Below are 70,740 nucleotides of genomic sequence, written 5' to 3' on the forward strand. Positions count from 1 at the left end.
CATCCGTTCCTCTGTGATGGCCCCATTATTTCAGCTGCAGACAGATGGTCTCCTTCAGCGGTGCTACAGGTTAGAAGTAGAGAGTAATGAGTCCTCTCAGAGCCAGGGTGATCTACAGATACCCCATACAGAACATGGCTCAACACTAACCTGTAAAAAGTGTCTCACTTTTTATGAGACCTATGTTCAGCTAAGCCCTGCCCAGATAGAGAAGCTGACCGAGGAGACCCAAGTGCAGAGTGCATCACAACTGTGGCATGATGCAAGGAAGCTTCGACTGACTGCCAGCACAGCAAAGAAAGTCCCCAAACGGAGCAGAACTAACCCACAAAAATTCCTCAACGAACACTTACACCCCACCTTCACTGGCAACACAGCAACAAATTATGGCAAAGAGAATGAGGAAAAAGCCATTCAGCTCATGGAAGGACAGGGGCACACTGTGGAGAGGAAAGGCCTGGTGGTGTGTCCTGACCATCCCTGGTTTGGAGCCAGCCCAGATGGAATTTTGGACTCCACACAGCTCCTTGAGATTAAGTGTCCACTGAAGTGTCCCATTGCAGACTTTCTCAGTCGGCCAAATGGTGATATCAGATGCTCAAGTGATGGGAACTATGTCATTTTCCCTAATGGACCAAGTGGATACTACCTCCAGGTGGGCAAAAAATATCACTACTTGTGTGTGAATTAATGTGATAGATATTTGTGAACCTTCATTTAAAAAAAAAAAAAAAAAAAACTGTAACCCATTTTATATTACATTTATTCTTCCAGACACAGCTGACAATGATGTGCCTGGGTCTGCAGAGCTGCAAGCTGGTCATCTGGACACCAACTGAGCACCTGGAGCTGGACATGCCATTTGACAAAGACTATGCAGATGTACATGTGAAACACCTGCAGGATTTTTATTTTTCACACATGCTTCCAAGATTAGTGGATGACTTTGTTGAGAAGAAGATGAAGCTCTGCCCCAAATACCTGAGTCTTTTGAAAATACAGTGAGCGGATGACAGGTGTTAGGTGTAGTAACATTACACATAAAAAACACAAATAGCAGTGTATAAAGGTAGTAAACACTTCAAAGAAAATAGTACAACAGATGCCTTTTTGCTTTTAGTTTTATTAAAAGCACAAAATCTTAAAAATCACCCTCAGATATATTACAAAATACAAGACATTTATATTTCTACCTAAAACAAATTTCATTTTTCTTGGTTTATAGTATTAAGCAAGTTTCAAACAAGTTCCAAGCAAGTTAGACAAACAACAATAAATAAATAACAAATTCTGTACTGTACTGGGGGTGAAACGGTTTGGTTTGTATTGCAGTTTGCGGTTTGTTTTGAACATCATAGGAAAAAAAAAACACTAACATGTCCAATGTTCTCTGTATTTTGTCTTACTTGCCAAAAATATATATATATATATTTTTCATTCAAAGATTTGGGATAACAACATGAAATCAACAAGGATCCTTTTAAAGGCAAAAGTTTACTTAGACTAGTTAGACTATTAACAACCATAAAAACACCTTCAATACATTCATTAATTCATTAGCTCAGTGTTTGGCTAGATGTCTCTTGGACAGCAGATGTGTTTGCAACACTGCACTTTGCAGGGTGGATTGTTGATTGAATGGTTCATTTTTCACAGTTCGGTTTTCCACCCCTACACTGTACTATGTACATTTTTCATTTACCTGTTCTTTACTCAAGTATTTATTTCTCTGACAGTTATTTATATTTACCTCCTACATACATTTCAATACAAATAAATGTTCTTTCTCCTCCTTACATTTTGCTTGTTACTTTAGTGTTAATGCATTTCATTACTTTTCTTTTGCAACACTGCGCACCACCAATCAAAAATCAAGAGTAATGTCAACCTAAACAGACAATTAACACAGGAAATACAGTTCATTTTTCACTTGAAATAAGCTCACCTCTTAAATTCACTAGACCAGCACAGATCTTGAGTATTTTATCTATCTTTGGTACCAAGTTAATTGGCACTGTTTGAGAAAGAATCTTGTACACCTTCAGACGCCTTATTGCCCGTTCAACATGAATGCGGGCATGAGCGATGCGTCGTGTGTGAGTGACCTCCTCATTGGTCAGCTGGCTTCCTTTGCGTGTGAATGCTGGTATGATTAAGTTCACCCTTCGCTCCTCCAGCAGGTCCCTAATTGTGAAACCACGGTCCCCCATCACCTCGTCTCCAGCACGCAAGTAGTCCAGAAACCCTGAGCTCTGTGTTATGTACCTGTCACTGCATTTGCCACCATAAGCATCTGAAATGAACATGATAATTCCAGAGGGAGAAATTGCCACTAAATATTTCACTGTGTTGCTGGCATAGTAGTGACTGTATGATTCGCTTCTAGAGTCCAGATTTTTGGCTTTCTGCAGGACAGTCTCTGAGCAGTCAACTACACAGGTTGTATTTGAAAATTGCTCCTTAAAAGCCTGTGGCAATGTAGCTCTGATTGTTTCACGAGGCAGCCATGGAATAAGGTCCCTCATGTGTTCAGACATTATGTCTATCCACTGTCCAACAGTCTTGCTGACCTGACTTTGTGATGTTTTAAATCGCCGTGCTACATCAGCCATGACAAAGTTTTGTCTTAGTTTCATTAACGTCATTAGGATTTGATCCACCACTGGCACGGATGATGCAGTTGGAGCAAATGGTTGTAGGCAGGAAACAAGGGTGTGAAACTCAACTAGTGGGATTCCTGTATACAAGAGGGAGTCTGCATCACTCTGTAACATACCATCTGCAACAGGATGTGACAGTTCTGGGGATGGTGTGCTCATACTGCAAGAGATGATAGGTCCTTTCGAGTATGTGTGGTCCTCCATCCCTGGGTCAACCCACTGTGTTTGGGCATCACAAGAATGCACGGATGTTGAGCTTGGCTCCTCACTCACCTCCATTTCATCAAGCTCATCTGAGGATAATGATACAGATCATAATTATTAGTACATAAAGTGAGTCAAATTAGCTCTATTTCACTCTATTACATTTGAATAACCGAATAACCTGTCAAAGTAAGAGAGCTAGCTAACGTTAGAAAAAAAAAGGGTGTACCGTAATCTTAAATTGACCGACTGTAAATATGTTGGGCAGTAACTGTCATCACAATAATGGCCTGGTGCAGGTCTGTGTAAAAATAGATAAAGCCCTGCAGCGAATAGCCGCCTGGTTCTTTTAAACGCCCGGGGTCCAAGTTGATTTTGCGTATTAAATGCCCGGGCGATTAATTGGTGAAATGCGGTAATTCCGAACTAATCCGATACTATTACATATATAAATACAATAATTTTCTGGCCTCCCTACACCTGAAATCTTACCTGATGTACTCCTGGCACTGCTGTCAATCCTTCTGAGGACCCGGCGTTTCTTATCTGGTGGTCTGTCGTAGCCCAGCCACAAAGTAGGATGCGGGTTTTCCTCCGTCGGCTTTTTGTCGATGAAATGAAATGAACAGACATACAGTGTTTTCGGGGGTCTCTTCAAATTCAGGTTTTTCAGCCACATCCTTCTGGCTTCCTCGTCTGTAGGTAGGCGATGGAAAGTGTAACGCTGATCACAGGAGCATTCCCTTTTTGTTCTGGGAGCATGTTCAAAACATTGTTCATCAAGCCACAGATTCAGCTTCCTCTGGTTGTTGGTACAGCCTCGAACAGCACAACAGGTGCCAGAGCTCCGAAGAGACATTTTAAGACAAACAAGATAATTTTTTAAGAAACTAAGAATTTGTTAAGAAAACTGGCTAACTAACGAACGAACGAACGAACGAACGAACGAACGAACGAACTAACTAACTAACTAACTAACTAACTAACCAACTAACTAACTAACTAACTTACTTACTTACTAACTCACTAACTAACGAACGAACTAACGAACTAACAATTTGTCAAGAAACCAACTAACTAACTAACAATTTATTAAGAAACTAACTAGATTGTTTTGAAATAACCGCTGCCGTTACTGATTAGACACTTTGTAACTGCTACTTCCGCTATCGCGCCGGAAGTTGCACCCATAATCATATCCGCAGTGGCGCCCCCAGGAATAAGGTGGATTGGATCCAGAGAAATGTCTGTTAGATAAAGCTGGCCGAACCCTCATTTTTTTTTTCCGCACTCACACCGGTACGCCGGAGATCTGGCACGGCGCCGGACTGCTATCTGCCCTGTCATTGCCACCAAGTGGTCAGGGGTGTGAATGGCAATCTGTCAAAATGGCAGATGGCCTTAAGATTTTTCCGTCACCGTTTAAAAAAACCCGTCAATGATGGAAAATATTCGGTTAACGCGACCTCTAATTTGTATATATGAATACATTTACAGGAAAATATCTGTTGTGGGGTGTGTGTGTGTGTATGTTTGTTTGTCTGTGGTGTCTGTGGTGCGTGTGTGTGTGTGTGTGTGTCTGAACTTTATAAGACTATTGTTAACATCATTATTATCATATGTATTGTCACTGTGTCAGTTCGTCAATTACTAAACCACTTAGATTTAAATAATCCTTAATCCACAGTTCTTTTGCTGGTTTCTGTAGATGGGTTTGAGTTACCATAGGAATATTAGAGAAATAAAAAATGTGCGGATACTGCAGTGGAAACCTCCAGGCAAGCTGGCTTGTGGTCAGGAAATTGTTTATGTTCAACTCATTTGATGCTTGAATTCTGTCAGAACTATTTGTGTTGGTGGAGCTGAAAACTGATTAAAGAAAATATTACTAATTTGTTGTTGCTGATTATCATTAACTAATGAATGTCTTTGTTCACAAAACAGCATATGAAAACAATATCACACCAGAGATTGTATTGTTATACATAATATCAACACGGGTGTGATTCGGTCATCGATAATGTCAGTAAAGGACGACCGTGATGATCTTAGGTCTGAGGCCTCATGCCCACATCCAAATCAAAACCATGCTGACATTCAGTATAACAACGCTCCCTCTGGTGTGATATTGCTTAAATGAGTCTTACTACAACATGAAGTCAGTCCTTGCAGTGATAAGATAGTTTCCCCCTATGTGTAAACATCAGGCTTCCACAGGACAGGACACAGGACAAAAAAACTATCTCTCTCTCTCTCTCTCTCTCTGTATATATATATATATATATATATATATATATATACATATATAGATAGATAGATTTAGATTTTTTTTTCAAACCCAGAAAATATATATATATTTTTTTTTTTTCTGTTTTTTTTTTCTGAGTTTCTACTTTATTTGAGGCTCACAGTAGAGAGAGATAGGAGAGGCAGGGGAGAGAGAGGGGATGACATGCAGCAAATGACCAGGGATCAGACTCAAACCCAGGCCGCTGTGGTAAGGACTCAGCCTTGACAAGTGGTACATGCTCCAAAAGGTGAGCTACTGGGGCGCCCCCTCTTCTGGGATTCTATTATTTCTCATATGTGCGTAGGTTCTCACTCATCCAGGTCATGGTTACCCACACAGAGCTTAGTCAAGATCAACTGGACTGTGCTTATATTCTTGAAGACCTTTCATTTCAATTCCAAGAAGCTTCTTCAGTTCTGACAGACTGGTGGGAAGTCCCAGGTTTTTAAACCTGTTGGGATGTTATCCAGGTCGCTGAAACCACGGGATCGTTGGTGCTTCTCTCTGTTAAAGCTTCTTGGATGAGAAGTGAAATGTCTTTGAGAATCTAAACAAAGTCCAATTGACCTCAATTCAACTCTACATGGATACTATTTCTGTCGCTTCTAGGAATGGGTATTTCAGGCAAAAATGTGGTTTGATATTCATGTGGAACTATTCAACAACTTTTTGGAAATCATGGCCGATCCTATTGTCTTTTCCATTTGTGAATTGTGTGGCTGAAAAAAGGTGTCAGCAAGAAGCCTCCCTGTCCCCTTATTATAACATAAATAATTCATTTCTGTGGAAAATGAGGCTCCAGCTCATCACTAATGCTCTGAGCAAATATTTACATCAGTGTCAGCTGTTATGTCACTAAGGGACTCACTCACCTCTTTTGTGTGGAAGAAGTCTTGAGTTGTATGTGAAAAGGCCTGAAAGCTGGCCTTGCTCAAGTAAAGGGTGACATAGATATCTATCTGTAATACTTTTATGCCTCTGCACTAGCCAATGCTTTGGGTGGGGATTTTGGAGATCAAAGGTCAGGGTCACTGTGACCTCTCGTCCATCCCAGTCACATAAACGCGATATCTCAGGAACACCCTTTGAAAATTTCTACAAATGTGGAACAAATGTTCACTTGGATTCAAAGATGAACCAGTGAGATTTTAATGGTCAGAGGGCAAAGGTCAAGGTCACTGTGACCTGACAAACCACATTTCTGGACATAAGTCAATAATTCGTATGCTAATTATGACAAAGTTCCACATGAATGTACTGTGGGGTACAAAGATTAAGTACTGATATTGTATATCCAAAAAATTAAAGATCAAATTCACGGTGACTTCATAATGATCTGCAAAACCACTGTTCTGGCCATTTTTCAACACCATGACCCATCATTTTCATTTGATTTCCTCTCCTTGAATGACAACCAGGACAGTCCAGTTTGCCTGGTAATCCACCACAAGCTTATTGGTTTTGTAGAAATTGAGCCTCAGGTCATTATCTTTGCACTATGTCACCAAGTTCTCCATCAGACTTCTGTACTCCTCTGTAACAATACACTACGTGAAGACAGCATGTTTCTCACTGGAAATTGTTCACTGAAATCATACATGTCAATAGTGAAAACTTCCATTTCGCCAAACAAACAAAAAAAATACTGTTTATTAAATTCTTTCAAAGTCTTTAGTACAAATATAACACAGGAATACTAGTTATTCCTGAAACCCTCACCTGGATGGTGAGGACTGAGGGACATCATATTGGGTGTCAGGATGTTCCTGCAAATCCATCTTCTACCAATTGTCCAGGGCTGAAATGCGGAGATAGTAGGCTGAGGATGTCAGTCCAGACATTTCTTTACCCGGTCACATCCTCCAGTTCCTTGTGGCGATCCCAAGGCATTCCCAGGCAAGTTGGAATATATGATTCTCCCAGGGTGTCCTGGGTCTGCCCTGGGTCTACTCCCAGTTGATTGTGCCTGAAACACTTCGACAGAGAGGCGCCCAGGAGGCATCCGGAACTAGATGCCCGAACCAGATCAGTCACTTTCTATCAATTTGCAAGAGCAGTGGCTGCGCTCTGAGCTCCTCACCCTCTCCATGTGGGTGTGCCCAGCCACCCGGCAGAGGAAACTCATTTCCATCACTTGTATCTGCACATTCTTTCGGTCACTTGTAACACAGGTAATAATTCCAAATCTCGCGGTATTTCTTCTTCATCCTGCGGGATGGTTACCTGGGCCAGTGGCCCAATCATCCTTTGTTTTTGCTGGTGACATCATGTGGTCACGTGGGTCGGCGCGGCCAATCGCGTGTGGTTATTAAGCTGCCTTAGCTCAGTCTCGGACAGAGCAGTGGGGAGGCTGCATGAGAGATGAGCTACAGGTGGGTTTAAACCATTTTTGCCACTTTTTCCTATTCAGTTACGATCGACGTTACACCATGCATGTGTATTAACTTGTAGGAGCCCTTTGCCGTGCCCGGACTGTTTTGAGACGGAACGAGCGAGTATTATAGAGAACACGTGGACTGGTGAGTAATTATGTTTGAAATTCTTTGTAGCCGCTAGCGTTAGCTTAGCGACGCCATTCATTCTTATGGACGCGGTAGCGCTTGTGTATGAAATTGGTTGTAGCTGCTAACTTTAGCTTAATGACGCCGTCTGTTCTAATTGAAGTGGTTAGCGCTTGGGGTTGACATTGTTTGTTGTCATGGTTTTGGGTTGCTTGTGTTTTGTTTGGTTCTGTTTCATGTGTTTCTGTCATGGTTTTGTTTGTATCTGTTTCCTGAGTTTCTTTTGCCTAGTTCCTTTCAGTGATTTCAGCTGTGTCTTGTTTGCCCCTCCCTGTGCCACACCTGTCCTGTGTCTGTTAATCATCCCTGATTGTTCTGATCCCTCCCAGTGTTTCCCTCAGCCTATCCTCTGTGTTCTCCTGTCTTGTGCTCCAGCCCCTTCCCCAGGTGTGTCTTGTTTGATGATTAGTTCTTGTGTATTTAAGTCTTGTCTTGAGTTCTGTTCCTGGTTGGTCCATTGTGCTGTTCTGTGTTGTTCTGTGCCTGCCTTAGTTTCTTTATTAAATTTTGTTTTTCATTGAGCATTTTTCTGCCTGTGGCTCCTGCTTTTGGGTCCTCCACCTTCCAGCCCCCGTGACAGAATGGACCAACCACTCAAGGACCCAGCGGAGCAATATTGTTTGTTTGGACTAACTGGCTGCACTTTGGACCCTGCGGATCTGATGCCTCAGGCCCAGAATGGTCAAAGCACTTTTCTGGGCTCTCATAAGCAGAAGCTTGGGGAACTGGCCGACTGCAACCGGACGCTGATAGATAAAATTGCGCAGATCTCACAGCAGGTCGCGGAGATCACCTCCTCTGTCAGGACAATGGTTGCATCACGGGCTCCGGCTGCTCCTGCGAGTGCACTTCTCGGGTGTATCGGCAATTTGCAGGCTAGCCGCAACCCCGACACCAGCCCCAGCTTCCTGGCAGTCCCAGCTACCAGCCCCATCAGCCCGGCAGTCCCAGCTACCAGCCCCAGCAGCCCGGCGAGTCCTGCCACCAGTCCCAGCAGTCTGGTGAGCCCAGCCACCAGTCTCAGCAGCCTAGCAAGCCCAGCTACCAACTCCAGCAGTCTAGCAAGCCCAGTTCCCCGTGTTCGACTGGCTGACCCGGTCCCAGTCCCTGTCCCAGTTCCCCGTGTTCGACTGGCTGACCCGGTCCCAGTCCCTGTCCCAGTTCCCCGAGTTCGACTGGCTGACCCGGTCCCAGTCCCTGTCCCAGTTCCCCGAGTTCGACTGGCTGACCCGGTCCCAGTCCCTGTCCCAGTTCCCCGAGTTCGACTGGCTGACCCGGTCCCAGTCCCTGTCCCAGTTCCCAGAGTCCAACTGGCTGCTCCTGTCCCAATTCCCCGAGCCGGACCGGCTGCCCCGGCACCAGTCCCTGTTCCCGTACCAGTTCCCCGTGCCCGACTGGCTGTCCCGGTCCCTGCCCCAGTTCCCAGAGTCCGACTGGTTGCCCCGGCCCCAGTCCCTGTCCAAGTTCCCCGAGTGGACGTTGCGCTGCCCAGCGGCCCCGAGTGGACGTTGCCGCTGCCCGGCAGTCCCGAGTCCACGCTGCCGCTGCCCAGCGGTCCCGAGTTCACACCGCCGCTGCTGCTGCCGCTGCCCGGCGGTCCCGAGTCCACGCTGCCGCTGCCCAGCGGTCCCGAGTTCACACCGCCGCTGCTGCTGCCGCTGCCCGGCGGTCCCGAGTCCACGCTGCCGCTGCCCGGCGGTCCCGAGTCCACGCTGCCGCTGCCCGGCGGTCCCGAGTCCACGCTGCAGGACTTCATGGTTGGCCTGCAGTCTGGTGCCGCCCGCACTGCCGCCATCCAGGGAGGTTCCGCCTTGGCCGCCAGCGCTCCGGCCGTCCGCCGGAGCACCGCCCCGTGCTTGGTTCCTGGCGCTCTGGCCGTCCTCCCGAGCACCGCCCCGTGCTTGGTTCTTCACGCCCTGGCCGTCCGCCCGAGCACCGCCCCGTCCTTGGTTCTTCACGCCCTGGCCGTCCGCCCGAGCACCGCCCCGTCCTTGGTTCTTCACGCCCTGGCCGTCCGCCTGAGCACCGCCCCGTCCTTGGTTCTTCGCGCCCTGGCCGTCCGCCCGAGCATCGCCCCGCCCGTGGTCATCTGCCCTCTGGCCTTCCACCAGAGTCCAGCTCTGAGCCCTGTTTTGGCCTCCTCCTCCCCCCGTCTTATGACGGCCATCCATCCCCGTGCCCCTGATACTGTTTTTGGGACGTCAGGAGCCGTCCCTTGAGGGGGGGGTTCTGTCATGGTTTTGGGTTGCTTGTGTTTTGTTTGGTTCTGTTTCATGTGTTTCTGTCATGGTTTTGTTTGTATCTGTTTCCTGAGTTTCTTTTGCCTAGTTCCTTTCAGTGATTTCAGCTGTGTCTTGTTTGCCCCTCCCTGTGCCACACCTGTCCTGTGTCTGTTAATCATCCCTGATTGTTCTGATCCCTCCCAGTGTTTCCCTCAGCCTATCCTCTGTGTTCTCCTGTCTTGTGCTCCAGCCCCTTCCCCAGGTGTGTCTTGTTTGATGATTAGTTCTTGTGTATTTAAGTCTTGTCTTGAGTTCTGTTCCTGGTTGGTCCATTGTGCTGTTCTGTGTTGTTCTGTGCCTGCCTTAGTTTCTTTATTAAATTTTGTTTTTCATTGAGCATTTTTCTGCCTGTGGCTCCTGCTTTTGGGTCCTCCACCTTCCAGCCCCCGTGACATTTGTAGCCGCTAGCGTTAGCCCGGTGGCGCCATTCTTTCCAATAGATGTGGTTAGCGCTCTTATTTACCTGTCTGCTTCTCTAAAATCCAATGAATGAATTCAATGAATAACTTTGGTTGTATTTATCATGTTTGGTTATCATGTTTGTTGAATAACATTGCAAATGTTATTTGTGACCCATGAACAATATGATACTGTTAAACTATGAACTTTTAGCAATTTACTATAGCGCAACTGGTGCTATGTATGAACTAGTACTGCTGTATGGATTGTGTGCACACTGGATTGATTTATTTTGATGTATATTGTAATTTATGGGAACTGTGGTCCTGTACTTCAGGCCAGGTTTATTGATGATGATGATGATGATGATGATGATGACGATGGCGAGCTAATGGACCAGGCATAGAGCCTACGGACTGGCAGACCTGCCGAAGAGTCGCACCCCTCCTGCCACGCTGGTAGGGGGCTCCCTGTAGCCCACAAAACACACCCTTTCCCCACTCGCTTTGCCCATTTGCCCACAGCCACTCATATACATTCCCCCTCAGCAACATCGTTCACTAAATGGACTATATCAAACCCAGACGTGGGTTTACATGAACTGTGGGTGGGTCACTGTATTATTCCAGGGCTCCAGGGTACCCAACATGCTTAACAGAGTTCGGTTGAACCTCTCAACTGGGTTCCCATGGGGATGGTATGGCGTGGTCCAGGTTCTTTCAATGCCAGCAATGTCACAGAGTTCTCTGATTAGATGGGACTCGAAGTCAGGACCTTGGTCTGTGTGCAGGCGCTCTGGGATGCCATAAAGCACGATAAAATTCTCCCACAGACATTTGGCAACTGTCTTTGCCTTTTGATTGGCAGTTGGAAAAGCCAGTGCATACTTTGTGAAATGATCTGTGAGGACCAAGATGTCTTGTGTTACTCTTATCAGCTTTGAGCGTTAGGTAGTCCATACACAGCAGTTCGAGCGACCGACTAGTCCTGATATTTACCAGCGGTGTGGCTCGTTCTGGCAGGGCTTTTCTTCGAACGCAGCGTTCACAAGTTTTGACTTTCTTTTCTACATCTGCAGCCATGCGTGGCCAGAAGAACCGAGATCTCACTAGGTCAAGCGTTCATTCAACCCCCATATGTCCCATATCGTCATGGAGGCTGGTGAGAACTACTTGCCGTAACTCCTCTGGCAGCACCAGTTGGAATGACAGATGGCTTCCATCCTGCCTCCTCCTGTACAAGACGTCATCTTGAAGCTCAAGGCGATTTCTCTCTCTTAACAGGAGGCCCAGATCTGAAAGTTGCTGTCGGACTGTGGGAGGCACACTTTCTCCAGTGTCGACCGCAGATATGATTTCCCTGAGACTGGGGTCAGCTCTCTGCTTCTCCCGGAGGTCGAGAAGAGATAGTGAGGGCACAACTGGCAAACCTTGCGGAGACTCACTGGCATAGCAGTCAGGGATGACAGAGGCTGACATGCTCAGAGACTCCACCAAGGTAATACAGCTCTCAGGGGGACTTGAAGCTCTCACCAGACAGCTGTGACATATGGCGGCCACAACGTCAGGGTCAAGTTCAACCACCCGGTCGTCAACATGGTCGTGAGTGAACTGCTGGACCATGTCCCATTCTTTTCGACAGCAGGCATCAGATGGCTGGCGATGAGGTCTTCGAAAGAGTGCATCTGCGTCTCGATTTTGGCTACCAGCTCGATACTGAAGCTTAAAATCAAAGGTGGAGAGTGCAGCAAGCCATCTATGACTGGCAGCCTCAAGCTTAGCAGATGTCAGAATGTACGTCAATGGATTGTTGTCAGTTACAACCAGTTATACTCCACTTCAGAGCCAAAAACTTGTGTGCTGGGTATCGGGATTCACTGGCAGACAATCCCTGACTGGCATACGCGATTACACACAACTGTCCTTCCTGTTCTTGGTAGCGTGCTGCTCCAAGACCTGTAGTACTTGCGTCGGTGTGCAAGATGTAGGGCTGCGTCGGATTGGCAAAACCAAGCACCGGAGCTGTCGTCAGTCGGTCAATGAGAGTCTCAAAAGCAAGTTTGCACTTTGATGTCCATCTCTCATTAAAAAGCTGTTTGGCATCGTAGTTTGGAGTGGATGTTCCCTTGCGGCCTTTGGAACGGGCTGGAGTGTACCCCTTGGTCAGGTCATTCAGTGGTTTTGCAATTTCGGCATACCCTTTTATGAACCTGCGGTAGTATCCCGCAAATCCTAAAAAGGACCTTAGTTCCTTCAGCTTTTGGGGAACTGGCCAGGACTTTAGAGCACTTATTTTCTTTGGGTCGGTCTCCACACCTTGCTCAGAAACAATGTGTCCAAGATACCGCACAGATGCTTGGAAGAACTTACACTTTTCTGGGGACAATTTGAGGCCGTAGTCTTTGAGTCGGTGAAGCACTCTCAGCCATCGACTCTCGTGTTCTTCAAGGGTATCAGAGAAGATGATTAGGTCATCCAGGAAAACTAAGACCCCTTTGAGATGCAAATCTCCCATACACCTCTCCATCAGGCGCTGGAAAGTGCTTGGCGCATTGGTTACGCCTTGAGGCATCCGATTGAACTCCCAGAAGCCCAGTGGAGTTACAAACGCAGTCTTGGCTTTGTCAGCCTCTGCCATTTCAATTTGGTAATACCCAGACTTGAGGTCAAGAACACTGAACCAGCGTGAACCGGTAAGTGCTGTGAATGACTCTTCCAAATTTGGGAGGGCGCAGTTGTCTTTGACAGTGTGGAGGTTTAGCTTGCGATAGTCAATGCACAGCCTCACGTCTCCATTCTTCTTACGGACAACCACGATAGGGGAAGAGAAGGGTGATTCAGATTCTCTTATCACTCCTGTCTCCAACAGGTCCCGCAGATGGTCACGTACTGCCTCAATGTCGCGAGGGTGAATAGGTCATGCTCGATGTTTGAATGGAGTCTCATCTTGGAGGCGGATGTGATGCTTCACATGATCGGTACGTCCGAAATCAAGATCATGGTGTGAGAATACTTCTGGGATCTGCTTGAGTTTTGAGACGACTCGTTCCTTCCAGTCCAGGGGAATTGGAGAATCACCAAAGTCAAATTTCAGATTGCTTTCTTTGGCACTCTGTGCCTTGGTAGTGGAGACATTGTGAGTTAGAATTTGAGGCGACACAGAGAGTTCAGCAATGATACTCAATGGCTTAAGTGTGATGTTCTGATCAGATTCATTGGTGATCACGATGGTCACCTGGGCCAGTGGCCCAATCATCCTTTGTTTTTGCTGGTGACGTCATGTTGTCACGTGGGTCGGCGCGGCCAATCGCATGTGGTTATTAAGCTGCCTTAGCTCAGTCTCGGACAGAGCAGTGGGGAGGCTGCATGAGAGATGAGCTACAGGTGGGTTTAAACCATTTTTGCCACTTTTTCCTATTTAAATTACGATCTACGTTACACCATGCTTGTGTATTAACTTGTAGGAGCCCTTTGCCGTGCCCGGACTGTTTTGAGACGGAACGAGCGAGTATTATAGCGAACACGTGGACTGGTGAGTAATTATGTTTGAAATTTTTTGTAGCCGCTAGCGTTAGCTTAGCGACACCATTTGTAAGTGCCAGCTATTGTTGTTGTGGTGTTTTGTATTTGATTTTCTTTGCATGCCATATTTGGTCACTTTCAAGGTGAGTCACGTGGTGTTGGTGGTACGTCAGCAGCGTAGTAAAATCAGCTGTTCTGGAGCGGGCTTTTATGAATGAACTGAGAGGGTGAGAGGGGAGGTCTCACTTTTGCTGACCGCTTTTGGACGCCTTTTGAATGCCTCGAATGGTTTTTGATCGCTCACCAGTGTCGAATGGATTGTGCCTTTTTTAAGCTTTGGAAGGTTGTTTTCACTGTGTGTTTTTATCAGCAATAAATAATCAAAACGCAACGCCTTTGAAGCGAAGATTTATTGACAAGCCAGCGCGTCCGGCAGGTAAGATCTTCTCCCCTGCTTAGCCTCTTGGCGACTATATTTGCCATTTGGATAGTCGCCTCTACACCATTCATTCTTATGGACGCGGTAGCGCTTGTGTATGAAATTGGTTGTAGCTGCTAGTATTAGCTTAATGACGCCGTCTGTTCTAATTGAAGTGGTTAGCGCTTGGAGTTGACATTGTTTGTAGCCGCTAGCGTTAGCCCGGTGGCGCCATTCTTTCCAATAGATGCAGTTAGCGCTCTTATTTACCTGTCTGATTCTCTAAAATCCAATGAATGAATTCAATGAATGACTTTGGTTGTATTTATCATGTTTGGTTATCATGTTTGTTGAATAACATTGCAAATGTTATTTGTGACCCATGAACAATATGATACTGTTAAACTATGAACTTTTAGCAATTTACTATAGCGCAACTGGTGCTATGTATGAACTAGTACTGCTGTATGGATTGTGTGCACACTGGATTGATTTATTTTGATGTATATTGTAATTTATGGGAACTGTGGTCCTGTTCTTCAGGCCAGGTTTATTGATGATGATGATGGCGAACTAATGGACCAAGCATAGAGCCTACGGACTGGCAGACCTACCGAAGAGTCGCACCCCTCCTGCCAGGCTGGTAGGGGGCTCCTTGTAGCCCACAAAACACACCCTCTCCCCACTCGCTTTGCCCATTAGCCACACATATACATTCCCCCTCAGCAACATCGTTCACTAAATGGACTATATCAAACCCAGACGTGGGTTTACATGAACTGTGGGTGGGTCACTGTATTATTGTATTTATTCAATAATCTTGAATAAATACAAAGAATATAAATCCATCATCCAGGCATAAAGCAACACAGCTGAAGCTGCCAAGAGCCACAAGGAATGCTGGCAAAAAAATTGCCGACTGTGTCAATGCGCAAATTAGTGGGATTATAATCTGACTTCCACACCATGACGGCATGAGTAGATCTGACTACAGTAACATTTGTGTTCAGTGAATGAATGTGTCTCCCACTCAGCCGTACACTCCTGCAGTTTCGTCAGAATCGTCACTTTGATTCAACTGATCTTGATATCTCATTTTATAAAGCCTCTGATGCCTCGTGTTTATTCTGCTGGTTAAAATATTATTTCACTGTCACTTAAAGACTGTAAAGCATTTGGCATCAACTCTCATGGAATTTTCAGGGCAGCCAGCCTAAATACTAATTATGAGCAAACTAATGGAAACCTAAAGGAGCCCAGAGGCTGGCGTGTATTTTATCAGACTTTTATTTAACCCTCTGAATTAAATTCCCCTCATTTATTTTCAAAAATATTTTTTAAAAATCATTACATCAGTCTACAAGATCAATTTTTGGTTGGACAGTGTAGAGTCATGAGTAAAAAAAAAAACCAACAAACAAGAAGAATTCCTTCGTCCTCTTCAAACTTGACAAAATGTGAGAGAAAAACAAACAGTATTAAAATAAGAACTCTAAGTAAAATGTATTAATTTTATAAAAGAAGAAGTGTCACGTTCCTGGCTCAGGGAAAGTGACAAAGGTGGAGACATCACACATGGAATCGTTCTTAAGAAATTAATTTATTAATGAAACTCAAGAAAAGATAAGGGTTGAAGTGTGTGGCTGTGTGTATGAAAGTAAATATGGTGGTGTGTGTGCGTGTGTGTGTATAAGAACATAAAGAAACCCCAAAGCAACCAACTAACCAAAAGCAAAAGTTCTCCCACTGCCCATTGGCTCAAAAGGCCAAATGACTTGGGCCTGGTGACGGAGGTCTGTCCAGCATGGTGAGCAGAGACCGACTGACTGACCTGGCTGAGCATTTATGCCTGCTGCCACACCCAGCCAGGTGCAGGTCATCCCCCTAATTAGCTCCTCCAACTCTGGCAGACAGGGCTAGGAAGGACCAGGATGCAGTATGACCTCTAGAGGCCATCACAGGAAAGACCAGGAGGCAGCATGACCTCGAGGCCATCACAAAGAAGAAAGGGGAAAAAAATGCTCAGCCTAACTTGGAAAAAAAGGAGCACAAGTTGTGCACCTGGATCCACTGGGTTCTCATCCAATGGGCAGGCCATTTTCCAAGAGAGTTGATTGGTCAGTAGGTGGGGCTTTTCTACCTGCTGAGCTCTTATCCTGAACGTAACCTGCTCCAGAGCAGGTTAGGTGTTCAGCGTATGTTACCATGGCAACATACCCCGATTAAAAGTAAACCACCTTTATGGTACAGAAAACCCAGGGTTAACCCTGAAGTTATCCCGCTAAGCCCAAATCCAGCGTTATGGTACAGGCCTCAGGATACTAGCGCCAGATCATGACAATTAGAACTGAACCGAACCGCATAAATTGTTAAAAAGACATGTTTAACGTGGTTTATAATGCAATAAAGTTAAGGTAAAATTTGATTTTACTGAGAAGGTGGTGCCAGAAAAAATACATCAGAAAGAGGCTAGACTGCACACATCCCCATTCTCCTTTTTCAAAAAGATTACATAACCCATTTCTAATTGGGTGACCATGCTGGCATGTGATGGTGACACCTGAAGTGGGTGGGAGGATAAAGCTCATATACAGGAAGGGAGGGAAGGCAACTCCTCCAGACCAGATCTGGTCTTGTGGATACCAGCATGATTTTTAACTTGCTGTCTGTAGAGTGATAGTTAGAAACAGTGTGGATGATTTTGTCCTTTACTGATCTCTGCAGGAAGGCATAAGTATCTTAGACAGGGGATGATGCACTTTTCTTTGTGTTTCTGTCTTGTGCTCCAGTAACTGCAGCAGGTGGCAATAGAGACATTTTGTTCTTCAGAAAAATTTTGAGTATGTTGATGCCAAGGACTAATTACAATAACACTGCTGGCCTGAAGTATCATACAACACAGGAAATATTATTATATGCCAGTCTGAGCATGGGGCCGATCTGCATTTTCCTCTACATCAACAGTGTCCTGCTGTTCACCTTGAGGAGTAAGTCGGTATTTCGTGAAACCTTTTGCTACATCCTGCTGTATACTCTTCTTTTTGCAGACACTGTTTATCTGGTATCGAGCTCGCTGCTTTTACTGTTGGCTTCTTTTCAGATAAAACTGACATTTTACATGTGCAGTGTTGTAATATCACCCCCGCTGCTCGTGTACTCAGTCTCTCCTCTAACCCTAACGGTGATGTCACTGGAGAGATTCGTGGCCATATGCTATCCACTGAGACACGCTGTCATCATCACCATCAGAAACACAGGTGTGGCAATCACTCTGGTGTGGCTCACCAGTTCCCTCAGCATCATCATTCGTGTTTTAATCCTATTATGTTCAAATACTGAGTTCTTATTCAACCTGCAGATGAACGACTTCTGCTCTGAAGAGGCCTTGTTTCTTGTACCAATGTATTATTATTTTGTCACAGCATATTCTGGCATTGTCTTCCTGTCTGCGGGTGTCACAATCATCTGTTCCTATATTGGTGTGACACTTGTTGCCAGGTCTGCTTCAACAAACAAAGCCTCAGCCAGAAAGGCCAGCCAAACCCTTTTGCTCCACCTGTTTCAGCTGGGCCTGATTCTCATCTCCACTCTTTACACACCCATCATCACAGCTGCTGCTACAATCATGGAGAGATCACATTTTTTACACCTTCACAACCTTTCCTTTATTTTCCTCACCATCCTCCCCAGGTGTTTGAGTACTTTGATCTATGGCCTCAGAGACCAAACCATCAGGCCACTCCTCATACAGCATCTATGCTGTCAGTGGAGATGCTCAGCTTTCCTGAACAAAGCGAATGCTGGTGAATAATGTTGGAAGTGAGCACTGAATATGTGCTTGTAAGCCAGATACTTTGATGATAAATTTCATGTATGAGGACTGCAATTCAGTCCACTTTGTTGTCAGTGTCACAGTGAAACAGCTTTCATTTTGCTTTCAGTCAGTGAATTAAAACATGTTGAGGCAGGACATAGAAAGGACAGTAAATACTGGTATACAACGACACGCCCAGTCTAAAGCTAAAGGAAAGGTCCATTAGCCTTTGTAGATTAATCACATATTTAGAGGTAACAAAATGATCTCCATATATGAAATATCTCTGCCACTGTTATATAAGGTCTATCTTATACACCTGAGGTCTTCAGTGATGACAGCTTTTATTCATAAATCCAGTAAGCGCAAGAGAAGGCCACTGCTCAGATGACAAGTGTAGAGAGCCAGCGTCTTTGTTAGGTTTTGATAAGATTTCTAACTCAAAGAGAGCTTGGCTTTGCTCAACTCCTTTGTGATCTTGGTACTTTCTGACAACCACATGATGTTTGAAGTGATGCAACTCTGTAATCAGCACAATGCACAATGTCTTTTGTACCAAAGCAACTTCATATATATGAATACATTTAGTGGGTGATTTCTGCTGTGTGTGTGTGTGTGTGTGTGTGTGTGTGTGTGTGTTTGTCTGAACTTTATAAGACTATTGTTAACATCATTATTATCATATGTATTGTCACTGTGTCAGGTCGTCAATTACTAAACCACTTAGACTTAAATAATCCTTAATCCACAGTTGTTTCGCTGGTTTCCGTAGATGGGTTTGAGTTACCATAGGAATATTAGAGAAATAAAAAATGTGCGGATACTGCAGTGGAAACCTCCAGGCAAGCTGGCTTGTGGTCAGGAAACTGTTTATGTTCAACTCATTTGATGCTTGAATTCTGTCAGAACTATTTGTGTTGGTGGAGCTGAAAACTGATTAAAGAAAATATTACTAATCTGTTGTTGCTGATTATCATTAACTAATAAATGTCATTGTTCACAAAACTGGATATGAAAGCAATATCACACCAGAGATTGTATTGTTATACTTAACATCAACACGGCTGTGATAATGTCATCGATAATGTCAGTAAAGCACGACCGTGATGATCTTAGGTCTGAGGCCTCATGCCCACATCCAAATCAAAGCCATGCTGACATTCAGTATAACAACGCTCCCTCTGGTGTGATATTGCTTAAATGGGTCTTACTGCAACATGAAGTCAATCCTTGCAGTGATAAGATAGTTTCCCCCTATGTGTAAACATCAGGCTTCCACAGGACAGGCCTCTGATGGGGACTGACTAACATAATTTAGTCCCACAAACAGTATAAGATGTATTGTACGAAAAATTTGTACGTAAAATCACCAAATTTTGCACAAAGGTCCAGTCCCATGCCAGATTTCCTCAGATGCAAACACAAGCCAATAGTCCTGATGGTGGCGCTACAGCAAGCCTCTAAATTTCAATACTTTGAAAATTCATAATAAATCAACCATATGTGCCACAGCTTTGCAATTTTCATCAAACTGTAGCCCCAATACCGAAGAAACCTTTGTACCCTTTACAATTAGTCAGTTTTTCACTTACAGAGCGAATCATTCATTTTTAAAAACATATTACCAACATCTCCATGCTGTCTAGATGCAAGATGTGTATTTTCAGATTTTTGTCTTGATGACTGATTTTTTTTTTTTTTTTTTTTTTTTTTTTTACAGTGGTTTGAAATCTGCCTTTCCATGCATAGGCGGCTGCTATCATGTGACTGGCTCAGTCAAATTGTGAAGCCTCAAAAGAGTTGATACAGTTTGCCAATTAGCTCAGTGTGATAGAAGATGGTCCTTGCTCTCAGAAATCATGAGTTCAAGCCTTAGCTTGATTTGTTTATTGTTGCAGCTGTAATTCCCATAATAAGCTAGAAGAAGTTTTAAACATATCACTGTGTTATCACTTGCTAATTAGCTCAGTGAGGTAGAGCATTGTCCTTCATTTCAAAAATTGTGAGTTCAAACCTCAGCTGATGCAAAATGCACATTAGAATGGCATCTTCCAATTCTACACTTGTTGTTCAGAACTGCCTAAAAAGAGGAAACTAATTTCCATCACTTGTATCTGCACATTCTTTCGGTCACTACCCAAAGTTCATGACCATCGATGAAGCTTGGAAGAAAGATCAGTGTGGTCTGGTACAACAAATGCATGACTCCTGCGACCACTGCCCTGATCTGCCTTTTGATCTCCTGCTCCATTTTACCCTCAAATGTAAACAGGACCCAAAGATTCTAGGACTACTCCATTAGAGGCAGTAACTCAATCTCAGCTCTGGGGGGACAAACCACCAAGTCTGAGGCCATCAGAGAACCGTGGCCTCAAGACCAAATGGCTCACAGCGGCCAAACTAGCACCCCGCACTCCTGAAGCTCCTTTTCAGCAGCTTGGTTAAAGGTTTCCCAGAGAGGCTGAGCAGAGAGATAACACGATAGCTGATGCACACCCTCTTGCCCCCATTTTAAAAATGAGGACCAGAACAAACTCTAAAGCGAACTACAAGATTTTGGTGATGATCAGTAGGGGTGCAACGGATCAAAAAATTCACGGATCGGATCGTATCACGGTTTCGAGTCACGAATCGGATCATTTTTCAGATCAGCAAAAAAAAAAAAAAAAAAAAAAAAAAAAGAAAAAGAAAAGTGCGTCCTCAAAAAAAAAAAAAAAGTTGCCAGTTTTCTAAACTACCATATTGACCCGCATAAAAGACGACCCTGATTTTAAGACGACCCCTCTTTTTCAAGACCCTTTTTTGGAAAAATAGGCTACTTTTTATATGGACAAAATCTTGTTTGAATTAAAAAACCACCAGTCGGCATCAGGCGGGCTGGTCGCGGCACCAGCCGGTACCGCACCCACCTGGTCAGGTCTGCCGGATGACAGATGAGCGGCCGGTGCCGCGGCCGGCCCGCCTGGCGCCGCGGCCGACTGGCGCCGCGGTAGGAGTAGGCTACCCTAGTAACATGGAAGGGGGCAAGCCAGTAATTTCGCCTAGGGCGGCAACACCGGCAGAACTGCCACTGTTGTCCACCATCCTTTTTCCATCATCATTGTATGTGACAGGGAAGCCAAAATGCTCCCATACATGCGACTTAAATGATGCAGGAGGTTTTTCAAGTTCCTCTGCTCCTCCGCTAGCCATGATTACTGCAGCCCTTGACCAGTGTGGATTGCACATGCGCCCTTCATGTGAACGCGCACAACTTTTTTTTTTCATCAACCAATCCGCGGACCACGTGCGTGCCGAACCGTGGAGAGGGATCCGTACGGATCATGGATCAACGATGATCCGTTGCACCATTAATGATCAGTATGTTGTATTTCCACCATTGGAGCTTTTGGTATTTTAGCCATAACTGTATTGTACTAGGGACTGGGGTAAGTTGAGCCAAAGGGTAAATTGAGCCACCCCCTGTTACTAGGAAACGGTAAAAACATTGATCATGTAGATAGATAGATAGTACTTTATTAATCCCTTGGGAATTCCCTCGGGAAATTGGAGTTCCAGTGGCAGCGCAGTATCGACAGTATAACAATAAACAGTAAGCACTGTTCAATATAAAAATAAAAATAATTGCAGTAATAAAGAACAGTAATATATTACTTAAAACTGGAATTAAAATATATTGCACACCATAAGACCATTGCACCCATTCAGTTCATTTGTTTTCTCAGGAATGCTCATCATCCCCTCCATCCCCTCTCCTACCCCCCGCCCGCTCTCTCCCTCCCAAGTGCAGAATTATACAGTTTAATGGCACGAGGGACAAAGGAGTCCTTGAGTCTGTTGGTCTTGCTTCTGGGCAGAATCAGTCTACCACTGACCCGGCTTCTCTGTGCACTGATGACAGTATGCAGGGGATGGCTGGCATCATCCATGATAGCCAGTAGTTTGTTCAAGGATCTCCTCTCTGCAACTATCACCAGGGAGTCCAGCTTCCTGCCGACCACAGAGCCGGCTCGCCTGATCAGTTTGTCCAGCCTGTTGGAGTTTTTCTTTGACACGTTTCCTCCCCAGCATATCATAGCATAAAAGAGGACACTGGCAACCACAGACTGATAAAACATGCAAAGGAGTTTACTGCAGATGTTGAAAGACCGCAGCCTCCTCAGAAAGTACAGCTTACTCTGGACCCTCTTGTACAGGTGGTCTGTGTTGCATGACCAGTCCAGTTTATTGTCCAGCCACACCCCGAGGTACTTGTAGCTGCCTACAATCTCAACCTTGTCACTCCTGATCGACACTGGGCGTGGGCGTGGTCTGGACCTCCCAAAGTCTATGACCAGCTCCTTAGTTTTTGAGGTGTTGAGCTGTAGATGATTATCTTCACTCCATTCAACAAAGTCATTAATCAGGCTCCTGTACTCATCCTCACTGTCACCCCCAATACATCCCACAATGCCTGTGTCATCGGCGAACTTCTGGATGTGACACAGCTCTGAGCTGTAACGGAAGTCTGATGTATATAGGGTGAAGAGAAGGGGGGCAAGCACTGTCCCCTGAGGTGCTCCCGTGCTGCTGAGCAAAGTGTCAGATGTGATGTCCCTCAGCCTGACATACTGTGGTCTATTGGTGAGATAGTCAGAGATCCAGGACACCAAACAGGGGTCCACCTGCATCCTCATCAGTTTGTCCTGCAGTATAAGGGGCTGGATGGTATTAAAAGCACTCGAGAAATCCAGGAATAGGATCCTCGCTGAGCCACTTCCCTTATCCAGGTGGGAGTAGGTGCGATGCAGAAGATGGAGAATGGCGTCCTCCACACCAACAGCTGTCCGGTAGGCAAACTGTAGTGGGTCCTGGGCATGCTGCACTTGGGGCCTGAGGAGACTGAGGAAGAGCCGCTCCAGTGTCTTCACCAGCTGTGATGTCAGTGCTACTGGTCTGTAGTCATTCAGCCTGCTGGGCCTGCATGTGACCAAATATTTAGGAGGAAGGCATCATTTCATGGAGTCTGTGAAGGTAAGAACCACATGGGTAAAGTGGTTAGACATTTATTTCCAAAAAAACATTTTTTACTCTTGAAAGTGAATTCAGTCTATCATCAGTTTCATGAGAATTGTGTTAAGACCAAAACAGATCATTTTAAATTTGTTTTATACATCAGTTGTGGTATCTATGAGCTACAACCTGAGGTCATAAACCTAGCATAAAAATGCACCATTTTAGCTGTGGGGACTAAAAAAGTCAAAATGGTAGCTCTGGGGTAAGTTGAGCCATTTGGCCAGGGGTAAGTTGAGCCGGAGCCCCATACACTTAATAGGTGTATTTTGGCTGTAGCCTAAATGTCTTAAATATGAAATAAATATGTAATAAATAAATAAATAAATAAATAAATGCTTATTAAGTGTATGGGGTAAGTGTATTTTGGTTCAGTGTTCAAATGTGTTACGTTCATATGTTCATAACTGGCCTTACTGTCAGCAAGGACACCAAGAAACTAGTGTTGTAGTGTTTTCTTTCCAAAAACACAGCTGTTAATGTTCTCTTCCCAAGCGCACTTTAAGGCATGTTAAAACAGCTGTTTATTGTACCTGTTGAATTGTGTTTAATAAATAAAAATACACATGAATGTGAAGAAGTGACTGTTATTTAGGGAGGGAGAAGGTGAGGGAGGGGTGGGATGGAGGTGTGGAGGAGGGTGGGGAGTGAGTAGGGATATGGCTCAACTTACCCCATACACGGGGTAAGTTGTGCCACGAGACCACTTTTTTTGGACATGCTATATTATGGAAACAGTTATGTTTACACTCATTCTGTTTGTTTGAAGAGATGCACAACATCCTGAAATATATGCAGATATATTAGTTAGCGACAAAACTATGATTGCCTTGATGTAGTGATCCTAAATATGAAAAATGGCTCATCTCACCCCAGTCTCCCTACCAGGGCCGTAACCAGGGTTTTGGAACTGACGAGATCCAAATGATGATGAAAAAATTTCAGAGCAATTATTTATGAATAAAACGCATAAATAGTGTTTTAAATTATACATTCAGATCACATAATGTTGTAGACTGGATTTTTGATTAACTATTAACATAGTATGTAGCATTACATTACATTGTTGCTTGCTTGTTATTTTGTGTCAATAAAATTCAAGTAAATAGTAAACAGTTCAAAAGCTGGCAATGAAATAGTTGTGCCAGAATGTAGTTTGGTCATTTTCGCTTCAATTTTAAGATTGCATTCATTGCCCATCAAAATAGGTGTTATATTACCCTCTAGCCTCATCTACATATTGTTGGACAGTTCAACAGAATTGAAATAAAGACTGCAACACCAGTCCACTAGAAGGCGCTCCTACTCTATCATTGTACCCATCATAGCCCTGGGGACACTCCAGTAAAGGGGCACAGAGCAATATGACTGCCTCCACCGGGTCAGACCCCTGTACGAACTCCTGAGAACCCGCTGCATGGCTGTTTATCATCCACGCCAACACATCTCTGTGGATGAAAGGATGGTGGCAACCAAGGCCAGGCTGTCCATAAAGCAGTACATGAAGGCCAAGCCGACAAAGTGGGGTCTAAAATTTTTTGTTCTAGCGGATGTAAATGGCTACACTGTTGACTTTCGGCTGTACACAGGCAAGTCTGCATTTGCATCTGGGAAGGGGCTGTCCTTTGATGTTGTCACGTCCCTGGTCAACAAGGACTTCCTGGGCTCGGGCTACACAGTGTATTGTGACAACTTTTACACAAGCCCTGAGCTCTTCAGGCACCTCAGCCAGCAGGGATTTGGTGCATGTGGGACCTACCGTCAGGGAAGAGTTGGTGTCCCATCCACTCAGGAGAATGCGGTGAATAAAAGGTAATAATAGTAATAATACTACTCAGACAGAACAAAAATAATAAAAATACAATTGATTTTATTTGTAATGCACATTTTTCATTTGAAACAAATCTCAAAGGTCACCCCGGGGAACAATTAGGTGGATCCGGGATGGTGACCTGCTCTTCGTGAAGTGGATGGACACGAGAGAGGTCTCCATGTGCACCAACATCCACCCAGTCTACACTGGTGAAACAGTGCTGCGCTGGCAAAAGACAGGTATTTATATTGTACTTTAGTGCCATTGCCTGAAAAAAAAAAAAAAAAACACTGGACCTGTTACCTAGAAAATACTAAACTCTGTGCACTCTTTCTTTCTTTCTCTCTATCTATCTAGCTGACGGACGACGTGAAAGGGTCGCCATCCCCAGACCAACTGCTGTGTCTGAGTACAATAAATACATGGGTGGGGTGGATACATCTGACCAGATGCTGGGGACTAACTCAGTTCACTGCAAGACCCGGCGGTGGACAATGACAGTATTCCAACACCTGGTTGATGTTGCACTCACAAACAGTTACATCATCCACAAGGAGATATGTAACAGCCAGCAGCAGGTATGTAATTGTATTGTAGTCCATTTTGCACAGTCCAGTCTTTTCCTTGCACCTTTTCTATTGTTGTCCAGTTATTGTGAGGCATCAACACTCCAAAGCAGATTTCTTGTGTGTGTCAAAACCTGCCTGGCTATAACAAATCTTATTCTGATTCTGTTTCAGGGATACATGACACGCCAGACATTCCAGGAGCAGCTGTCTGCCCAGCTCCTGGGCGTGGCACTGGACGCCAGGCCGGTGAAGACCCCCAGCCAAGGCCATTTCCCTGTGCCTGTCTCTCCCAGCCAGGGACAAGAGAAGTCACAGAGAGCAAGCATGGGGAGACAACGATGCACTCTGTGTAAACGGAGCACCCCCTGGAGGTGTGCAGAGTGTGGTGTTGGCCTTTGTCTGCAGCTTGAAAGAAACTGTTTCCTCATGTTCCACCAAAGGCAATAAAAAACGACTGGGTATTCTTTGGAAAAACAAGGACTCCAATACAAAATCAAGGTTCTCAGAGTTAAAAAAATGTTAGTTTTTGTTTTATTGTTGTTCATAGTTCAATTTTAATGTTTCAAATTCTTTGTACACATGGTATTACATTGTTTTATTTACTAAAAACCACTAAATTTAAATTCCGTTTTTGTGTTTTTCTTCCCTTTAAGCAGTTATAACACACTCAAAACATTTCAGTAATGTTACATCACTGGCATATATTTAAAGCTAAAGTAATAGTGGATAAAGGAGCAAAAGCACATACTCACAGGACATTATATGACAGTTTGACAGCCAAAACAACACATTTAGTACAGGCGGCCTGAATGAGGCTTAGGTTTTAAAGGGTTAAGCGATTTAACTCCGAATGTCAGTGGAGGCCGCATGGAACAAGGCGACTGCATTGCACTGCATAATTTGACTGAGCTTGACACAGCAGGTGAGGCAGCAGCATGCGCACTCCGGTTTCTCTTTCCCAAAACCAAACATGTCCAAACTAGTATGTTGTAGTAGGCTAGTCTAGTGACCTAATATGCCGAATTTGAACTCCTGATTGTGGGCTGTTATGGTTTGTTAATATCATTTGTGATTTTTTAGGAATTAGATTTTCAAATAACTTTGTAAAATAATATTTCTATAAAAATTCAGAGGAAATAATTGGGGAGGTCATGACCTCGGTGACCTCATAGCTCTGTATGGCACAGTGTACTACTATCACAAGTTCATGAACCGATAGGAAATTCAGACATCTACAACTTCTCAAACAGGCTGCTATGTTTCATTCACTATTTAATTTGTCAGACAGCCAAACCCAGAAAACAATACAAAAAATCAAACGTCGAATGTTATGGAGTCTGCCGGTTTGAAGTGAAAAAATTCTTCAGCATTGGTGGAGGTTTGTGCACAACTGGGTGGTCATCCAGTTTTGATGATGTTTCATTGAATTTTAACAGTAATTTCTGTCTCTAATCCAAATGTAATGACTGGGACATTAGTGTTAAGGGCAATGACTGTTTTGACCCAGAAGCAGAACGTGGACCAGTAGGCAGAGTAGATGAAGTTTTATCTTAAGGTAATGAGGAATAATGGCTGTGGTGATGAAGAAGAGACAGGGAGGCGGATGGCGGGCAGACCACGGCTTGCTGGAGGTGAGCGGAGAGCTGGCAGGTTGAAGGAGATGTGGACTTGGAGCACAGGAGATAACAATTACTTCAAAAACCTAACGCTAGGAAAAGTTTCATGAGAACAAACACTTTGAAGGCCGGAATGTATGTTACCACACTGGTAGACTGAACAATCTGGCGAGGAGTGACTGGAGAGCTGGGGTTGAAATACTGCACACTGATGAGATGATGAGAAGCAGGTGAGCTGGCTGGAGCCGTCAGGAGTGGTGGATGGAACTGTTGAGAGCCCAAGTGGATAGCCATGCCCGAAGACACACAAATAACAGGAGGAGAGAGAAAACACAGGAAACATTAGGAGGGGGAAAACATGAGAAACACAAGGGAAACAATGGGGAAAAAAACCTGGGCCTGTACCATAAAGCTGGATTAACATACCCGGGGTTTCTCTTACTTATCTGGCTTCACTTAACCAGACATCCACAATCCGGCTTTTCGGTCCCATGAAGCCGGTTATCAACTCGTTAATTCAACCCAGGCTTTTCCAATCTAGATCTGTGCGCGCTCACATAAAAAGGGCAGAGTTTTCTGCATACGACCAATCGCAGTCAAGGAAAAATCCACCTGAGCCGCATACTTTATGACGGAGGAGCAGACAATAATTTGAAATAAATACGAAGAATATAAATCCATCATCCAGGCAAAAAGCAACAAAGTTGCAGCCGCAAGGAATGCTGGGAAAAAATCGCCGTCTGTGTCAAAGCATAAATTAGTGGGATTATAATCTGACTTCCACACCATGACGGCATGAGTAGATCTGACTACAGTAACATTTGTGTTCAGTGAATGAATGTGTCTCACACTCAGCCGTACACTCCTGCAGAGGAACTGGCCCTCTCTCACAGTGAGGGGCGACACTCGCTGGACCGCTGCCCTCAGTTTGAGTTTCGTCAGAATCGTCACTTTGATTCAACTGATCTTGACATCTCATTTTATAAAGCCTCTGACACCTCGTGTGTATTCTGCTGGTTAAAATATTATTTCACTGTCACTTAAAGACTGTAAAGCATTTGGCATCAACTCTCATGGACTTTTCAGGGCAGACACCCTAAATACTAAATATGAGCAAACTAATGGAAACCTAAAGGAGCCCAGAGGCTGGCGTGTATTTAATCAGGCTTTTATTTAACCCTCTGAATTAAATTCCCCTCATTTATTTTCAAAAATATTTTTTAAAAATCATTACATCAGTCTACAAGATCAATTTTTGGTTGGACAGTGTAGAGTCATGAGTAAAAAAAAAAAACCAACAAACAAGAAGTGTAAAGGACAGTGTATTTTAGTGTAATTTGTTTATTTTGTGTCTGTATACACTGCACACATTTGCACATGTTTTCATTTGTTCCAGTGGTATTGTTTTCCTTTTGTTTGGATCTATGTAAAGGACAGAAGATATTTTATTTTGAAAGTTGAGCTTTTATTTTGTAACTTCCGGTGGCGGAAGTAAACAACGTCTTCCGCGCCAAATGCAGTTTTGCCGTAGCTGTCGTAAAAGGAAAGGGAAAACTTGCTCAATGTTTTTCATAAAGGTTAGAGAATACAGTTGCAATTGTTGAAGCTGCGCTGGGGAGGATGTCTGCACAGGACAAGAATTTAGCACCTCAGTTGGAGAGTGAACAAGGTGAATGTATAATTTATTCCGTTATATATTATTTTTCTTTGAAGCCATTTTGGGCATGTTTGTTGTTGTTTTTTGACAGAAATATTTTGTAAACGTATATTGATTTAATATTGGTTGTGTTTTTCACTCAGCTCTTACGGTGTGGATGATTTTAAATAAATTCATGAAACATCAGTCAAAGAGTCCGACCATCTTCCTTCTGGGGATGCTACAGTAAGAGCTTGACCCTCATCGCTCCTGCTACCCTGCTGCATCTTGCTGTTCATGATTTTCAACGACGCTAGACTGCTCAGCCTCTCAACATAGGAGTCGCCAGGCTTGTCTGCATTTTCCCATGGTTCATGAACAACAGGTTATCAACGGTCTACGGTCAGTGGGTAAATGGATTCGATGTGATGGTTAAAGGCCAGAGTTGAATGGACATTGTACATGGAACTGTAAGTATTGTGCATGAGGTGTGTGACTACCATAAGGATTCTCACTGATAAATATTCAAGTATCAAAGAAGATATTGGATTACTTACCTCTTCAGAAGTCTAAGAAAGGTGTATTCATCCACATTAAAGGACACTAAGGCAGAAAGGACATTTTTACGGTGGTTAATTACATTTCATGTTCACTGTGTCAAACCTGTGACGTGTTATTGCTGGATTATTTTGAGTCAATTTAAGGTATTGTTCAAGATTCTTTATAAGCTCAAATTCATGGTTGTTTGTTTAAGTTGCTTGAAGTATATTTACAGGAACTTGAGTCAATAAGGTAATGCTGTTCTGTTGCCTCTCTTTAAGTAATACCTACTGTTGTTTCTTCTTTTGAGATATTTAAGCTAACCACTGTCATATGCATTAGCTTGTATGTTACACAACCAATTGTTAACTGAAAATGGAAAAGCCAGCAAGCTTAGATCTTAATATTGGTAACTCAGATCAACAAGTTGAGATCCTCCAAGATGCAACTTTATCTCAGAGACAAACTGGAGAGAATGAAGAGGAGCTTAGACGTTCAGGTCGCCAGCGTAATCTTACAGAAAAAATTATTGCGTTTCAAAGGGATGAAGCTGAAAAAAGGGAAAAAAGACTTGCATATTTGTATGACCAATGGAAGACGCAAGCCCGCAAGGTTCGAAATCAGCTGAAATCAGACATTCCAGTAAGTCAAATATCATCTCTGGTTGATGAAATAGAGAAAGCAAAAGAGAATGTTTTGAAAGTGTATGGCGAGATCAGAGGTTGTGTCACACCATCAACAGATTTAAGGCGACGGATTGATGCATGTGAAGCTGTGACAACAGATATTACAAAAATTGCCTATGAAAGAATATCAGGCATTAACGAAGATGTAGATTTTGAAGAAGAGAGGCAACGCCTTCATGAGCTACTTCGGCATGATTATGCTAAGTCTATATATGGATCCTCTGCCTCACACACAAGTATTCTCTCCAGTCATCAAAGCAGAGATTCATTGGTTGCAGCCAAACGTGCAGATGCAGCAGCTGATCTCGCAGCTAAGGAAGCTGAGTATGAAGTGCTGCTTGAAGAGGAAAAACAAAAGGAAAAACTAGAAGCTCAAAGGCGTGAGTTAGAGCGCATTCAGGCAGAGAAAGACTTAAGGGCAGCCTGGGCCAGGCTAAAGGCCTATGAACAAGAAGCAGCACGAGAGTCTTACACCCAGCCCTTGGTCTCTAAGTCTGTAGGACAACATTACATGTCTCAGCATGCTGCGCCTCCTCCTTCTTTTAGTGTCACAGCGCCCTCTTTGCATGCCGCACCTCCTGCTCCTCCTCTCAGTGTCACAGCGCCCTCTCCACATACAGATGTTGCTCTTCTTGCTCAAGCTGTTCAAGACAGTATTACAGTTAATAGACTACCAACACCAGAACCATCTGTATTTAATGGTAACCCCATTCATTTTATTGAGTGGAAAGCATCATTCTTGTCCCTCATTGATCAGAGAAATATTTCTGCTGCTGATAAGCTTTTCTACCTCAAGAAATATGTTGGAGGAATGGCTCGCAAGACTCTAGATGGAGTGTTTTACAGGAACGATGATGAGGCATATCAGGACGCCTGGAACAAACTGAATCACAGGTATGGACAGCCATTTCTCATCCAGAGGGCATACAGAGATAAACTCTCTGGGTGGCCAAAACTTCAGCCAAAGGATGCAGAAGGACTCAGGAATTTCTCTGACTTCTTGAATGCCTGCCAAGAGGCCATACCTCATGTGTCAGGTCTTCAAATTCTCAACGATTGTGAGGAGAATCAAAAATTAGTTCAAAAATTGCCTGATTGGTTAGCGTCTCGCTGGAACCGCCAGGTTACACAAACATTGAATGACAGGAATGAATTTCCTAGCTTCATAGAGTTTGCACAGTTTATGTCGGTAGAAGCAGATGTTGCCTGTAACCCGATCACATCCTTCCATGCACTACACTTAGTTGATGCATCCACAGAAAAACAAAATCAAAGAGACATGAAAAGGAACAAGGCTAGTGTTCTCAACACTCAATCAGCCACACACAGTGAGAATCTAAAATCAGCAAAGGGAAGTGCAAAGCCTCAATGTGTGTTTTGTCAGAGTAAAACCCATCAGCTCTTTGGCTGTTCTGAGTTCATGAGAAAGTCTCTTGAGGAGCGTCGGCAATTTGTTAAAGAAAAAAGGCTGTGCTATGGTTGCATGAAAATCGGGCACAACGCAAGAGACTGCCGTCATCGCCATTTCTGCGACACTTGCCAAGGGAAACACCCGACATGTCTTCATGATTATAATTATGCAAAAAGGGAAAAACATGTCTCTCAGTTAATGTCACCCCCAGCTAACACAAATGAGTCAACTGCACTTTCACTGAATGTAGCAAGAGATGGACCAGCTGTGAACACATCCTTGATCGTGCCAGTGTGGGTGTCCTCAAGTAATAATCCAAGAGCTGAAAAGCTGGTTTATGCTCTGCTGGATAGTCAGAGTGACACTGCTTTCATAGATCAAGAACTGAGCCAGTCCCTTCATGCCGACACAGTACCAATAAAGCTCAAGCTGACAACTATGATGGCAAAGGACACAGTTGTGGAGAGTCAAAGGGTTTCAGGGCTCCGTGTTAGAGGCCATAATTCCACAGTCCTGATTGACCTCCCTTATGCATACACTAAAGACTGTATCCCTGTAAACCGTGCACATATTCCTACAAGTGAAACAGCAAAGCAATGGACTCACCTCAAAATGATAGCAGATGAAATTCCTCCACTACAGGATTGCGAGGCTGGCCTTCTGATAGGATACAGCTGCCCAAGGGCCTTGGCACCAAGGCAGGTCATTGTAGGTGGGGATGAAGAACCATATGCTATTCGTACTGATTTGGGATGGAGCGTAGTAGGACCCTCCTCATCATGTCTTGATTCCCCCATCACCACTAGCGTGTGCCACAGAGTTGCTGTGAAGGAGCTGCCACCAGTAACGCCTGCAGATGCTATTCGGGTACTTGAATTTGATTTCAAGGATGCCAATGAGGAAGGCAAGAGAGTATCACAGGATGACATCCTCTTTATAGACAAACTTAAACAAGGCATCAGCACCACCTGTAATGGTCACTACGAAATGCCTCTTCCATTTAAGGAAAGACCCTGCCTGCCAAACAACAGACACTGCGCTGTTGTTCGACCATCTCAAAGGAAAGCTGTTAAGGGATAAAAGGTACAAGGAACAGTATATTGAGTTTATGAATGGAGTCATTGGAAAGGGGGATGCGGAAGAGGTTAAGGATGACGGAGTTGAGGGAGAGAAATGGTATATTCCTCATCATGGAGTCTTCCATCCACGGAAACCAGAGAAACTGCGGGTAGTGTTTGACTGCTCAGCTAAGTATAAAGGAACCAGCCTTAATGATCATCTTCTCTCAGGGCCTGACTTGACTAACAACCTGACAGGTGTCCTGTTAAGATTTCGTCAGCACCCTGTTGCACTGATGTGTGACATTGAGAAGATGTTTCATCAGTTTAGAGTGTGTGAAAGTGACAGAGACTACTTGCGTTTTTTGTGGTGGAGGGATGGGGATCTCAGTGCGCAGCCACAGGAGTACCATATGAACGTGCATCTTTTTGGGGCTGCATCGTCTCCCGGATGTGCCAACTATGGGTTGCAACATCTGGCTAAGGAGCACCAAGACATCTACCCATTAGGGTCAAGATTCATCATGAGAGATTTCTACGTTGATGATGGGATCACAAGTGTTGAAGGGGCAGAAAGTGCCATTCAGGTTGCAAAGGAAGCACGGGAGCTTTGTGCCAAGGGCGGCCTTCCTTCTGGGGATGCTACAAGAAGAATTCCTTCGTCCTCTTCAAACTTGACAAAATGTGAGAGAAAAACAAACAGTATTAAAATAAGAACTCTAAGTAAAATGTATTAATTTTATAAAAGAAGAAGTGTCACGTTCCTGGCTCAGGGAAAGTGACAAAGGTGGAGACATCACACATGGAATCGTTCTTAAGAAATTAATTTATTAATGAAACTCAAGAAAAGATAAGGGTTGAAGTGTGTGGCTGCGTGTATGAAAGTAAATATGGTGGTGTGTGGACGGAGGTCTGTCCAGCATGGTGAGCAGAGACTGACTGACTGACCTGGCTGAGCATTTATGCCTGCTGCCACACCCAGCCAGGTGCAGGTCATCCCCCTAATTAGCTCCTCCAACTCTGGCAGACAGGGCTAGGAAGGACCAGGATGCAGTATGACCTCTAGAGGCCATCACAGGAAAGACCAGGAGGCAGCATGACCTCGAGGCCATCACAAAGAAGAAAGGGGAAAAAAATGCTCAGCCTAACTTGGAAAAAAAGGAGCACAAGTTGTGCACCTGGATCCACTGGGTTCTAATCCAATGGGCAGGCCATTTTCCAAGAGAGTTGATTGGTCAGTAGGTGGGGCTTTTCTACCTGCTGAGCTCTTATCCTGAACGTAACCTGCTCCAGAGCAGGTTAGGTGTTCAGCGTATGTTACCATGGCAACATACCCCGATTAAAAGTAAACCAGCTTTATGGTACAGAAAACCCAGGGTTAACCCTGAAGTTATCCCGCTAAGCCCAAATCCAGCGTTATGGTACAGGCCTCAGGATACTAGCGCCAGATCATGACAATTAGAACTGAACCGAACCGCATAAATTGTTAAAAAGACATGTTTAACGTGGTTTATAATGCAATAAAGTTAAGGTAAAATTTGATTTTACTGAGAAGGTGGTGCCAGAAAAATTACATCAGAAAGAGGCTAGACTGCACACATCCCCATTCTCCTTTTTCAAAAAGATTACACAACCCATTTCTAATTGGGTGACCATGCTGACATGTGATGGTGACACCTGAAGTGGGTGGGAGGATAAAGCTCATATACAGGATGGGAGGAAAGGCAACTCCTCCAGACCAGATCTGCTCTTGTGGATACCAGCATGATTTTTAACTTGCTGTCTGTAGAGTGATAGTTAGCAACAGTGTGGATGATTTTGTCCTTTACTGATCTCTGCAGGATGGCATAAGTATCTCTAGACAGGGGATAATACACTTTTCTTTGTGTTTGTGTCTTGTGCTCCAGTAACTGCAGCAGGCGGCAATAGAGACATTTTGTTCTTCAGAAAAATTTCAAGTATGTTGAAAATGCCAAGGACTAATTACAATAACACTGCCGGCCTGAAGTATCATACAACACAGGAAACATTATTATATGCCAGTCTGAGCATGGGGTCCAGCTGCATGTTCCTCTACATCAACAGTGTCCTGCTGTTCACCTTTAGGAGTAAGTTGGTATTTCGTGAAACCTCCCGCTACATCCTGCTGTATAATCTGCTTTTTGCAGACACTGTTTATCTGATATCAAGCTCGCTGCTTTACCTGTTGGCTGCTTTTCGGATAAAACTGACATTTTACATGTGCAGTGTTGTAATATTACCCCCAGTGCTCGTGTACTCAATCTCTCCTCTAACCCTAACGGTGATGTCACTGGAGAGATTCGTGGCCATATGCTATCCACTGAGACACGCTGTCATCATCACCGTCAGAAGCACAGGTGTGGCAATCACTCTGGTGTGGGTCACCAGTTCCCTCAGCATCATCATTCGTGTTTTAATGCTATTATGTTCAAACACTGAGTTCTCATTCAACCTGCAAATGAAGGACTTCTGCTCCAAGGAGACTGTGTTTCTTGTACCAGTGTCTCATCATTTTGACACAGCATTTTCTGGCATTGTCCTCCTGTCTGCAGGTGTCACAATCATCTGTTCCTATATTGGTGTGACACTTGTTGCCAGGTCTGCTTCAACAAACAAAGCCTCAGCCAGAAAGGCCAGCCAAACCCTTTTGCTCCACCTGTTTCAGCTGGGCCTGATTCTCATCTCCACTTTTCAATCCAACATCATCACAGCCGCTGCTACAATCATGAAGAGATCACATGTTTTACGGCTTTACAGCCTTTCCTTCATTTTCCTCACCATCCTCCCCAGGTGTTTGAGTACTTTCATCTATGGCCTCAGAGACCAAACCATCAGGCCACTCCTCATACAGCATCTATGCTGTCAGTGGAGATGCTCAGCTTTCCTGAACAAAGCAAATGCTGGTGAATGATGTTGGAAGTGAGCACTGAATATGTGTTTGTAAGCAAGATACTTTGATGATAAATTTCATGTATGAGGACTGCAATTCAGTCCACTTTGTTGTCAGTGTCACAGTGAAACAGCTTTCATTTTGCTTTCAGTCAGTGAATTAAAACATGTTAAGGCAGGACATAGAAAGGACAGTAAATACTGGTATACAACAACACGCCCAGTCAAAAGCTAATGGAAAGGTCCTTTAGCCTTTATAGATTAATCACACATTTAGAGGTAACAGAATGATCTCCTTATGTGAAATATCTGTGCCACAGATCTATAAGGTCTATCTTATACACCTGAGGTCTTCAGTGATGACAGCTTTTATTCATAAATCCAGTAAGCGCAAGAGAAGGCCACTGGTCAGATGACAAGTGTAGAGAGCAAGCGTCTTTGATAGGTTTTGATAAGATTTCTAACTCATAGAGAGCTTGGCTTTGCTCAACTCCTTTGTGATCTTGGTACTTTCTGACATCCACATGATGTTTGAAGTGATGCAACTCTGTAATCAGCACAATGCACAATGTCTTTTTTACCAAAGCAACTTCATATATTTGAATACATTTAGTGGATGATATCTGCTGTGGTGTGTGTGTGTGTCTGAACTTTATAAGACTATTGTTAACATCATTATTATCATATGTATTGTCACTGTGTCAGTTCGTCAATTATTAAACCAGTTAGACTCAAATAATCCTTAATCCACAGTTGTTTCGCTGGTTTCCGTAGATGGGTTTGAGTTACCATAGGAATATTAGAGAAATAAAAAATGTGCGGATACTGCAGTGGAAACCTCCAGGCAAGCTGGCTTGAGGTCAGGAAACTGTTTATGTTCAACTCATTTGATGCTTGAATTCTGCCAGAACTATTTGTGTTGGTGGAGCTGAAAACTGATTAAAGAAAATATTGCTAATCTGTTGTTGCTGATTATCATTAACTAATGAATGTCATTGTTCACAAAACGGCGTATGACAACAATATCACACTTGAGATTGTATTGTTATACTTAATATCAACACAGCTGTGATTCGGTTATTGATAATGTCAGTAAAGCACGACCGTGATGATCTTAGGTCTGAGGCCTCATGCCCACATCCAAATCAAAGCCTTGCTGACATTCAGTATAACAACGCTCCCTCTGGTGTGATATTGCTTAAATGAGTCTTACTACAACATGAAGTCAGTCCTTACAGTGATAAGATCGTTTCCCCCTATGTGTAAACATCAGGCTTCCACAGGACAGGCCTCTGATGGGGACTGACTAACGTAATTTAGTCCAAAAACAATATAAGAGTAAAAAATAATAATAAATCTCTCTCTCTCTCTCTCTCTCTCTCTCTCTCTCTCTCTCTCTCTCTCTCTCTCTCTCTCTCTCTCTGTATATATATACACTACTCACAAAAAGTTAGGGATATTTGGCTTTGGGTGAAATTCATGGAAAATGGAAAATGTTCACAGTACAGTGATATTATATTATGAAAGTAGGGCATTTAAGTAGAAGCATACACTGGTGATTTCCTCATCTCAAACAATTTATTGAAACAAAAGCCAACAACAGTGGTGGATATACCACAACAAAAAATGTCAGTGTCAATAACTTGTCATGTGCCCTTAAGCATCAATTACAGCTTGACAACGACGTCTCATGCTGTTCACAAGTCGACTTATTGTCTGCTGAGGCATGGCATCCCACTCTTCTTGAAGGGCGGCCCTCAGGACATTGAGGTTCTGGGGTACAGAGCTCCGAGCCTCTACACGCCGACTCAGCTGATCCCATAGGTTTTCTATGGGATTCAGGTCTGAGAAAGTGCAGGCCACTCCATTTGAGGTACTCCAGTCTCCAGCAGCCGTTCCCTAATGATACGACCTCGATGAGCTGGAGCATCAAACACCTGATGTGAATTTTGCCGTTAAACTCCTTGTTAGAGAACAGCAACTTGTGCAAAAAGTACTGAAAAATTGAACAGTTGGACATGTGAATTCAAAAGTTTACAGAAGGGGCCATTAAGTTCACCTGTAAAGGTTATAATGCATTTTAGGTTCATCCTGAAATTTCACCCGAAAGCTGAATATCCCTCACTTGTTGTGAGTAGTGTATATATAGATATAGATTTTTTTCAAACTCAGAAACAATATATGTATATATTTTTTCTGTTTTTCTGTTTTTTTTTCTGTTTTTGTTTTTTTCTAAGTTTCTACTTTATTTGAGGCTCACAGTAGAGAGAGATAGGAGAGGCAGGGGAGAGAGAGGGGATGAAATGTAGCAAATGACCAGGGATCAGACTCAAACCCAGGCCGCTGTGGTAAGGACTTAGCCTTGACAAGTGGTACAGGCTCCAACAGGTGAGCTACTGGGGCGCCCCCTCCTCTGGGATTCTATTATTTCTCATGTGTGCATAGGTTCTCACTCATCCAGGTCATGGTTACCCACACAGAGCTTAGTCAAGATCAACTGGACTGTGTTTATAATCTTGAAGACCTTTCATTTCTATTCCAAGAAGCTTCTTCAGTTCTGACAGACTGGTGGGAAGTCCCAGGTTTTTAAACATGTGTTGGGATGTTATCCAGGTCGCAGAAACCACGGGATCGTTGGTGCTCCTCTCTGTTAAAGCTTCTTGGATGAGAAGTGAAATGTCTTCGAGAATCTAAACACAGTCCAGTTGACCTCAATTCAGCTCTACATGGATAGTATTTCTGTCGCTTCTAGGAATGGGTATTTCAGGCAAAAATATGGTTTGATTCATGTGGAACTATTCAACAATTTTTTAAATATCATGGCCCATCCTATTGTCTTTGCCGTTTGTGAATTATGTGGCTGAAAAAAACAGTCATCTGACATAAATGCAAGAAATTTGAAAAAGTGAATTACAACCAGTATTTTTGTAGAAATTCTGTGCTTCATGCTATTGGAAGTCTTCACCCATGTGAAGCTGTTGTCTTTGCTTGCATGAAAGTTGCAGCGCTTACACTTGCCATGACCTCAAAGTCCAGACCTGGTGTTGGTAAGTTTGAGAAAAAAATTTCAACTCCCTAGAAACCAATTAGAAGTTAGGTGTCAGTAAGAAGCCTCCCCTGTCGCCTTATGATAACATAAATAATTCATTGCAGTGGAGAATGAGCCTCCAGCTCATCACTAATGCTCTATGCGAATATTTACATCAGTGTCAGCTGTTATGTCACCAAGGGACTCACTCACTTCTTTTGTGTGGAAGAAGTCTTGAGTTGTACATGAAAAAGCCTGAAAGTTGGCCTTGCTCAAGTAAAGGGTGAGATAGATATTTATCTGTAATACTTTTATTCCTCTGCACCAGCCAATGCTTTGGGTTGGGATTTTGGAGATCAAAGGTCAGGGTCACTGTGACCTCTCGTCCTTCCCAGTCACATAAACGCGATATCTCAGGAACACCCTTTGAAAATTTCTACAAATGTGGAACAAACATTCACTTGGATTCAAAGATGAACCAGTGAGATTTTGATGGTCAGAGGACAAAGGTCAAGGTCACTGTAACCTTTAAAACTACATTTCTGGACATAATCAGTAATTCATATGCTAATAATGACAAAATTCCACATGAATGTACTGTGGGGTACAATGATTAAGTATTGATATTTTATATCCAAAAAATTAAAGATCAAATTCACAGTGACTTCATAATGATCTGCAAAACCACTGTTCTGGCCATTTTTCAACACCATGACTCATCATTTTCATTTGATTTCCTCTCCTTGAATGACAACCAGGACAGTCCAGTTTCCCTGGTAATCCGCCACTTATTGGTTTATTGGTTTTGTAGAAATTGAGCCTCAGGTCATTATCTTTGCACCTTGTCACCAAGTTCAGACTTCTGTACTCCTCTGTAACAATACACTACGTGAAGACAGCATGTTTCTCACTGGAAATTGTTCACTGAAATCATACATGTCAATAGTGAAAACTTCCATTTCGCCCAAAAAAAAAAAAAAATTAATACCATTTATTAAATTCTTTCAAAGTCTTTAGTACAAATATAACACAGGAATACTAGTTATTCCTGAAACTCTAACCTGGATGGTGACAACTGGGGGACAGCATATTGGGTGTCAGGATGTTCCTGCAAATCCATTTTCTACCAATTGTCCAGGGCTGAAATGTGGTGATAGTAGGCTGAGGAAGTCAGTCCAGACATTTCTTTACCCGGTCACATCCTCCAGTTCCTCATGGGGATCCCAAAGCATTCCCAGGCAAGTCAGGATATATGATTCTCCCAGAGTGTCCTGGGTCTGCCCTGGGTCTACTCCCAGTTGATTGTGCCTGAAACACTTCGACAGAGAGGCGCCCAGGAGGCATCTGGAACTAGATGCCCGAACCAGATCAGTCACTTTCTATCAATTTGCAAGAGCAGTGGCAGCGCTCTGAGCTCCTCACCCTCTCCATGTGGGTGTGCCCAGCCACCCAGCAGAGGAAACTCATTTCCATCACTTGTGTCTGCAAATTTTTTCGGTCACTAGCCAAAGTTCATAACCATCGATGAAGCTTGGAAGAAAGATCAGTGTGTAACTTGAAAGCTTTGCCTTCTGGCTCAACTCCCTCTTCACCACAGTGGTCTGGTACAACAAACGCATGACTCCTGCCACCACTGCCCTGATCAGCCTTTTGATCTCCTGCTTCATTTTACCCTCAAATATAAACAGGACCCAAAGATTCTAGGACTACTCCATTTGAGGCAGTAACTCAATCCCAGCTCTGGGGGGACAAACCACCAAGTCTGAGGCCATCAGAGAACCATGGTCTCAAGACCAAATGGCTCACAGCGGCCAAACTAGCACCCTGCACTCCTGAAGCTCCTTTTCAGCAGCTGGGTTAAAGGTTTCCCAGAGAGGCTGAGCAGAGTGATAACACGATAGCTGATGCACACTCTCCTGCCTCCATTTTATTTTTTGCTACAGATACACACGGAGCTAGACAGGAACGCCCACAAACGTCACATCCAGTTATAGACTGGGTGGAAAACAAAGCCTGAGCAACCATAGAAAACAACGAGCGGACAATGGTTAAGGGCTGCTGTGTGACGTTTTGCACATCGAATTTTGCAAAAAATCTGGAATTAAAGTTCATACATTTGCCAAATATAAACACAGAGCCCTTTAGAAGGACAAAGTGGTTGCATGCCATCCGCCGAGAGGATAAATCTGGCTGTCTGTGGAACCCTACCACACCACATGTTTGGGTCTGCGGTCTCCACTTTATTACCGATAAGTTTGTAAACTGCAAAATGCATTTTGCTTCTTGTACCTGTATGAGTGACAAATAAAAATGCTGTTTAAGGTGTAGCTTTAGCTTAGCTTTCCTCATTCACAACACGGTTGTAGAACAGAATGTAACAATGTTAACTTCCTTGCTAACTTACCTTTATTTAACCAGTAAAACTAACTGAGACATGAGTCTTAGAAGAAAAAACTGACTAAGAGGTGGTTATTGGCAAGCATCTGTATTGGTCAGCTCATGTGTCAAAACAACTACCTGTAATTCACTCAAATGAGCTCCATAAACATGATTAATTCATTACTGGCTCTTGCTGTTTGATATTAAGGTAAGTATAATTGAACATAGCTGTAGAAAATGTAATAATAGGGAGTTTGAGCAACGGTGGGTTGTGCGGCGGCTACGGCAAATGGAAATGGATCTCTCCCGACGCTCTTGCCGTAGCTGTCAAATCCACAGTAGTCATTAAGCAAACTGCCGCGACAGCGTTTTCCTCAGTGTTAACGCTGTGCAGTTTTATTAATTAAAAGTGTTAAACTCATAGTGAGTGCTTTTCAAGTTTTTTTTTGCTATTCAAATGTATTGTCATTATGCCAAGTGCAGGTAGAGAGCAAAACGGAAAGATGTGTGCATTTCGGACAATAATTTAACGATTTAATTAATAATAATAATAATAATAATAATAATATATTAATAATAATAATAATTAATTATTGACAATTAAGCACACATCTGATCGGAGTGTGAAGGGATAGTTCAGTGCGTGACCTGCATGATGTGCAAGAACACATTTAATTTCAGAAATACGAGGAAAACTATTTAACTGACACGCCTATATCACGCGTTGTAGAGACTACGTGAGAATGATCCTTTCGCCGTTGTAGATCAGGATACTACGGCAGACAACGCCGGCACGACGGCTGAAGTCTCGATCAGCAGAGCGCATATCCATTTCCGTTTGCCGTAGCCGCAGCACAATCCGCCGTTGTTTAAACTCCCTAGTGTCTCTTACCAGGCAACTCAATCAGATAGTTGTAGATATCTCCGTACGCGACCGGAGGCCATTGCGTTGGATTATCTGTCCCAAGATAGTCACAAGATACGGACAACAATCGATTCCGATTTTGGCCAACTTTGACAGGTAGCGTTCTTTGTCGGCTGGCAAAAAAGAATCAGTGTAAGCCATTGATATTAATTTGAAAATCTCTATTTTATTAGAAAATTGGATTCAAAAATCACACTGAATGCATGGGAATCACTGAGAGCAAACCAATGTTTTCCACCCAGGTGACTCCGCCCCCCAGCTATGACGCGCTGATGACACTACGCCGTGTGTATCTATAATGTTTCATTCACTATTTAATTTGTCGGACAGCCAAACACAGAAAACAATACAAAAAAACAAACAACAAATCTAATGTTATGGAGTCTGCTGGTTTGAAGTGAAAAAATTCTTCAGCATTGGTGGAGGTTTGTGCACGACTGCACTTTTGATGATGTGTTTCATTGAATCTTAACAGTAATTTCTGTCTCTAATCCAAATGTAATGATTGGGACATTAGTGTTAAGGGCAATGACTGTTTTGACCCAGAAGCAGAACGTGGACCAGTAGGCAGAGTAGATGAAGGTTTATTGTAAGGTAATGAGGAATAATGGCTGTGGTGATGAAGAAGAGACAGGTAGGCGGATGGCGGGCAGACCACGGCTTGCTGGAGGTGAGCGGAGAGCTGGCAGGTTGAAGGAGATGTGGACTTGGAGCACAGGAGATAACAATTACTTCAAAAACCTAACGCTAGGAAAAGTCTCACGAGAACAAACACTTTGAAGGCCGGAATGTATGTTACCACACTGGTAGACTGAACAATCTGGCGAGGAGTGACTGGAGAGCTGAGGTTGAAATACTGCACACTGATGAGATGATGAGAAGCAGGTGAGCTGGCTGGAGCCGTCAGGAGTGGTGGATGGAACTGTTGAGAGCCCAAGTGGATAGCCATGCCCGAAGACACACAAATAACAGGAGGAGAGAGAAAACACAGGAAACATAAGGAGGGGGAAAACATGAGCAACACAAGGGAAACAATGGGGGAAAAAAAAAAAAAAAAAACCTGGGGCCTGTACCATAAAACTGGATTAACATACCCAGGGTTTCTCTTAGTTATCTGGCTTCACTTAACCAGACATCCACAATCCGGATTTTCGGTCCCATGAAGCCGCTTATCAACTCGTTAATTCAACCCAGGCTTTTCCAATCTAGATCTGTGCGCGCTCACATAAAAAGGGTGGTGTTTGCTGCATACGACCAATCGCAGACAAGGAAAAATCCACCTGAGCCGCATACTTTACGACGGAGGAGCAGACAATAATCTGAAATAAATACGAGAAATATAAATCCATCATCCAGGCAAAAAGAAACACAGCTGAAGCTGCCAAGAGCCGCAAGGAATGCTGGGAAAAAATCGCCAATTGTGTCAATGCGTAAATTAGTGGGATTATAATCTGACTTCCCCACGATGAGGGCACGAGTAGATCTGACTACAGCAACATTTGTGTGTTCAGTAAATGAATGTGTCTCCCACTCAGCCGTACACTCCTGCAGAGGAACTGGCCCTCTCTCACAGTGAGGGGCGACCCTCGCTGGGCCGCTGCCCTCAGTTTGAGTTTCATCAGAATCGTCACTTTGATTCAACTGATCTTGATATTTCATTTTATAAAGCATCTGACACCTCGTGCTTATTCTGCTGGTTAAAATATTATTTCACTGTCACTTAAAGACTGTAAAACATTTGTCATCAACTCTCATGTGGACTTTTCAGGGCAGCCAGCCTAAATACTAAATATGAGCAAACTAATGGAAACCTAAAGGAGCCCAGAGGCTGGCGTGTATATTATCAGACTTTTATTTAACCCTCTGAATTAAATTCCACTCATTTATTTTCAAAAATATTTTTTAAAAATCATTACATCAGTCTACAAGGTCAATTTTTGGTTGGACAGATTACACAACCAGTTTCTAATTGGGTGACCATGCTGACATGTGATGGTGACACCTGAAGTGGGTGGGAGGATAAAGCTCATATAGAGGATGGGAGGACAGGCAGCTCCTCCAGACCAGATCTGGTCTTGTGGATAACAGCATGATTTTTAACTTGCTGTCTGTAGAGTGATAGCTAGCAACAGTATGGATGATTTTGTCCTTTACTGATGTCTGCAGGAAGGCATAAGTATCTCTAGACAGGGAATAATACACTTTTCTTTGTGTTTGTGTCTTGTGCTCCAGTAACTGCAGAAGGCGGCAATAAAGACATTTTGTTCTTCAGAAAACTTTCAAGTATATTGAAAATGCCAAGGACTAATTACAATAACACTGCCGGCCTGAAGTATCATACAACACAGGAAACATTATTATATGCCAGTCTGAGCATGGGGTCCAGCTGCATGTTCCTCTACATCAACAGTGTCCTGCTGTTCACCTTGAGGAGTAAGTCGGTATTTTGTGAAACCTCCCGCTACATCCTGCTGTATAATCTTCTTTTTGCAGACACTGTTTATCTGATATCGAGCTCGCTGCTTTACCTGTTGGCTGCTTTTCGGATAAAACTGACATTTTACATGTGCAGTGTTGTAATATTACCCCCAGTGCTCGTGTACTCAGTCTCGCCTCTAACCCTAACGGTGATGTCACTGGAGAGATTCGTGGCCATATGCTATCCACTGAGACACGCTGTCATCATCACCATCAGAAGCACAGGTGTGGCAATCACTCTGGTGTGGCTCAGCAGTTCCCTCAACATCATCATTCGTGTTTTAATGCTATTATGTTCAAACACTGAGTTCTCATTTGACCTGCAGATGAAGGACTTCTGCTCTGAAGAGGCCTTGTTTCGTGTACCAATGTATTATTATTTTGTCACAGCATATTCTGGCATTGTCTTCCTGTCTGCAGGTGTCACAATCATCTGTTCCTATATAGGTGTGACGCTTGTTGCCAGGTCTGCTTCAACAAACAAAGCCTCAGCCAGAAAGGCCAGCCAAACCCTTTTGCTCCACCTGTTTCAGCTGGGCCTGATCCTCATCTCCACTTTTCACTCCAACATCATCACAGCCGCTGCTACAATCATGGAGAGATCACATGTTTTACGCCTTCATAGCCTTTCCTTTATTTTCCTCAACATCCTCCCCAGGTGTTTGAGTACTTTCATCTATGGCTTCAGAGACCAAACCATCAGGCCATTCCTCATACAGCATCTATGCTGTCAGTGGAGATGCTCAGCTTTCCTGAACAAAGCAAATGCTGGTGAATGATGTTGGAAGTGATTGCACTGAGTATGTGTTTGTAAGCAAGATACTTTGATGATAAATTTCATGTATGAGGACTGCAATTCAGTCCACTTTGTTGTCAGTGTCACAGTGAAACAGCTTTCATTTTGCTTTCAGTCAGTGAATTAAAACATGTTAAGGCAGGACATAGAAAGGACGGTAAATACTGGTATACAACAACACGCCCAGTCAAAAGTTAAAAGAAAGGTCCGTTAGCCTTTATAGATTAATCACATATTTAGAGGTAACAGAAGGATCTCTTTATGTGAAATATCTGTGCCACAGATGTATAAGGTCTATCTTATACACCTGAGGTCTTCAGTGATGACAGCTTTTATTCATAAATCCAGTAAGCGCAAGAGAAGGCCACTGGTCAGATGACAAGCGTAGACAGCAAGTGTCTTTGATAGGTTTTGCTAAGATTTCTAACTCATAGAGAGCTTGGCTTTGCTCAACTCCTTTTGTGATCTTAGTACTTTCTGACATCCACATGATGTTTGAAGTGATGCAACTCTGTAATCAGCACAATACTCAATGTCTTTTGTATCAAAGCAACTTCATATATATGAATACATTTAGTGGGTGATTTCTGCTGTGGTGTGTGTGTGTGTGTGTGTGTGTGTGTGTGTGTGTGTGTGTGTGTCTGAACTTTATAAGACTATTGTTAACATCATTATTATCATATGTATTTTCACTGTGTCAGTTTGTCAATTACTAAACCACTTAGACTTAAATAATCCTTAATCCACAGTTGTTTCGCTGGTTTCCGTAGATGGGTTTGAGTTACCATAGGAATATTAGAGAAATAGAAAATGTGCGGATACTGCAGTGGAAACCTCCAGGCAAGCTTGCTTGTGGTCAGGAAACTGTTTATGTTCAACTAATTTGATGCTTGAATTCTGCCAGAACTATTTGTGTTGGTGGAGCTGAAAACTGATTAAAGAAAATATTACTAATTTGTTGTTGCTGATTACCATTAACTAATAAATGTCATTGTTCACAAATCTGGATATAAAAGCAATATCACACCAGAGGTAGTGTTGTCATACTTAACATTAACACAGCTGTGATTCTGTCATTGATAATGTCAGTAAAGGACGACTGTGATGATCTTAGGTCTGAGGCCTCATGCCTACATCCAAATCAAAACCATGCTGACATTCAGTATATCAACGCTCCCTCTGGTGTGATATTGCTTAAATGAGTCTTACTACAATATGAAGTCAATCCTTGCAGTGATAAGTTAGTTTCCCCCTATGTGTAAACATCAGGCTTCCACAGGACAGGCCTCTGATGGGGACTGACTAACATAATTTTGTCCCAAAAACAGTATAACAGTAAAAAAAAAAAAAAAAAAAAAAAAAAAAAAAATCTATTTTTTTTCTGAATTTCTACTTTTGTTTCAGGCTCAGAGTAGAGAGAGATAGGAGAGGCAGGGGAGAGAGAGGGGATAAAATGCAGCAAATGACCAGGGATCAGACTCAAACCCAGGCCGCTGTGGTAAGGGCTCAGCCTTGACAAGTGGTACATGCTCCCACAGGTGAGCTACTGGGGCGCCCCCTCCTCTGGGATTTCTCATGTGTGCGTAGGTTCTTACTCATCCAGGTCATGGTTACCCACACAGAGCTTAGTCAAGATCAACTGGACTGTGTTTATAATCTTGAAGATCTTTCATTTCTATTCCAAGAAGCTTCTTCAGTTCTGACAGACTGGTGGGGAGTCCCAGGTTTTTAACCCTCTGAACCCCAAGCAGTTTTTGGGTGTTTTCTGCTCCCCTCACATTTTGGCTCACTGTGGGCTTGTTTTTCACTGCAATTACAAGTGCTGCACCTCTATGGAAACAGCTCAGCTGTGGCTATCACCTGAAGCCATTCAAAAATGTCTGTCACACAGTATGAAAGAGTTATAGTCCCATAAATAATAAAAAATAAATAAATAAATAAAAACGGCAAACTGATTTTTTTTTGATAATTTATTTTACAAAAATCGAGAAACATTGGAATAAATGTACAGAACATTTTTTCAGGTGCCCACAAATGTCACTGATCCAGGAAAAAAAAAGTAGGGCTTCACATGATTTATTTCCTGAAATATTAACATTTTTCCAACCTGTATAAACTTAGGTGTTTTTACTGCCTTGCGCCCTCCCATGTTACTACTGTTGCCTACACACTGAAATTCAGTGGATTTTTGTCACACGACTGTTAGGCTCACCTGAATCAATCAAGATGTCTCAGATCCGCTGAAGACCGCAGAATTTTCTGTTTTTTGAATGATCTGGATTGAGTAAACGACTATTTTTTGGCGAACTGTTGAACGAAGCATGTATAATAAAATGATTCGAATGAAAAATCACTTTTTTAGGCTTAGTTTCGTCCTTTTTTCTACCGCTAAACCGAAGTCGGACATGTTCAGGGACCGACGGAAAATTCATATTCCCACGAAAAAATAGTTTTTTAAAACTTCCAGCTATGATAAACGACTTTGGTTCTGGGGGTTAAACATGTGTTGGGATGTTATCCAGGTCGCTGAAACCACGGGATCGTTGTTGCTCCTCTATGTTAAAGCTTCGTGGATGAGCAGTGAAATGTCTTCGAGAATCTAAACACAGTCCAGTTGACCTCAGTTCAACTCTACATGGATACTATTTCTAGTCTCTTCGAGGAATCAGGGGCACCGCCAGGGATTTTGGGCCCCATGAAAAGAAATCTTATTGGGCCCTTATATATCCCCCATTGCGGCCCTGGGTAATCAGTCCCGCTTTTCCCCCCACTACGATACCCCTACTAGGAATGGGTCGCCGTCTCCCAGCTTTTTCCAGCGCCAGGTCCATGGCGAACACGGGATGACGAACTGTGCTTGCACATCCAACAAGTGTTTCCGTGACTGTTGCATTTTTTCTGATATCAGAGACATGGCTGCAGCCATCTATTACTGGATTTGGCTATTCAACTAGCAAGATGCACGATGCTTTCTATTCTCCCCTGCACGAAAGGACTGAGCCCTAATTTCGTTGCATTATTATACATATATGATTGTGCATTGACAATAAAAATCTATCTATCTATCTATCTATCTATCTATCTACGGGTCCTCCTCAAGGCCTCCCAGAAGAGATGAGGCAAGGCAGGCGTGGGCCGAGGTAGCGGCGGCCGTTTCCACGTTCTCTGGTATCAACCGTACAGTTGATCAATGCAAAAAACGGTTTGATACAACGAAGAGAATGGGGAAAACAAAAGGTAGGCTGGTGTCTCTTTCTCTCTCTCTCTCTCTCTCTCTCTCTCTCTCTCTATCTATCTATCTATCAATCACATTTGTAAAGTAATGGAAATAGCCTAAAGCCTTAATTTGTTCTGGTGATTAATCCATTGGGATTTTCCCTTTATTTTATCATACTGCTGTACCTTGAAATTGTCAATAAAATATTTCTTCAATCAATCACTCCCAAGGCCGCCTCTAACAGACGTGAACGGCTGGCCACAGGAGGAGGACAGGCTACGGTGCAGGTTCTCACTCCATGCGACGACCTCGCCGCCTCCACTCTCTTCCCAGAGAGTATTCATGGCATCCGGGGACCAGTGGAGGTTGGCGTGGGTGAAGGAGGTAATTAAATAATTTTGCCAATTGCACCTGGTTTTGTTTAGGTCCATTTCTTGGCAGTAAGGCCATGCTTGCATAAATTATGCACAATCATTGGACAGTACTATGCGAAATCTCTGTCATTCCTCATAATACATTAATCAGAGATAGGCCTAGTCATTACCGCCATGTGTAGGTGTGGAGGTAGCCTATTCAGGCCAGGTGTGTACACACACAATTCCAACGAAAAGCAAAATAACTAAGGCAGCACACTTGTAATCCAAACGAAAACATATCAAAGAATTATTCAAGATAATAATCACACGCTAAAACTCCACAAATGAATGTTCATTAATTAAATATAGTCAAAATGGGCATCCACTCAAGTCATTCACAAGCTACACCTGCACTAAGTTAACTCTGAAAATAATGTGTGATCCAAGTTAATTAATGTCAACGCAGAAAAAATCACCATATGAAATCCCATCAGATCAAAATGACTACATTAAACACTGAGGCATAGGCCTCTTTAAAAAATATATTTCAAACATGTGAAAGCAAATGGCAAGTATGCTATAGTATCAATTACAAAGGGGAAAAATGAGGCACATGTACAAATTGAATGAACATGAATTATAATTTATTCTAAATAAACAGATGAATAGAGTTATTGATGATTAAGGATGATTTTCCATCATTCCCGCAGATGAACCAGTCCATCTAGCCATCGTAGCTTGTCCTGGCGACGAGGAGGAGACTGTGGACCAGGACGGAACGGGGGGAGAGCGAGGCGAGGAGGATCCTGGCGAAGGGCCGTCTGGTCCAGCAGCAGCTACGCAGAGACCCCGCCGATTCAGGAACGTGGTCCGACCTGAGGACCACCCAATTCTCGACATCCAGCAGGCGGGGTTCCGCATGCTGGAGCGGGAATTGGGTGGCCTACGGCGGGGTCTCTGCTGCATCAATCATGCTATGAGGCGGCATGAGCGACTCCTGGGCCAAGGCGTCGCGACGCTCCAGAGGAGTGCTGCGGCACTTGAGCGCTTGGCTCACCTGGGGCCTCCAGCTCCAATGGCCCCAGTGGAGCAAGGCGCTCAAGTGGCCCAGCCGCCGGGAACTCCTGCGCCTCAGGCTGCACCATCTCGTTCTCCTCCCAACACCAGAGCGCGCTGCCAGCCTCACACTTCTCCTCGTCGTCCCTCCTGCGGCCGGCCGTCTCGTCGTGGCCCACGTCTGCGAGTGAGGGGAGGAAGAAGCATGCAGTGACCTCATGCATGAGCATCTTCAGTTTTTTCTTTTTTTTCTTTTTTTTTTTTTTTTCCCTGCCCAAAATAGTTGAAGGCCTGTTTCTGTTTAAGTTGATCAGGAATTGTATTTTCATCAGGCTACTATTATTTGATATTAACACATTCTTCAATGTTTGGTAGGCTGCGTAGGCCTAATAAAAAATAAATAAATCAATAAATCAATAAAAAATCAAGCCTACCCCTTGTGTGATGGAAAATTTTTAAGAAAAAGAAAAAGAAAAGAAAAAATGCGGTTCACAATGCAGTTCCAAGTCCCTCTCCCGTCTGAAATGAAGCATACAACAAAAACCTTTTTTAGAAAATACCCACAGCCAATTAAATGCATACATTGCCTGCAACAATTTACACTTTATTCTTTATAAAGCGACTTTGAGTAGCCTATTTAATGAAACGCTAGGCCTATATGAATTACATGTGTTATATTGTTAGTAGCCTATACTGATTGCACAAATTACTTACCAGGTAGGCTGCAGATGACATGACTAGCGGTGTCCCAGCTCCGCTGCCAGCTGGTCCCTCATTGCCCATGCTACTGCTGGCACTATATCAGCATTTGGAGTCGGCACCTGCACTTCAGCTTGCCGCCTTCTATAGTCCGGTAATAATCTATCCTCAAACTCCAAACTCTTGTGCAGCACACAACATGCCACAAAGACAGATGCTACTTTCTGAGGACTATACTGCGAGACCCCACCTGACCTGTCCAAGCAGCGGAACCGCATTTTGAGCAGGCCAAATGTTCGCTCAATGACAATTCGTGCGCGTGAGTGTTTTCTGTTGAAAGCGAACTCATGCACACTTGTTGGCGTCATGTATGGCACCATGCACTACGTCTTTAATGGATAGCCATTGACACCCAACAGCCACCCATCCAGAGGGGGGTCCCTCTGGAAGACTGCAGGAATGATCGACTGTTCCAATATAAAAGCGTGGTGGCTACCTCCAGGATGATTTGCGTATACATTCAAGATGTAACCCCATGCATCGCAAATCACCTGGACGTTGATGGAATGGGTTCCTTTACGATTCACATAGGCGCCACTGTTCAGAGCCGGAGCCCGAATCAGAACATGTGTGCAGTCGATGGCACCCAGAACCCTAGGGAACCCATATCTTGCCAAAAAATCCTGCTTTACCCTGCGTTGTCTCTCGGGTGTCACAGGGATGCCAGTGATGTACCTACTGGCATGTCGGACTATGCTGGCAGTGACTGCAGTTATAGCCGAGTTTACGGCAGATTGGGTCATGCCTCCAATTGAGCTGAGATGGTGTTGGAATGACCCACTAGCATAGAAAAATAGTGCCACAGTAACCCTAACAGCAACGGGCAAGGCATAGGGACAGCTGCCAGCGGTGTCTACATCAGCTGCAACCAGATGACATAATTCCTGCCTGACGGGAGAGGCGCAGTTTTGTGACGCATTCTCGTTCTGTGGGAAATAATACTTATATTGTATTATTATTATGATTTCAGATTATTATATCTAATAGGTCATTGATATCTATTAGATATTATAATTATATCTTATTATAAAAGCGGAAAAATGATTGATACAAAATACAAACAATATAGACTTACCTGACAGGCCCAGGTAGCTGGTGCGCTGGCGGTACACGCGTTCTAGGCGTCTTCTGTTATTTACCTGACGATCAAGGCGATTTAGAATAATTTCTGCCATTTTCTCAGGGGTTCAACTGAGGCTCAAGCAAGGTAGCTTTTTATAGGCGAGTTAATTGGGGAGGTGGAGCCGCATGAGCATGTCCACCTGTGTCCAAGTGGACGCGCATTGAAACCACCTGGGCGCGCTCTTGTAACAGCCCAAACTTTCGTGTACTAAAGAGTGTGCGCAAGATAGCAACTTTAGGGACAGCGCATGAAACACGCCCACGGACACACCTCCAGGCGCAAATGACGGAGTCGGCATAACGGATAGCAGGTAGCGGGTGGCGCAAGATACTGTTTAGGGATAGCGGAAGTTCCTAAATCCGCAATTTGCGGGTAGCGGGTAGTGGCAGCGGATAGCGGGTGGCACAAGGTAGGGCCCAAAGTCCCAGAGAGCGCCGTTCAGCTACAGACTTACTCCGTACATCGAGGAGACCGGACTGCAGCCTCCGGTAAGACCAAAGGAGGAGGTGTGTGTGTGTGTTTATCAACAACTCGTGGTGTGGAGATGTAAGAACTGTCCACGAGCTCTGTTCACCAGATGTGGAGTTTTTACTGCTGAAATGCCGTCCCTACTGTCTACCCAGGGAATCTGCTTTTGGCCTCTGTTTACATCCCCCCACAAGCTAACTCCACGGCAGCGCTCAGCAAACTCCATGACGTCATCAGCGCATTAGAGATGGCTCACACCAACTCTGTTTTTATCACTGGTGGCGACTTCAACCAGTGCAATTCGCAGATTGTGCTGCCAAAGTAGTGCTAACATGTGAACATTCCCACCCACGCTAAGAACACACTGGATCATGTTTACAGTAACATACGTGGTGCATACAGGGCTGCACCCCGCCCCCACTTCGGACACTCGGACCACATCTCTCTGTTCCTGTATCCGGCCTACAGACAAAGACTGAAACAAACAAACCCTATCACCAAACAACTCAGGACTTCAGAGACTGAGAGCATCCTGCAGGACTGTTTTGCTGAGAGACTAGGATGTGTTTAAAGATGCAGCCATCCGGGAAGACTCTTCTGTTAGCATACAAGATTATGCTGAGCATGTGACGGGGTACATTAGCACTTGTGTTGACAACATTGTGCCCACTGTACAAGTCAGAAAGTTCCCGAACCAGAAGCCCTGGATAAACAGTCAGGTATGCCACAAGCTGCGTGCCCGCTCTCTTGCATTCAGATCAGGCAATGAGGCAGAGTACAAAGTTGCAAAGTACGAACTGAGGAAGGCCATTACAACGGCCAAGAAGCTGGACGGCTTCTATTCAACTGCTGACTCCGGGCAGATGTGGCATGGACTGCAGCACATCACAGACTACAGGACCATCACCAGCACCATCAGCTCCACAGACAGCCTACCGGACGATCTCAACAACTTCAACAAGACGAAGGAGATGATAGTGGTCATGAGGAAGGAGAGAAGACCTCATCGGCCACTGTTCATTCGGGAGCTTGAAGTGGAGAGGGTGAGCAGCTTTAAATACCTGGGTGTCCACATCAGTGAGGACCTTACTTGGATATTTAATACCACACAGCTGGTGAAGAGGGCTCAACAGTGGCTGTACTTCCTGATGAGGAGGCTGAGGAAGTTTGGCATGTCACCTAAGATCCTCAGCAACTTCTACAGCTGCATTGTTGAGAGCATCCTGACCAGATGCATGAATGTGTGGTACGGCAGCACAACTGCTATGGACCGCAAACGTCTGCAGAGAGTGGTGAAGACTGCTGAGAAGATCACCAGGACTCCACTGCCCTCTCTGCAGAGCATCTACCACTGCAGAGTCCAGAGCAGAGTTGCCTCCATCCTCAAGGACCCCACCCACCCCCAGCACAGACTGTTCACACTTCTGCCCTCAGGCACAGGTACAGAAGTGTGAAATGCAGGACTTCCAGATTAAAAAACTCCTTCTTTCCAACTGCCATCAGACTCCTGAACAGCTGACAGGAGTTACAATCATGGATTACGCATGCACACATACAATCTGCACACTCATTCATTCTAACTTTGCCCACTTTGCTTACAGCTACACATAGCAGATCTATTGTTGCACATATGTATATACATTTGCACATTTGTACATATATCATTGTACATACATTTGTACAAATTTGTGCATACAATTGTCATGCTCTTCTGCATAATTTATATTTCTTGTATACTGTATTTTTTTCTACTATTACAATTGTATTTTTTTTTTTTTTTTTTTTTTAATATTATTCTTATTGTACAAGTGGCATTCATTGTGGGCAGCAAAGTAAGAATTTCATTTGTTTCTTTCTGTGCACATGACAATAGGGGAGAGTGGGGTAATTTGTGCCAAGGGGCAAGTAGTGCCACCCCTGTTATCTAGAAAACCATAGAAGAAGCTGGTCATGTGACCACATATTTTTGAAGAGGCATCCATTTCACTCATCCTACAAAGAAGGGAGACACATGGCTTGAGAGGTAAGAACATTTAAATTCAAAAACATTTTTTTGCCCTCCAAAGAAAAATTTCTATGATCAAGGTTTTTTGATTGCTGTGTTTGAACTATTATAGAAAACTTTGAAAACAGTTCACACAGGTTTTAGTACTTTATTAAGCTACACCATGAGTCTATACAGTTAGCATGATGTTAGCTCAAAACAGCTGGGGGATGCATTTTTTTCAAAATGGTGGGCTTGGGGTAATTTGTGCCAAAGGGCCTGGGGTAAGTTGTGCCAGTGGCACAACTTGTGATTATATACTATAAATTACGTTATTGTATTTTATTGTTATTGTACATTGTCTTCTTACCTTTGATCACTAAAACTATTCAGATTCAGGTGAAGATGATTTGCAGATGCTCATTTTGGAATTTTTATTTTGTTCTGGGTATGTGTTCATGTGGCGCTAGGCCTTGTTAGGGAAAAGTGGCCTGTGATCTTGTTAAAATAATAAATAAATGTTAAATAAATAATTTTGTATTGAATTTGTTTTGCTTTTATATAGCATTATCATTTGTGAGGTTAAAATGATCTGTTTTACTTCAGTTATCAATGGCACAATTTACCCCAGTGTATTCTCTCTAATGGCACAATTTACCCCGCACCAGGGGCAAGTTGTGCCACGAAACCACTTTTTTTTTCGAAAGCCATATTTCTCAAACAGTTTATATAAGATCCAAAGTGATTGTTCCCAGGGATGCACAACATCCTAAACTATATGTGCATATTTTAGTTGGAGAAATTACTGTAATCCCCTCGCTTTAAAGGCACTTTAAGTAAAAATTGGCACTACTTACCCCACTCTCCCCTAAATACTTTGACTTTGACTAATGTTGGCCTGTTCACCCACAGTGTAGGGAAATCTGATGTATCGACTGGTCACATTAACAATGCCATCTAAGACTGCAGGCAGTAACTCAATCCCAGCTTTGGGGGAACAAACCACCAAGTCTGAGGCCATCAGAGAACCATGGCCTCAAGACCAAATGGCTCACAGTGGCCAAACTAGCACCCCGCACTCCTGAAGCACCCTCCACCGTGTCTCCTTTTCAGCAGCTTGGTTAAAGGTTTCCCAGAGAGGCTGAGCAGAGTGATAACACGATAGCTGATGCAAACTCTCCTGCCCCCATTTTAAAAATGAGGACCACAAACCTCGTCTGTCACTCTACAGTGACCTATAAGATTTTGGTGATGATCAGTTTGTTGTATTTCCACCATTAGAAGTTTTTGTATTTTAGTCATAACTGTATTGTGCTACTATCACAAGTTCATGAGCCGATAAGAAATTCAGACATCTACAACTTCTCAAACAGGCTGCTGTAATGTTAATGTAAGGCAGTCAGAGCCAGAAAACAATCAAAAAATCAAACATTGAATATTAGGGCGTCTGCCTGTTTGAAGTGGGAGAATTCTTCAGCATTGGTGGAGGTTTGTGCACAACTGGGTGGTCATCCATTTTTGATGATGTGTTTCATTGTGAGTTTTAACAGTAATTTCTGTCTCTAATCCAAATGACCATGATAGGACATTAGAGCTGAACTGAACCGCATAAATTATTTAAAAATTAATGTAAAATTTGATTTTACTGAGAAGGTGGTGCCAGAAAAATTACATCAGAAAGAGACTAGACTACACACATCCCCATTCTCCTATTTCAAAAGATTACACAACCCATTTCTAATTGGGTGACCATGCTGACATGTGATGGTGACACCTGAAGTGGGTGGGAGGATAAAGCTCATATACAGGATGGGAGGAAAGGCAACTCCTCCAGACCAGATCTGCTCTTGTGGATACCAGCATGATTTTTAACTTACTGTCTGTAGAGTGATAGCTAGCAACAGTATGGATATTTTGTCCTGTAATGATCTCCTTAGGAAGACATAAGTATCTCTAGACAGGGGATAATGCACTTTTCTTTGTGTTAGTGTCTTGCTACAGTAACTGCAGCAGGCAACAATCGAGACATTTTGTTCTTCAGAAAATTTTTGAGTATGTTGAAAATGCCAAGGACTAATTACAATAACACTGCCGGCCTGAAGTATCATACAACACAGGAAACATTATTATATGCCAGTCTGAGCATAGGGCCGATCTGCATTTTCCTCTACATCAACAGTGTCCTGCTGTTCACCTTGAGGAGTAAGTCGGTATTTCGTGAAACCTCCCGCTACATCCTGCTGTATAATGTCCTTTTTGCCGACACTGTTTATCTGGTATTGAGCTCGCTGCTTTTCCTGTTGGCAATTTGTTGGATAAAACTGACATTTTACATGTGCTGTGCTTTAATAATGCTAGCCGTTCTAACTGTCTCAATCTCTCCTCTAACCCTAACGGTGATGTCACTGGAGAGATTCGTGGCCATATGCTATCCACTGAGACACGCTATCATCATCACCGTCAGAAGCACAGGTGTGGCAATCACTCTGGTGTGGCTCACCAGTTCCCTCAGCATCATCATTCGTGTTTTAATGCTATTATGCTCAAACACTGAGTTCTCATTCGACCTGCAGATGAAGGACTTCTGCTCCGAAGAGGCCTTGTTTCTTGTACCAATGTATTATTATTTTGCCACAGCATATTCTGGCATTGTCTTCCTGTCTGCGGGTGTCACAATCATCTGTTCCTATATTGGTGTGACGCTTGTTGCCAGGTCTGCTTCAACAAACAAAGCCTCAGCCAGAAAGGCCAGCCAAACCCTTTTGCTCCACCTGTTTCAGCTGGGCCTGATCCTCATCTCCACTTTTCACTCCAACATCATCACAGCGGCTGCTACAATCATGGAGAGATCACATGTTTTACGGCTTTACAGCCTTTCCTTTACTTGCCTCACCGTCCTCCCCAGGTGTTTGAGTACTTTCATCTACGGCCTCAGAGACCAAACCATCAGGCCATTCCTCATACAGCATCTATGCTGTCAGTGGAGATGCTCAGCTTTCCTGAACAAAGCAAATGCTGGTGAATGATGTTGGAAGTGATTGCACTGAGTATGTGTTTGTAAGCAAGATACTTTGATGATAAATTTCATGTATGAGGACTGCAATTCAGTCCACTTTGTTGTCAGTGTCACAGTGAAACAGCTTTAATTTTGCTTTCAGTCAGTGAATTAAAACATGTTAAGGCAGGACATAGAAAGGACGATAAATACTGGTATATAATGACACGCCCAGTCTAAAGCTAAAGGAAAGGTCCGTTAGCCTTTATAGATTAATCACACATTTAGAGGTAACAGAAGGATCTCCTTATATGAAATATCTCTGCCACTCTTATATAAGGTCTATCTTATACACCTGAGGTCTTCAGTGATGACAGCTTTTATTCATAAATCCAGTAAGCGCAAGAGAAGGCCACTGGTCAGATGACAAGTGTAGAGAGCAAGTGTCTTTGATAGGTTTTGATAAGATTTCTAACTCAAAGAGAGCTTGGCTTTGCTCAACTCCTTTGTGATCTTGGTACTTTCTGACATCCACATGATGTTTGAAGTGGTGCAACTCTGTAATCACCACAATGCACAATGTCTTTTGTACCAAAGCAACTTCATATATTTGAATACATTTAGTGGGTGATTTCTGCTGTGGGGTGTGTGTGTGTGTGTGTCTGAACTTTATAAGACTATTGTTAACATCATTATTATCATATGTATTGTCACTGTGTCAGTTCGTCAATTACTAAACCAGTTAGACTCAAATAATCCTTAATCCACAGTTGTTTCGCTGGTTTCCGTAGATGGGTTTGAGTTACCATAGGAATATTAGAGAAATAAAAAATGTGCGGATACTGCAGTGGAAACCTCCAGGCAAGCTGGCTTGTGGTCAGGAAACTGTTTATGTTCAACTAATTTGATGCTTGAATTCTGCCAGAACTATTTGTGTTGGTGGAGCTGAAAACTGATTAAAGAAAATATTGCTAATCTGTTGTTGCCGATTATCAGTAACTAATGAATGTCATTGTTCACAAAACGGCGTATGACAACAATATCACACTTGAGATTGTATTGTTATACTTAATATCAACACAGCTGTGATTCGGTTATTGATAATGTCAGTAAAGCACGACCGTGATGATCTTAGGTCTGAGGCCTCATGCCCACATCCAAATCAAAGCCATGCTGACATTCAGTATATCAACGCTCCCTCTGGTGTGATATTGCTTAAATGAGTCTTACTACAACATGAAGTCAGTCCTTACAGTGATAAGATAGTTTCCCCCTATGTGTAAACATCAGGCTTCCACAGGACAGGCCTCTGATGGGGACTGACTAACATAATTTAGTCCCAAAAACAGTATAAGAGTAAAAAATAATAATGAATCTCTCTCTCCCTCTCTCTCTCTCTCTCTCTCTCTCTGTATATACACTATATTACCAAAAGTTTTCGCTCACCCATTCAAATGATCAGAATCAGGTGTCCTAATCACTTGGCCTGGCCACAGGTGTATAAAATCAAGCACTCAGGCATGCAGACTGTGAAACAAGACATTTGTGAAAGAATGGGCCGCTCTCAGGAGCTCAGTGAATTCCAGCGTGGAACTGTCATAGGATGCCACCTGTGCAACAAATCCAGTCGTGAAATTTCCTCGCTCCTAAATATTCCACAGTCAACTGTCAGCTCTATTATAACAAAATGGAAGCGTTTGGGAACAACAGCAACTCAGCCACGAAGTGGTAGGCTACGTAAAGTGACGGAGAGGGGTCAGCGGATGCTGAAGCGCATAGTGCAAAGAGGTCGCCGACTTTCTGCACAGTCAATTGCTACAGAGCTACAAACTTCATGTGACCTTCAGATTAGCCCAAGTACAGTACGCAGAGAGCTTCATGGAATGGGTTTCCATGGCCGAGCAGCTGCAGCCAAGCCACACATCACCAAGTGCAATGCAAAGCGTCGGATGCAATGGTGTAAAGCATGCCGCCACTGGCCTCTAGAGCAGTGGAGACGCGTTCTCTGGAGTGATGAATCACGCTTTTCCATCTGGCAATCTGATGGACGAGTCTGGGTTTGGAGGTTGCCAGGAGAACGGTACATTTCAGACTGCATTGTGCCGACTGTGAAATTTGGTGGAGGAGGAATTATGGTGTGGGGTTGTTTTTCAGGAGCTGGGCTTGGCCCCTTAGTTCCAGTGAAAGGAACTTTGAATGCTTCAGGATACCAAAACATTTTGGACAATTCCATGCTCCCAACATTGTGGGAGCAGTTTGGAGCGGGCCCCTTCCTCTTCCAACATGACTGTGCACCAGTGCACAAAGCAAGGTCCATAAAGACATGGATGACAGAGTCTGGTGTGGATGAACTTGACTGGCCTGCACAGAGTCCTGACCTGAACCCGATAGAACACCTTTGGGATGAATTAGAGCGGAGACTGAGAGCCAGGCCTCCTCGACCAACATCAGTGTGTGACCTCACCAATGCGCTTTTGGAAGAATGGTCAAAAATTCCTATAAACACTCTCCTCAACCTTGTGGACAGTCTTCCCAGAAGAGTTGAAGCTGTAATAGCTGCAAAAGGTGGACCGACATCATATTGAACTCTATGGGTTAGGAATGGTATGGCACTTCAGTTCATAGCATGAGTAAAGGCAGGTGAGCGAATACTTTTGGTAATATAGTGTATATACACTACTCACAAAAAGTTAGGGATATTTGGCTTTGGGTGAAATTCATGGAAAATGGAAAATGTTCACAGTACAGTGATATTATATCATGAAAGTAGGGCATTTAAGTAGAAGCATACACTGGTGATTTCCTCATCTCAAACAATTTATTGAAACAAAAGCCAACAACAGTGGTGGATATACCACAACAAAAAATGTCAGTGTCAATAACTTGTCATGTGCCCTTAAGCATCAATTACAGCTTGACAACGACGTCTCATGCTGTTCACAAGTCGACTTATTGTCTGCTGAGGCATGGCATCCCACTCTTCTTGAAGGGCGGCCCTCAGGACATTGAGGTTCTGGGGTACAGAGCTCCGAGCCTCTACACGGCGACTCAGCTGATCCCATAGGTTTTCTATGGGATTCAGGTCTGAGAAAGTGCAGGCCACTCCATTTGAGGTACCCCAGTCTCCAGCAGCCGTTCCCTAATGATACGACCTCGATGAGCTGGAGCATCAAACACCTGATGTGAATTTTGCCGTTAAACTCCTTGTTAGAGAACAGCAACTTGTGCAAAAAGTACTGAAAAATTGAACAGTTGGACATGTGAATTCAAAAGTTTACAGAAGGGGACATTAAGTTCACCTGTAAAGGTTATAATGCATTTTAGGTTCATCCTGAAATTTCACCCGAAAGCTGAATATCTCTCACTTTTTGTGAGTAGTGTATATATAGATATAGATTTTTTTCAAACTCAGAAACAATATATGTATATATTTTTTCTGTTTTTCTGTTTTTTTTTTCTGTTTTTGTTTTTTTCTAAGTTTCTACTTTATTTGAGGCTCACAGTAGAGAGAGATAGGAGAGGCAGGGGAGAGAGAGGGGATGAAATGCAGCAAATGACCAGGGATCAGACTCAAACCCAGGCCGCTGTGGTAAGGACTCAGCCTTGACAAGTGGTACAGGCTGCAACAGGTGAGCTACTGGGGCGCCCCCTCTTCTGGGATTCTATTATTTCTCATGTGTGCGTAGGTTTTCACTCATCCATGTCATGGTTACCCACACAGAGCTTAGTCAAGATCAACTGGACTACGTTTATAATCTTGAAGACCTTTCATTTCTATTCCAAGAAGCTTCTTCAGTTCTGACAGACTGGTGGGAAGTCCCAGGTTTTTAAACATGTGTTGGGATGTTATCCAGGTCGCAGAAACCACGGGATCGTTGGTGCTCCTCTCTGTTAAAGCTTCTTGGATGAGAAGTGAAATGTCTTCGAGAATCTAAACACAGTCCAGTTGACCTCAATTCAGCTCTACATGGATAGTATTTCTGTCGCTTCTAGGAATGGGTATTTCAGGCAAAAATATGGTTTGATTCATGTGGAACTATTCAACAATTTTTTAAATATCTTGGCCCATCCTATTGTCTTTGCCGTTTGTGAATTATGTGGCTGAAAAAAACAGTCATCTGACATAAATGCAAGAAATTTGAAAAAGTGAATTACAACCAGTATTTTTGTAGAAATTCTGTGCTTCATGCTATTGGAAGTCTTCACCCATGTGAAGCTGTTGTCCTTGCTTGCATGAAAGTTGCAGCGCTTACACTTGCCATGACCTCAAAGTCCAGACCTGGTGTTGGTAAGTTTGAGAAAAAAATTTCAACTCCCTAGAAACCAATTAGAAGTTAGGTGTCAGTAAGAAGCCTCCCCTGTCGCCTTATGATAACATAAATAATTCATTGCAGTGTAGAATGAGCCTCCAGCTCATCACTAATGCTCTAAGCGAATATTTACATCAGTGTCAGCTGTTATGTCACAAAGGGACTCACTCACTTCTTTTGTGTGGAAGAAGTCTTGAGTTGTACATGAAAAAGCCTGAAAGTTGGCCTTGCTCAAGTAAAGGGTGAGATAGATATTTATCTGTAATACTTTTATTCCTCTGCACCAGCCAATGCTTTGGGTTGGGATTTTGGAGATCAAAGGTCAGGGTCACTGTGACCTCTCGTCCTTCCCAGTCACATAAACGCGATATCTCAGGAACACCCTTTGAAAATTTCTACAAATGTGGAACAAACATTCACTTGGATTCAAAGATGAACCAGTGAGATTTTGATGGTCAGAGGGCAAAGGTCAAGGTCACTGTAACCTTTAAAACTACATTTCTGGACATAATCAGTAATTCATATGCTAATAATGACAAAATTCCACATGAATGTACTGTGGGGTACAATGATTAAGTATTGATATTTTATATCCAAAAAATTAAAGATCAAATTCACAGTGACTTCATAATGATCTGCAAAACCACTGTTCTGGCCATTTTTCAACACCATGACTCATCATTTTCATTTGAACTCCTCTCCTTGAATGACAACCAGGACAGTCCAGTTTCCCTGGTAATCCGCCACTTATTGGTTTATTGGTTTTGTAGAAATTGAGCCTCAGGTCATTATCTTTGCACCATGTCACCAAGTTCTCCATCAGACTTCTGTACTCCTCTGTAACAATACACTACGTGAAGACAGCATGTTTCTCACTGGAAATTGTTCACTGAAATCATACATGTCAATAGTGAAAACTTCCATTTCGCCAAAAAATAAATAAATAAATGATACCATTTATTAAATTCTTTCAAAGTCTTTAGTACAAATATAACACAGGAATACTAGTTATTCCTGAAACTCTAACCTGGATGGTGACGACTGGGGGACAGCATATTGGGTGTCAGGATGTTCCTGCAAATCCATTTTCTACCAATTGTCCAGGGCTGAAATGTGGTGATAGTAGGCTGAGGAAGCCAGTCCAGACATTTCTTTACCCGGTCACATCCTCCAGTTCCTCATGGGGATCCCAAAGCATTCCCAGGCAAGTCAGGATATATGATTCTCCCTGAGTGTCCTGGGTCTGCCCTGGGTCTACTCCCAGTTGATTGTGCCTGAAACACTTCGACAGAGAGGCGCCCAGGAGGCATCTGGAACTAGATGCCCGAACCAGATCAGTCACTTTCTATCAATTTGCAAGAGCAGTGGCAGCGCTCTGAGCTCCTCACCCGCTCCATGTGGGTGTGCCCAGCCACCCAGCAGAGGAAACTCATTTCCATCACTTGTGTCTGCAAATTTTTTCGGTCACTAGCCAAAGTTCATAACCATCGATGAAGCTTTGAAGAAAGATCAGTGTGTAACTTGAAAGCTTTGCCTTCTGGCTCAACTCCCTCTTCACCACAGTGGTCTGGTACAACAAACGCATGACTCCTGCCACCACTGCCCTGATCAGCCTTTTGATCTCCTGCTTCATTTTACCCTCAAATATAAACAGGACCCAAAGATTCTAGGACTACTCCATTTGAGGCAGTAACTCAATCCCAGCTCTGGGGGGACAAACCACCAAGTCTGAGGCCATCAGAGAACCATGGTCTCAAGATCAAATGGCTCACAGCGGCCAAACTAGCACCCCACACTCCTGAAGCTCCTTTTCAGCAGCTGGGTTAAAGGTTTCCCAGAGAGGTTGAGCAGAGTGATAACACGATAGCTGATGCACACTCTCCTGCCTCCATTTTATTTTTTGCTATAGATACACACGGAGCTAGACAGGAACGCCCACAAACGTCACATCCAGTTATAGACTGGGTGGAAAACAAAGCCTGAGCAACCATAGAAAACAACGAGCGGACAATGGTTAAGGGCTGCTGTGTGACGTTTTGCACATCGAATTTTGCAAAAAATCTGGAATTAAAGTTCATACATTTGCCAAATATAAACACAGAGCCCTTTAGAAGGACAAAGTGGTTGCATGCCATCCGCCGAGAGGATAAATCTGGCTGTCTGTGGAACCCTACCACACCACATGTTTGGGTCTGCGGTCTCCACTTTATTACCGATAAGTTTGTAAACTGCAAAAATGCATTTTGCTTCTTGTACCTGTATGAGTGACAAATAAAAATGCTGTTTAAGGTGTAGCTTTAGCTTAGCTTTCCTCATTCACAACACGGTTGTAGAACAGAATGTAACAATGTTAACTTCCTTGCTAACTTACCTTTATTTAACCAGTAAAACTAACTGAGACATGAGTCTTAGAAGAAAAAACTGATTAAGAGGTGGTTATTGGCAAACATCTGTATTGGTCAGCTCATGTGTCAAAACAACTACCTGTAATTCACTCAAATGAGCTCCATAAACATGATTAATTCATTACTGGCTCTTGCTGTTTGATATTAAGGTAAGTATAATTGAACATAGCTGTAGAAAATGTAATAGTGTCTCTTACCAGGCGACTCAATCAGATAGTTGTAGATATCTCCGTACGCGACCGGAGGCCATTGCGTTGGATCATCTGTCCGCTCCTTCACAAGATACGGACAACAATCGATTCCGATTTTGGTCAACTTTGACAGGTAGCGTTCTTTGTCGGCTGGCAATAAAGAATCAATGTAAGCCATTGATATTGATTTGAAAATCTCTATCTTATTAGAAAATTGGATTCAAAAATCACACTGAATGCATGGGAATCACTGAGAGCAAACCAAACTGACTAAGAGGTGGTTATTGGCAAGCATCTGTATTGGTCAGCTCATGTGTCAAAACAACTACCTGTAATTCACTCAAATGAGCTCCATAAACATGATTAATTCATTACTGGCTCTTGCTGTTTGATATTAAGGTAAGTATAATTGAACATAGCTGTAGAAAATGTAATAATAGGGAGTTTGAGCAACGGTGGGTTGTGCGGCGGCTACGGCAAACAGAAATGGATCTCTCCCGACGCTCTTGCCGTAGCTGTAAAAATCCACAGTAGTCATTAAGCAAACTGCCGTGACAGCGTTTTCCTCAGTGTTAACGCTGTGCAGTTTTATTAATTAAAAGTGTTACACTCATAGTGAGTGCTTTTCAAGTTTTTTTTTGCTATTCAAATGTATTGTCATTATGCCAAGTGCAGGTAGAGAGCAAAACGGAAAGATGTGTGCATTTCGGACAATAATTTAACGATTTAATTAATAATAATAATAATAATAATAATAATAATATATTAATAATAATAATAATTAATTATTGACAATTAAGCACACATCTGATCGGAGTGTGAAGGGATAGTTCAGTGCGTGACCTGCATGATGTGCAAGAACACATTTAATTTCAGAAATACGAGGAAAACTATTTAACTGACACGCCTATATCACGCGTTGTAGAGACTACGTGAGAATGATCCTTTCGCCATTGTAGATCAGGATACTACGGCAGACAACGCCGGCACGACGGCTGAAGTCTCGATCAGCAGAGCGCATATCCATTTCCGTTTGCCGTAGCCGCAGCACAATCCGCTGTTGTTTAAACTCCCTAGTGTCTCTTACCAGGCAACTCAATCAGATAGTTGTAGATATCTCCGTACGCGACCGGAGGCCATTGCGTTGGATTATCTGTCCCAAGATAGTCACAAGATACGGACAACAATCGATTCCGATTTTGGCCAACTTTGACAGGTAGCGTTCTTTGTCGGCTGGCAAAAAAGAATCAGTGTAAGCCATTGATATTCATTTGAAAATCTCTATTTTATTAGAAAATTGGATTCAAAAATCACACTGAATGCATGGGAATCACTGAGAGCAAACCAATGTTTTCCACCCAGGTGACTCCGCCCCCCAGCTATGACGCGCTGATGACACTACGCCGTGTGTATCTATAATGTTTCATTCACTATTTAATTTGTCGGACAGCCAAACACAGAAAACAATACAAAAAAACAAACAACAAATCTAATGTTATGGAGTCTGCTGGTTTGAAGTGAAAAAATTCTTCAGCATTGGTGGAGGTTTGTGCACAACTGCACTTTTGATGATGTGTTTCATTGAATCTTAACTGTAATTTCTGTCTCTAATCCAAATGTAATGATTGGGACATTAGTGTTAAGGGCAATGACTGTTTTGACCCAGAAGCAGAACGTGGACCAGTAGGCAGAGTAGATGAAGGTTTATTGTAAGGTAATGAGGAATAATGGCTGTGGTGATGAAGAAGAGACAGGTAGGCGGATGGCGGGCAGACCACGGCTTGCTGGAGGTGAGCGGAGAGCTGGCAGGTTGAAGGAGATGTGGACTTGGAGCACAGGAGATAACAATTACTTCAAAAACCTAACGCGAATAGTCTCACGAGAACAAACACGGAATGTATGTTACCACACTGGTAGACTGAACAATCTGGCGAGGAGTGACTGGAGAGCTGGGGTTGAAATACTGCACACTGATGAGATGATGAGAAGCAGGTGAGCTGGCTGGAGCCGTCAGGAGTGGTGGATGGAACTGTTGAGAGCCCAAGTGGATAGCCATGCCCGAAGACACACAAATAACAGGAGGAGAGAGAAAACACAGGAAACATAAGGAGGGGGAAAACATGAGCAACACAAGGGAAACAATGGGGAAAAAAAAAAAAAAAAACCTGGGGCCTGTACCATAAAACTGGATTAACATACCCGGGGTTTCTCTTAGTTATCTGGCTTCACTTAACCAGACATCCACAATCCGGATTTTCGGTCCCATGAAGCCGCTTATCAACTCGTTAATTCAACCCAGGCTTTTCCAATCTAGATCTGTGCGCGCTCACATAAAAACGGCGGTGTTTGCTGCATACGACCAATCGCAGACAAGGAAAAATCCACCTGAGCCGCATACTTTACGACGGAGGAGCAGACAATAATCTGAAATAAATACGAGGAATATAAATCCATCATCCAGGCAAAAAGCAACACAGCTGAAGCTGCCAAGAGCCGCAAGGAATGCTGGCAAAAAATCGCCAACTGTGTCAATGCGTAAATTAGTGGGATTATAATCTGACTTCCCCACCATGAGGGCACGAGTAGATCTGACTACAGTAACATTTGTGTGTTCAGTAAATGAATGTGTCTCCCACTCAGCCGTACACTCCTGCAGAGGAACTGGCCCTCTCTCACAGTGAGGGGCGACCCTCGCAGGGCCGCTGCCCTCAGTTTGAGTTTCGTCAGAATCGTCACTTTGATTCAACTGGTTTTGATATTTCATTTTATAAAGCATCTGACACCTCGTGCTTATTCTGCTGGTTAAAATATTATTTCACTGTCTCTTAAAGACTGTAAAACATTTGTCATCAACTCTCATGTGGACTTTTCAGGGCAGCCAGCCTAAATACTAAATATGAGCAAACTAATGGAAACCTAAAGGAGCCCAGAGGCTGGCGTGTATATTATCAGACTTTTATTTAACCCTCTGAATTAAATTCCACTCATTTATTTTCAAAAATATTTTTTAAAATCATTACATCATTTTACAAGGTCAATTTTTGGTTGGACAGATTACACAACCAGTTTCTAATTGGGTGACCATGCTGACATGTGATGGTGACACCTGAAGTGGGTGGGAGGATAAAGCTCATATACAGGATGGGAGGAAAGGCAACTCCTCCAGACCAGATCTGGTCTTGTGGATAACAGCATGATTTTTAACTTGCTGTCTGTAGTGTGATAGTTAGCAACAGTGTGGATGATTTTGTCCTTTACTGATCTCTGCAGGAAGGCATAAGTATCTCTAGACAGGGGATGATGCACTTTTCTTTGTGTTTCTGTCTTGTGCTCCAGTTACTGCAGAAGGCGGCAATAAAGACATTTTGTTCTTCAGAAAACTTTCAAGTATGTTGAAAATGCCAAGGACTAATTACAATAACACTGCCGGCCTGAAGTATCATACAACACAGGAAACATTACTATATGCCAGTCTGAGCATGGGGTCCAGCTGCATGTTCCTCTACATCAACAGTGTCCTGCTGTTCACCTTGAGGAGTAAGTCGGTATTTCGTGAAACCTCCCGCTACATCCTGCTGTATAATCTTCTTTTTGCAGACACTGTTTATCTGGGATCAAGTGCATTGCTTTACCTGTTTGCTGCTTTTCGGATAAAACTGACATTTTACATGTGCTTTGTTGTAATATTACCCCCGCTGCTCATGTGCTCAGTCTCGCCTCTAACCCTAACGGTGATGTCACTGGAGAGATTCGTGGCCATATGCTATCCACTGAGACACACTGTCATCATTACCATCAGAAGCACAGGTGTGGCAATCACTCTGGTGTGGCTCACCAGTTCCCTCCGCATCATCATTCGTGTTTTAACGCTATTATGTTCAAACTCTGAGTTCTTATTCAACCTGCAGATGAACGACTTCTGCTCCGAAGAGGCCTTGTTTCTTGTACCAATATATTATTATTTTGTCACAGCATATTCTGGCATTGTCTTCCTGTCTGCAGGTGTCACAATCATCTGTTCCTATATAGGTGTGACGCTTGTTGCCAGGTCTGCTTCAACAAACAAAGCCTCAGCCAGAAAGGCCAGCCAAACCCTTTTGCTCCACCTGTTTCAGCTGGGCCTGATCCTCATCTCCACTTTTCACTCCAACATCATCACAGCCGCTGCTACAATCATGGAGAGATCACATGTTTTACGGCTTTCCAGCCTTTCCTTTATTTTCCTCACCGTCCTCCCCAGGTGTTTGAGTACTTTGATCTATGGCCTCAGAGACCAAACCATCAAGCCATTCCTCATACAACATCTATGCTGTCAGTGGAGATGCTCAGCTTTCCTGAACAAAGCAAATGCTGGTGAATAATGTTGGAAGTGATTCACTGAGTATGTGTTTGTAAGCAAGATACTTTGATGATAAATTTCATGTATGAGGACTGCAATTCAGTCCACTTTGTTGTCAGTGTCACAGTGAAACAGCTTTCATTTTGCTTGTAGTCAGTGAATTAAAACATGTTAAGGCAGGACATAGAAAGGACGGTAAATACTGGTATAGAATGACACGCCCAGTCAAAAGCTAAAGGAAAGGTGCTTTAGCCTTTATCGATTAATCACATATTTCGAGGTAACACATATATATGAAATATCTCTGCCACTGATGTATAAGGTCTATCTTATACACCTGAGGTCTTCAGTGATGACAGCTTTTATTCATAAATCCAGTAAGCGTAAGAGAAGGCCACTGGTCAGATGACAAGTGTAGAGAGCAAGCGTCTTTGATAGGTTTTGATAAGATTTCTAACTCAAAGAGAGCTTGGCTTTGCTCAACTCCTTTGTGATCTTGGTACTTTCTGACATCCACATGATGTTTGAAGTGGTGCAACTCTGTAATCAGCACAATGCACAATGTCTCTTGTACCAAAGCAACTTCATATATTTGAATACATTTAGTGGGTGATTTCTGCTGTGGGGTGTGTGTGTGTGTGTGTGTCTGAACTTTATAAGACTATTGCTAACATCATTATTATCATCTGTATTTTCACTGTGTCAGTTCGTCAATTACTAAACCACTTAGACTTAAATAATCCTGAATCCACAGTTGTTTCGCTGGTTTCCGTAGATGGGTTTGAGTTACCATAGGAATATTAGAGAAATAAAAAATTTGCGGATACTGCAGTGGAAACCTCCAGGCAAGCTGGCTTGTGGTCAGGAAACTGTTTATGTTCAACTCATTTGATGAACTATTTGTGTTGGTGGAGCTGAAAACTGATTAAATAAAATATTACTAATCTGTTGTTGCTGATTATCATTAACTGATCAATGTCATTGTTCCCAAAACTGGATATAAAAGCAATATCACACTTGAGATTGTATTGTCATACTTAACATCAACATGGCTGTGATAATGTCATTGATAATGTCAGTAAAGGACGACCGTGATGATCTTAGGTCTGAGGCCTCATGCCTACATCCAAATCAAAACCATGCTGACATTCAGTATATCAACGCTCCCTCTGGTGTGATATTGCTTAAATGAGTCTTACTGCAACATGAAGTCAGTCCTTGCAGTGATAAGATAGTTTCCCCCATGTGTAAACATCAGGCTTCCACAGGACAGGCCTCTGATGGGGACTGACTAACATAATTTAGTCCCAAAAACAGTATAACAGTAAAAAAAAAAAAAAAAAAAAAAATCAATATCAATGTCTCTCTCTCTCACTCTCTGGGCCCTATCTTGTGCCACCCGCTATCCGCTGCCACTACCCGCTACCCGCAAATTGCGGATTTAGGAACTTCCGCTATCCCTAAACGGTATCTTGCGCCACCCGCTACCCGTTATCCGTTATGCCGACTGCATCATTTGAGCCTGGAGGTGCGTCGTGGGCGTGTTTCATGCGCTATCCCTAAAGTTGCTATCTTGCGCACACACGTTAGGGATAGCGGATAGCGGGTTGTCAGGACCACCCGCTATCCGCTATCCCTAAAGTTTGGGCTGTTAGGAGAGCGCGTCCAGGCGGCTTCAATGCACGCCCCGACGGAGCCTCGCCACGCACACAGTCGGACTGATACCGGGACGCCGCCGGAATGGACTGAGTATATTACTCATATAGACTGTTTAGAGGAAAGACTGTTTTAATTGGACACTTACGCCAGCACGTTTTATTGTTTTATCATAAGCCAGCAGCTGTGCTATATTTTTATTTTTAATATTTTATTTGCCCAATCTACCTTGTCAATAAATTAGTTTACACATAGTTCCACCTCTGCCTCTTGTGTGTCTGTGGTGTGGCCCGGGGATTTTACTCAATTAGTACAACCTTGTGACACGTCCACTTGGACACATGTGGCTCCACCTCCCGAATTAACTCGCCTATAATATAATATATAATATGTATATAAAGCCAACTTGCTTTAGCCTCAGTAGAAGCCCTGAGAAAATCTACCTCCCTCTCTCCATCGCGGGTTTAGGATTTAGGATTTAGAATAGCGCATCCTGCCCTTAAAGGCAATGGCACCTGGCACACTGATTGGTTTAGCTGGCGTAACGCCCAAAACACACCTATGCATAATATAGCGGGTAGCGGAGGTGTTTTGCGGATAGCGGGAGTTGCACAAGATAGCAACTTTTACAGGGGAACGCCTCTTCCTAAATCCTAAATCCGCAAATAGCGGGTTTAGGGAGTCTGGCGCAAGATAGGGCCCTATGTCTTTCTCTCTGTATATATATATATGTATATATATACACTATATTACCAAAAGTATTCGCTCACCTGCCTTTACTCATACTATGAACTGAAGTGCCATCCCATTCCTAACCCATAGAGTTCAATATGAT

The 70,740-nt window shown here is 43.4% G+C and overlaps 8 protein-coding genes across 8 annotated transcripts in view; 7 read left to right on the forward strand and 1 right to left on the reverse strand.

Moving 5' to 3' along the window:
• LOC115371051 (olfactory receptor 7A10-like) overlaps window positions 1–1,005 on the forward strand; it is a 4,458-nt gene extending 3,453 nt beyond the window's left edge. The window contains exons 3-4 of the mRNA XM_030068166.1: window positions 191–655; window positions 808–1,005. Coding sequence (XP_029924026.1) covers window positions 191–655; window positions 808–1,005 — 663 coding nt within the window. The remainder of the gene's footprint in view (window positions 1–190; window positions 656–807) is intronic.
• Window positions 1,006–1,811: 806 nt separating this feature from the next.
• On the reverse strand, window positions 1,812–3,654 carry LOC115371255 (uncharacterized). The gene is made up of 2 exons (XM_030068494.1): window positions 3,357–3,654; window positions 1,812–2,953 (listed from the first exon to the last, which is right to left on the reverse strand). The coding sequence occupies exons 1-2, from the start codon at window positions 3,541–3,543 to the stop codon at window positions 1,920–1,922; spliced, it is 1,221 nt and encodes a 406-aa protein (XP_029924354.1). The 5' UTR covers window positions 3,544–3,654; the 3' UTR covers window positions 1,812–1,919.
• A 13,523-nt stretch (window positions 3,655–17,177) lies between these two features.
• On the forward strand, window positions 17,178–18,146 carry LOC115371052 (odorant receptor 131-2-like). Its single transcript, XM_030068167.1, has one exon. The coding sequence runs from the start codon at window positions 17,178–17,180 to the stop codon at window positions 18,144–18,146; it is 969 nt and encodes a 322-aa protein (XP_029924027.1).
• Window positions 18,147–24,590: 6,444 nt separating this feature from the next.
• LOC115371242 (piggyBac transposable element-derived protein 4-like) lies at window positions 24,591–26,036 on the forward strand. Its single transcript, XM_030068475.1, has 4 exons — window positions 24,591–25,013; window positions 25,114–25,253; window positions 25,372–25,592; window positions 25,755–26,036. The coding sequence occupies exons 1-4, from the start codon at window positions 24,619–24,621 to the stop codon at window positions 26,028–26,030; spliced, it is 1,032 nt and encodes a 343-aa protein (XP_029924335.1). The 5' UTR covers window positions 24,591–24,618; the 3' UTR covers window positions 26,031–26,036.
• A 4,836-nt stretch (window positions 26,037–30,872) lies between these two features.
• Window positions 30,873–35,462, forward strand: LOC115371053 (odorant receptor 131-2-like). Its single transcript, XM_030068168.1, has 3 exons — window positions 30,873–30,955; window positions 32,279–32,442; window positions 34,438–35,462. The coding sequence occupies exons 1-3, from the start codon at window positions 30,873–30,875 to the stop codon at window positions 35,460–35,462; spliced, it is 1,272 nt and encodes a 423-aa protein (XP_029924028.1).
• Window positions 35,463–44,147: 8,685 nt separating this feature from the next.
• On the forward strand, window positions 44,148–49,889 carry LOC115371054 (odorant receptor 131-2-like). The gene is made up of 3 exons (XM_030068169.1): window positions 44,148–45,021; window positions 48,528–48,647; window positions 49,330–49,889. Exons 1-3 carry the CDS (start codon window positions 44,148–44,150, stop codon window positions 49,887–49,889), a joined length of 1,554 nt encoding a protein of 517 aa, XP_029924029.1.
• Window positions 49,890–56,072: 6,183 nt separating this feature from the next.
• LOC115371055 (odorant receptor 131-2-like) lies at window positions 56,073–57,035 on the forward strand. The gene has a single exon (XM_030068170.1). It carries the CDS (start codon window positions 56,073–56,075, stop codon window positions 57,033–57,035), a length of 963 nt encoding a protein of 320 aa, XP_029924030.1.
• Window positions 57,036–67,389: 10,354 nt separating this feature from the next.
• LOC115371056 (odorant receptor 131-2-like) lies at window positions 67,390–68,271 on the forward strand. The gene has a single exon (XM_030068171.1). It carries the CDS (start codon window positions 67,390–67,392, stop codon window positions 68,269–68,271), a length of 882 nt encoding a protein of 293 aa, XP_029924031.1.
• The last annotated feature ends 2,469 nt before the right edge of the window (window positions 68,272–70,740 follow it).

This window comes from Myripristis murdjan, chromosome 14 (genome assembly GCF_902150065.1).
Source record: "Myripristis murdjan chromosome 14, fMyrMur1.1, whole genome shotgun sequence".
In the NCBI taxonomy this organism is placed as follows: Eukaryota; Metazoa; Chordata; class Actinopteri; order Holocentriformes; family Holocentridae; genus Myripristis; species Myripristis murdjan.

What these genes read in the sequence shown, in the direction of transcription:
- LOC115371255 (XM_030068494.1), bottom strand. Translation starts at nt 3,543, where the DNA reads ATGTGGCTGAAAAACCTGAATTTGAAGAGACCCCCGAAAACACTGTAT. An exon ending in CAGTGCCAGGAGTACATCAG is followed by an intron (nt 2,954 to 3,356) that starts GTAAGATTTCAG and finishes CATTATCCTCAG; the next exon opens with ATGAGCTTGATGAAATGGAG.
- LOC115371052 (XM_030068167.1), top strand. Translation starts at nt 17,178, where the DNA reads ATGTTGATGCCAAGGACTAATTACAATAACACTGCTGGCCTGAAGTAT.
- LOC115371242 (XM_030068475.1), top strand. Translation starts at nt 24,619, where the DNA reads ATGGCTGTTTATCATCCACGCCAACACATCTCTGTGGATGAAAGGATG. An exon ending in GCTGCGCTGGCAAAAGACAG is followed by an intron (nt 25,254 to 25,371) that starts GTATTTATATTG and finishes CTATCTATCTAG; the next exon opens with CTGACGGACGACGTGAAAGG. An exon ending in TATGTAACAGCCAGCAGCAG is followed by an intron (nt 25,593 to 25,754) that starts GTATGTAATTGT and finishes ATTCTGTTTCAG; the next exon opens with GGATACATGACACGCCAGAC.
- LOC115371053 (XM_030068168.1), top strand. Translation starts at nt 30,873, where the DNA reads ATGGCTCGCAAGACTCTAGATGGAGTGTTTTACAGGAACGATGATGAG. An exon ending in TGGAACAAACTGAATCACAG is followed by an intron (nt 30,956 to 32,278) that starts GTATGGACAGCC and finishes CATCACCACTAG; the next exon opens with CGTGTGCCACAGAGTTGCTG. An exon ending in ACAAGGCATCAGCACCACCT is followed by an intron (nt 32,443 to 34,437) that starts GTAATGGTCACT and finishes CTTGTGCTCCAG; the next exon opens with TAACTGCAGCAGGCGGCAAT.
- LOC115371054 (XM_030068169.1), top strand. Translation starts at nt 44,148, where the DNA reads ATGGGGTCCAGCTGCATGTTCCTCTACATCAACAGTGTCCTGCTGTTC. An exon ending in CCTGAACAAAGCAAATGCTG is followed by an intron (nt 45,022 to 48,527) that starts GTGAATGATGTT and finishes GGCTGGCCACAG; the next exon opens with GAGGAGGACAGGCTACGGTG. An exon ending in GGTTGGCGTGGGTGAAGGAG is followed by an intron (nt 48,648 to 49,329) that starts GTAATTAAATAA and finishes TCATTCCCGCAG; the next exon opens with ATGAACCAGTCCATCTAGCC.
- LOC115371055 (XM_030068170.1), top strand. Translation starts at nt 56,073, where the DNA reads ATGCCAAGGACTAATTACAATAACACTGCCGGCCTGAAGTATCATACA.
- LOC115371056 (XM_030068171.1), top strand. Translation starts at nt 67,390, where the DNA reads ATGGGGTCCAGCTGCATGTTCCTCTACATCAACAGTGTCCTGCTGTTC.